Below are 72,089 nucleotides of genomic sequence, written 5' to 3'. Positions count from 1 at the left end.
ACTTGTCATGCTAAAAATTCATTGATGTGCATTTTTGTGCACAACAGATGATATTTCATGCCTTATTTTTTGCTTTCTGTTTGCTGAACTATAGCTTATATATGCTGAATATATGACTGTCAAGTCAATACAAAAACCAAGCCATCATTTCCAAATGAGCCATATTAAGTTAAGGAACTTGAATGGTTATGGGGAAAATATTAAAAATAAATACAAGACTTTAACAGCAGTAGATAGATTTTACATTATTTTTTCTGTTGTATTTTTTAAGTTGTCTTCTTTTCTGGAAAGTGTCTTCACTGTCTCTCCAATGATACTTGGCATATATGATTGATAAACTCTTCCCCTTTTTAGCAAGTGGTGTCAGGCAGTTTTGGCTGTGCGTTGGTGAGATGATCAGCCATTTCAGAAACTTCACTGACTGTTAATTTATTGACTTTGAATAATAGAAATTATACAGATGTATTCCAGAGAAGGCAAAACCAAAAGGGAGAATTACTGAAAAAAAATTAATATGCAGCAGGTAGAAGGGAAGCAGTCAGGGAGAAAGGACACGTGACTGAATTTTAGCTATTTATTTGGAGGATTTTTGTCATTACCTTAGGTACTTCTTAGGCAAAATACCAGCTTACACAGCTCCAGAAGAACAGTGCACCTTGTGACAGCAGGCTAGCATCAGGTGAAGGTCCCCTCCAGGGGGAGGTTTGGTGGCCAGACAAGCAAATGGACATGCTGGGAAGGGGTATGAGAGGAGCCTACAAACCCTCTTGGGGGAACACAAGCTCTCCTTAGCAATCCAGGAGCCCCAGTGCTGGAGCTGCTGTAAACTGATTCAGTCTCTTTCTGTTTTTAAAAATTATGGAGATCTGTGGTCTCTTCTATAAAGCATTCAAACTGCCACAGCTGGACAACATGCAGCAGTGAAGTCTGTAGATGTTCAGGGCAATTTCTGTAAACCCACTATTAATATTCCGTAGCTTCACTATTACATTGTAACAGGCTTCTTCACTAAGGATGAAGAAAAATTCTGGCTTAAATTCAGTAATTGTTGAACTGCTTAGAAGGTTTCAATTAGTAGATTATGAGCTGTTTATTACATCAAATCTACCAGATTTGGGCAGATTTTGCAAAAATCCCCCCCCGAAAAGAAACTGAATTTAAAAAAAAAGCCTGCAGTGCTATGACTCTGAATTGATATTTAGGACCTGATCCAGTATTTGCTTACTAGGATTTCTCTGCAATGATATGGTGATGTAATGTTAGTAGAATTTCTTAAGATCTGATAAAACGCCAAGCAATTGCTCTCCTGAAAACACTAACTCGTAATTATACTGATTTACAGTAACTAAAACTCTGGATGTTGCTGGCTGGTGATGTTTCAGCAACAGAGATGCAGGATAGATCTCCACTGTCCTGTGATTTGTGTAATTTGCCCCAATCAGTAGAGACATAAAATAAGAACAGATCAAAAAGGAGCAGAGCTCTTCATGTGTGCTCAGGCCTAGTTCAGAGCAGTAGCAAATTGTGTCTCATTAAGTGTTAGTTAATGCCATATATGTGAATATGACTTCATAAAACCAACAGAGACCTCCTATTTAGTCATCTAAAATAGCAGGTCAACAAGCATAGCAAGTGTTGGAAATTCTCAGGTGCCGTTCTGACAAACATACTCTAGCCACAAAAATAAAATGGTGTGCCTAAACCACAATTCACTTATTTAAGAATTTGCTGACCTTCCAAAACAGAGAGGAATTTGCAAAATGATTGTTTAATATTTGTTACTATTTATTAAATATTTGTTATCTATTTTTAAGACTTGACTTTTCCAAAACCGATCCACAGGTTAAAGTCCAACTTTTACTAGAAGCACCCTAAAATAAATCCCCACCTGAATAACTGCCTTATTTCAGCAAGACACCAATTTTTTTCCAGAAGGGGAAAAAAAAAAAACCTCTTTCAGCAGATCCTTCCCTGGTTTAAAAGAATGTTTCTTCACAATAGTTTTTCCTTTAATTTTTTGTAAAAAAGGTAATTTTCTCAGTATGAAGCTTTTCTGTATTCTTTGTCCTTTGGGAGACAGAATAATTGGCAAGACTTGGCAGAATTAGTGATATTAGTGAACTTGTAATTGTCTAATGTCTTAGTGTCCTAGATGGAAAGTCAATACAGTATGATGTGCCCCAAGCCAAATTAATATAATGTTAAAATGTGGTGATTTGAAACTGTTTGCAATGCCTGTTTGAAATCCTGCATATCCTACATGTAGTGATTCAGAAGCTAGTAGCGGAGGGTAGTTGGGTGCTTTATCTCCTGATATAAATCTGTCTCTTCCTGGCTATTTTCTGTTTTCACTCTGTCAGACCTTGTGGCAAAAATCTCTGCTGTGACTGGTTTTCCTTCGGTGACCCAGAGCTCCAAGAATTCTGAAGGCGATAATAAAACATAATGTATTGATGAACTGACCACATTTAATACACCTTTTTAGAATTATATTTAGCATTTTCTTTTGCAATATCAGCTCCTTTCAAAAGTAGTGCTCAATACAGAATGGGGTATTGGGCTGGACTGTTCAGATATTATTTTATTACCATGAATATTGTTATGCCCTGCATCTAATGTACTCTCCATGACAGTGTGCATGTTATCCACTGTACAACAATTTTACACAAAGGAGTTACATGCTGGAGCAAAACTTTGAACTGGACTGTAAGGTACTATAAATAAAACAGTTACATTTCTTTACATTTTAAAATATAATGTTCAGCATAGCAGGAGGTTTTCATAAGTAATTAGCACTAATTCAGCTCTCTGAAATCAAGAAATCTGTTTTCCTATGGGTCTGTGTCATTCCTAATTTGGAAGACAAATTCATAGGCTTATAAAATGCAGCAAATTAAGTCCATGTTGTGCTTTATATCATTTTCCTACAACCATCAGAAAAAACAGGTTTCTTACAGGCTGTGTGGACCATCTGTTAGATACAAAATGCATTTAGGACTAAAAAAATCACTGTCTTGTCTTTGCCTCTGTGGTGCTTTCCTTGTAGATACTATGCACTGTTTTGTTTTATGCAATATACTGTAATATCTTGCAGTAATCAGAACAATTAATTTTCTCAGAAATCAGGGCCACCCAAAGCAATGACTTTTGGCATACCATAATGGGTGTTATGTATGGTTGGTGTCAAGAGTTGCCTAGATATGCTGATAATGAACCATACTTTTGTAGAGTCATAATCAATCATTCTTCATCTAGAAAGTCAGACCCATCAGCTGGACATCGAAACATCATAACCCATTGTTCTCACATTGCAATCAAGGATTCTTGACTCTTATTAATAGCATTCAGCTACACCAGTTACATCAGCAATCCTAGTTATCATTTTAGTGGTATCATTTAAAACACTTAAGTTAGTGTCTAAATCCATTCATCCTTTTCCTAATCCTTATTAATAGTTTCCATTAATTCTAACATAGGTGTTTTAAAACTTCAAACGATCTTAAATCCAATATGATCTATGTACAAAAATAAATAAGACAAAACACCTGTGAGTCAGAAAGAGCTGAGCGGATTGGATTCCCTTCTGGGGGTCATTCTACCTCTAGTCTCATAGTTGGTGATGTCAACACAGTCTTTTAAAGAAGTTAGTTCCTGCTATCTCACTGCTGCCCATCTGTTATTCCTGTATCTCCTGATGACATGTCACCAGTGGTAGTGACAATTTCTTATCCACTGCTGTCAGAAAAAGAATAGCTTAGGAGCTTGGAAACAAATTTCAAACTAAAAGTTGCTTTGAAGTTTGATCTGCTATTCAGTGAAGCATAGTGTAGAAGAAATAGTAAACATGTCAAGATAAAGGGAGGAAAAAAGGGAGTGAGAATGGTGAGGGAGCTTTGAGAGAGATGAGCTTCATTTCCATACATATCCAATGTGCCTTTTAGGCACAGATACTTAAGAGATGCATAGCCCTGTTGCCATGTGGGATTTTAATCTGTGCTTTAGGATTAGAGAACATACATACATTGTCTTGTTGAAGTAAGTGTTGAACACAGAGTCTAATTTTTTGCTTAGTGGGATGTTTTCTGCGGTACAGGATTTTACAGCAAAACTGTTCCAATATGTAGGAACAGTCAGGACTCCTCTGTTAATATTAACAGATTTTGTTCCCATTTTCAATTTAAACTTTACAAATTTTAAATTACAATATAACTATATGTAAAGTCACTCTGAGAAAAAAATGGTATCAGAACACTGTATAGCAATGTCTGATTTTTTTTCAAACACATTATTTTTAATAAAATCGAACATCCCCACGCAAGGTTTCATGTTTGATAAGCAGTACTTTCCTAGTAGGAAAGTATCGAAATAAAAATTTTTTACCTGGTGTAATAATTGCAAATTAACTAGGATAGGCAAACTATTTGCCAAGTCCTATGAGCCCACTCTTGCCAGCCAGCTCCCTGCAAGATTCTCCCTCACAGCAACAAGTTTGTGGAATCAGGCCCTTTGTTTGGATCAATGCTCATCCCTTCAGGCAGAGCTAATTGGCTAATTCAATCACACTGGCTATTTAATTAATAAGGAAGCCCAAAATTCCACATGAGATGAAAGGATGAAGAGCCCAGGAATGACCCTTGATAATAATAAAAGATAATTACAACCAAGAATTGCATTATTCAGACTTTGTTATTGACATGATAAGCACTGCCATATGCCATGCAAGCTGTGATATGTACCCTAGTGATTGTAGGTATAACAAAACATCTTAGGTATAACTGCTTGCTGTATTTCAGTGCAAATGTGACTTCAGGTGAAGAACTAAACACTATATATAAAACCAGAAAAAGAAAACTTCACAGCAGTAATAATGGGAAAGCACTTTGGCCACTTTCTTGCCTGTGTTCAGGTAGAGCTGCAATTCGTTTTTCTGTGTAGAAAGACCAGGGATGTGAATTACCAGGTCTGGCTCCAGGAAAAGCCCAGTCTGGCAACTCAGCTCTTGAGTGAGGACGTCTGGGTGCTGCATGGGGAAAAAAACCCCCAAAAAACCCCCCAAAAAACCCCCACAAAATTATTATGTTTACTATCAAAAATAGATGTTTTATGAAAAAAATGCCAGGTTTTCTTGCAGAAACAAGCGAGAAACTACTGGGAAAGGGATGGGGAACTACACAGATTTTAAAAGCAAATTCCCAAAATGTAAAACAGAAGTTTCTGCAAGAAGGAAAAATTTCCACAGAAATCTTGGGCCTATTTTATTTACACAAGGCAAAGAAGTGTCTGCTGATCCCATTAAAGCAATATGTAGGGGTTGCCCAAAAGACACTGGGCATGAAGAAAAATAACAAGACTGTCACCTGGGGCACCACTTTCCTTACAAATCTTTAAATTGTGTGCTAGTTCTGAAAGACAACTAAGCTCTTGGGAACTAGAATTAGAAAATTGAGATCCAGGCGTAATTTTTGGCTCTTGCCTTTTGCTCCTTGTGACTTTGGGCAAGCCACATGTAGCAGTGGGTCCAGTTCTTTCTTTCGTGCTTTGTTTTACGTCTTCAGGCTGTACATTCCTAAGGTAGGGACCATCTCTTCATCAGGGTATAGCACAGAAAGTCCCCAATCTCATTAGGGTTTCTTAGACAAAATTAAAAGTTTTATAAAATCTCCCCAATTCCTACAGAGTTCCTGAGTTTTATTGCTCATTAAAAGTCTGAATCTGAGAAGCCAATGTATTTGATTTGTAATGAATGTAACCCTTCAGTAAGATCACAGCTGTAATGTTACAGAATCAGTCATGTAAAGAATAGTCCCTGCAAGAAAACCTGCCTTCTCCTTTTTCTCTTTAACCTCAATAGAACAGTTCTTTTGTTAATTACAGTTACTGCACACTGTGATATTGAAGTGCTCTGTTCTCAAACATATTCTTATTTATTTTAGTTCTTTTTTTCCCAGGTAATGAAATGTCAGAACCCTACTTTTTCTGGTTTTGTAGTATGTTGATCAAAGTGACCTTTGCTTTGCAGCAGACACAAATCAATATAGCGCTCTGCAGTATTTGACAGATAAAGGTGCAACATATAATAAATGGCAATCACTGACGAGGCGAGCAAGAAAATACCTGCCAACTTCAGTTCATACCGGCAATTTTCAGACAATGCCACATGTTATGTTCAAAGTAAAATTCATTCGTCCATCTAATAACAGAGATGGGGGATATTAAAGGACTCAGTTTTGTTAAAGAAATGTTTCATCTCACAGTAATAATTCAGAGTCCACTCAAGGTCTACAGTGATTGGTTGCAAGTTATTACATTTTGAAGACAGGTTAGAAGAGCAACTCTCCTTGCCATAAAGAAGGGGGGTAGGGGGGGTGGGGAGGAGGATAGGACTTTTACCCAAGAAATGAAATAGTAATTATATACACACATACAAACACAGTCTTTCATTCTTTCTCACACAGACACAGACACACACACACACAAATTGTCTTAATATCCTAAAGCTGCTCTCCAGCATAGCATTTCACAGCTGATGGTTTGATTTTCTTGTATTCTTCCAAACCTGCTAATAAGTTATATACAAGTGTAACCAATTTCTATTTAAATGCTTAATTACAAGTAGTATGTGCAAAGTATCTGCCAGAGATCTGAAGTCAAGTGGCAGCTTCAGCCCACTGTAAATTAAGTCTGTGTGTGTGTTAGGGTAAATTTCTCTTTCACTATGGCTTGTCTTATTCTCAGTAACACGAATAGCTTAATGTAAGAGTCTAGCCCAAATAGAAAGCAAAGCTGGATTTTACCCACTGTGATGAGTCGTGCTCAATTGTATCAGAAGTGGTGGCTGAGCAGCTGCTTTTCACAGCATAAACAGAGGTAGGCCAGTCCTCAAAGCAGACTCATGGCAAAAGCATGAGAGAAGCTGAACTGTGTGACCCAAAACATTTCCCATCATGGGAGAATGAATGTGGGACTGAGACTTGCCTGTAGCCTCTGTAAGAGGAGCAGCAGAGATCAAGGCACCCTGTCCGTGGGGTGGAGTTCTGGGTGCTTCATATGAAGGATCTGGTCTAATCCTGCCAGATGACCTCTGGTTATATTTCTTATTTCTTATTTCCTAAGACATAACGGCCTGTCCATGGAACAATGAAAAAAACCTGCTGGCAGGACCTTTTAGTGAACATGCTCTGCCTTGTTTGGGTACCTAGAAAGCATCTGTATTTTCTTCTTCTCATAGGAGGCTATTTTTATATTATAACTGAAAGGCCTTTTTATGTCTCAGTTGTTCATAATGTATGTAAGCTTATGCCTTGCATTTGAGTACTTCTTATTTCACAACTACTTTTTATGAAGCTGTTGATACAGTTCAGGAAAAAAAGGCCAATTCACAACATACTTGTGGCTGTTAAGAGCCCTTTGATGTGGTTCACTGAATACACATATCTAATTTATGAAGCCAACACTTTGGTTCCAAAATGTCAATCAAGTACATGCAAGTGCAGTGTGTACCTGCTAGTGCATCGTACCTTCCATTTGCAAAATCTAAGATTGCATAGGCTATATTAATTTTTGATTATGATTGTCAGAATATGACCACAGTTCAGGGCTAATGGCCAAATTCAGTGTTGAAGCTTATGGCTGAACCTGAAATATACAAAACAGCTGATGCTTCAAAAGCAGGATAGCCTCCAGTAGGAGGATGATTCACCCATCACAAACACAGTGCCGCTTCAGCATGCTGATCAGAACGCATCATCTTGTATCAACATGCAAAATGGAAAGGTAAGTTGTAGAAAATAAGTAAAGCACCCTCCAAAATGGTAGGAATCTTTTTGAACTGCTCCAGATTTTTTTAATTTAGTGACTTTTCATCACTTATCCTACTCTTTTTCAATAGAAATATTGTATTACTTTACTTATACTCAGTCTTTTGTTCTGTGATCTGTTCAACATAAGACAGCTCATGCTGCACATACAATTCTATACAAATGAGAATTTAGCTGTCTCTGGTTACTGCTATGCCTTTTTTATACTATTTTCTCAGCCTTTCTTTATGAAAATTTAGTTTACCTTTGCTCTTTTTTTGACAAAATATTGAACAGAGAACAGATGTTTTGTGTCATTTGTCTGCAATAATGCCAGACATTTTCCTAAGCTGCTGAATGCATGATTAACCTTAAACTGATCCTACTTCTGTGTATCATTTTTCCTATGTCCTGTTGTATTAAACTGTACTCATCATTACCTGTGAAGTATCATGTAGCCTAGTTTGTCTTAACCCATTCTGAATTTCTCACACTCTCAAGCTTGTGCAAAACAATTATTTCTATGATCATTATACATTTTGCCACTCAATATATTTACTGCAAACCAACAACTTAATAGTGGTCTGTAAGGAACTATTAATAGCTTCTGACCTCTTCAGCCTGGGAAACGTTGTTATATAGTTCGGCAAAACTTTTTCCTCATAGAACATCCTTGTTATGTGAAATGACCTGGTAGAGAAATGATTCCATACTAAGTTATCAGTCTGGCATGTTGTCAGGTAATTGGCAGTTATGAAAACACTACATTCATTCCCCTAAAGTTGTATGTAGTCGTTCTGCTACTGTAAAGTGTGTTTTGGGGGGAGGAGAGAGTCTTTAAACATCATAACCTTGCTGAGGGGATTGTCACCCCAACTGGCAAATGCTCAACTGTGAGCAACAGATTTATTACCTGACATAATTAATTGCCTAGATAGTGACATTTCCCATATTATAGACAATCGTGAATTATGAGCCCAGCTGCTAGCCTTCTCATTCACTGAAATCGGTTGATAAATATGTTTATTCGAGGTCAGCTTGGCCTCATCCATTAGAAATATTGTTTTTCTAAACATTACATTGATTTAATTTAACTCTAATCAATTTAAAATGGTTCTGACAATTAACAAAAGCTTCAAATATGACCTTAAAGTAATAGGATTCATTAGCTATGTTTAGGATTAAACTTATCCTAATAGGGCTATTTTTCTTCTGAGGGCATGTAGTAGGCCAACTGGTGGTCAGTCAAAATGAAATCAATTATTATAAATTATACAGTTTGGGTTGATTATGTCGTGCCTGCTAATTTGTATAAATAAGGACCTCAAACAATAGAAGTCATTTATTAATAACTATCTGTATCGCAACCTGTATCACACTTTATGTTACAGCTGCAGGATCATCTGTTACCCATGAAGTATTATATTCTCTACTGCTGGGCATATATGCTAATTAAACCCATAATTAATTGTAACAGTTATATTAAAGTCAAAATGCTGACAGGCTTTTTGGCCTATTATTCATGGTAATCAACTGATTCAAAAGGCAACGTAATCAACAATTCCTGCACTAGCCAGGGGATCATAATACAACGGCAGCACCAGTGACAGCTGGCACCCACAGGTCTTTGGATACAATAGGAAATATAAACCTCTAGAACTGAAATGCTTCAGTATGAACAGTGCCTATTGTTTTTCTGAGACAAAATACAAGCATAAGGCATATTTAAGAACTGAATCTCTAATGCAATGGTTAACAGAAATGCACAAGAGCCATGCTCCAGAGAGCCCGCCCTGCCTTCCTGGGGTAACAACAGCACTGAGGGTTTGGTACCATCATTTAGTGTCTTTGGGTTGTAATCCCTCAACAATCCCTTCTCCACCTGCAGTGGGGCTATCTCAGATAAGGGACAAGAATTCTGGAGAGTGTTTTTGAATATCAAGAACAGATTTCATTTGCTCTGTTCTCATTGAACGTGGTTGTTGAATGGTGGACAGTACCCAAAAGGCACATGCCCTTTCTGGATACGTTATCCACAGAAAGAGAGAACCATTAGACTGTGCAGGGGACCTCACATTTCCTACGTATGTCTGGCTGTGTATCAGCCTTTGAACCTGTGGGAAATTCCTTTTATTTTGTTCCCAGCCACAGTGGTGGATTCCATACCCACAGCAGCCCCGAGAGGACAAGGTGGAGAGAGGAAGAGGGGGTGAATCTGACAGCAGAGATCCACAAATACTCTTCCAAGACTTGCTCTGAAGCAAGTGTGCGCTGAGTGAGCACAAATTAAGGTGCCTCCAGAGTGTCCTGAGCTCTTCAGCAGGCCACCAGCAGTGGAAGGGAGAGTAAAGGCAAGATTAGTGGCCACTTCTAGCAATCACACCTTGCAGCCCAGATGAGGTGCAATGCCAGATGAGCCATCCAAACCTGTTGCATCCACCAGGTGAATGTCTCTACATGGGTCTCTACTTGCTTTCCTCCTCAATTTAAAGACAAGCTACTTAACCATCATTGCATGTAGCCTTAGATCACAATCTCTTTCTGAGTTGTTCCTTTGGTGGTCAGGCATGCTCATGGCCCATAGCACCACTAAGCCAGCAAGTTTATACCTACACAGCTTCAGTTGTGCTGTTTCTTAAACAAGGTTAGCCATAGTTTCATTACTAAGATTTACACTGTCAGTTACAGAGATGCCTGTCCAATCCTATAACACAAAAATTTATGGGCATCACAGAGAAATTTTTATTGTTAGAGCTCATATACAATGTGTGCCCATAGTGACACATTTTTAAATAAAATATATTGTACTAGTGATTTCTAATGCTTAAAATAAAATAAAATAATAATCAACTTTTAGCTGCAGTTTCCCCCTGGTTATTGAGCTGAACTTAATGACTGGCTGAAAAGTATTTGTCAACACAACAGCTGGAGAGCAACACTTTCTTGTAGCTTTATGTCACAGCATATGCCAGCCACTCAGAACATGTGATAATTCAACTGGAGCTGGTACTACAATAGCAGATGGGTTGAAGCATTGTTATTCTCACTCTAGCTCCCAGCCCTTGAGGGATCACTAAATAAAATCAAAGCAGATGGACCATTACAAGCTCATTTGTGTTCACTACAAGCACCTCAACCTCCAGTTGTGATATACTGCACCTTTGTATAAAATGACATGTATGGTAACATGACCTAATGAAAATAGCATCAGACTTGGCAAGTGAGGAATGAGGCTGGGAAATATGCACAGATCTATTTATCACTGAGTTCCTACCTTGCAGAAAGGGTTCATTCCCCCCGCTCCTCCCCCTCCCTCCCCCCCATGTTTATCATTGTATTTCTCTACATGTTTATAATTTAATTTGCCCACACTTGCCATAAGAACTAAAAGAGGTGGCCATTTGTTCTGGCTGTAGAAGGTCTAGCAGGTTTCCCGGCCCCTGCAAAGACAGAATGAGTGCTACTTACCACAGCGCGAAACTCCTGTTATTCACTCATTTCTACACACTTGATAAATATGTTAATCCAGGTGTCCTACAAATGGCAAGGCTTTGACCACCCACTGATACTGGTATCTGCTGGGATCAGGACTTCCATGTACATTTCTCAGCCTGCTCTTATGATGAGGTCTTCCACAACTCTGCAGTTTTGAGCTTATGGGGGAACTTGACTTGGTGCATAAAAACAATTGCTCCACTAAGCTCCAAAATTTTTGTCTGTGAGGTCAGAGTCAGCAACCCTGACCAAACTGTGGGTGTCCCAGGGCAGGGGAGGTAATTGCTTCTAAAGGATGAAATATATTAAAACTGTCTATTGACTGGAGGGGGATCTTTTGGGGCCTGCTGGCAAAGTTGGAGTTTGTGCTGAAAAATTCTTCAGGCCATCCTCAGCAGCCCAACATAAAGTTGGAGGCACATCTAATGCCTGCTTAGACAATATTATATTCATTTAATGTCTTCTGAGCACCTTGTACAGCAATACACCAACAATGTCACTTGAAGGCTTTTGTCCTACAGTTTCCACCCTGGCCATCATGCTCCAGGGAGCAATGGCAGGCAAGTTCTTGCTTTGTTTTATGATTGCTGTGCCCTCTCAACTACATGGGTATGCGTGCACACACGCGCACACACACACACACCCCCCGTGTGTGTGCAGTTAATGTCAATTCCCGAACTAAATTTCTCTCAAATACAAGCTTTTTATATCTACATGTATCTTTTTTCTGCCTGGTTTTAAACAGCTTCTGCACACTACACTGTGAACTTATTAAAGGCTTTGGGATTTCTTTTTTTTTTCTGTCTAAACAGGAAAAGTGGGAGTAGTCAGTTAGTAAAGTGTTAGATGCTTTTGGTTTTATCTGCATGAAAGATCTCGTATTAGAGTATGCATCTTTAGTAAAAGCTCCATAGGTCAACTGACTGCCATAGGTCCCCCTCATGCCAGCAGCTGCTGGGTTTTAAAGACCCAGATAAGTGCAGCAATGGAAACCGGAGAAATTGCTTCATTAGGCTTGATAAATACAGTTGAACTTCTGTGACTGCAATATCTGAGTTGAAAAAACTTGTCTAGCTTCCTCTGTGAAACAGCCTCCTGCTGAGGGTTTGAATTGTATAAAAACTATGAATGGATCACCTAATATTTCTCACCTTAGCCAAAAACTGCAGGGAAGTGAGACAGTCTCAAGGACGGTGCTTCCAGGTAGCATACTGAATGCAGTTCCTGGCCACATTCATGGCTGGCTGGTTCTTCCTGAGCACTTTCTGTTCAGTGTAGCGACTCATGCTCAGCTGTGAATCAGCATACCTCCATTAGAAGCATGTGCAGGTCAGGTCAGACGTCAGCACTGTGTCTTATCTACTGGCCAGCTTTCCTATCAGCCAAACTAATTTGCTAAGATAATTCTGTTTCCTGCCATCTATTACAATAAATCAACCACTGTAGTTTCATTGAAGGCTCTGCTAACTAATGAGCTGCCCTTGAAATTCTCAAACTGTATGCAGGGGCGGAAGAAACCCCTTATTCTTCTAAATATAAAAAGTTTTAGATAAACAACTTGATGTTCTGGGCAATGCTATATCTCCTCAGCCCCATGTTAACAGATCATTCTTGCCAGAGTCAGCTCAGACTGGGGCAAAACCAGTAAATGCATCAATCATTCCTTTAAAAACAATTTTTCTGAATAATGGGATCTCAGATGGTGGAGCATACATGTGCATAAATGCAAACATGGAGCGACAAGACAGAGAGAGCGAGCATGCACTTTCAGGAAAGAGTGGGAGTAAAATAACAAGGGATCCACTGTTGTGGCTATTGAAGAAAGAAATAAGGCTGTTCCTATGAAATGGCAACTCTCTGGCATTTAATTTTGAATAGGAAAAACATACTGAAGACAGATGGGAACCAAAGAAATGTGAAGCATCCTGAAGCATGCCTACTACAGCAGGAAGAACTTGGGGGCAAAAAAGGTATTAAGATCATTCTGCTTTTTCCTTATGGCAATATCAAACTACTGAGAGAAGTAGAGATGTTATAATTTACAACTATATTTAAAATTAGAAAATACACTAGTGTATACCCTGCTTGTATTGTTTTGTTCAGATTTGGTATTTAATAATGCTGAACTATTATTTTTTTTAAAGAGGCACTTCCATCCCTCATGGAATTTCAGCATTTTCTTTTGGACTATCCTGTAGATCAGCACTGGGTTTTGTAATAGCTCTGTTGGGATAAAATGCAGTTGTGCGGTACCAATTAGGTTACTGAAGGGAGCCAACACTTCAGCAACATGGTCGGGTTCATTCAGACAGTTATTTGGCAGAAGGATGTTTAAAAATAATTGCATATCCCCTCCCCGTCTTTAAATATTCACAGGAAAAGTCAGAGAAGAACTGATAATGTGACAATAATAATGAGGCTGAAGAACAGTATTATAGTGTGAACTCATATACCCCTTGGTTTCATTTACATGTTTAGCAGCTGCTTGTTTCTTGATCATAGAAGGATCATTACCTGACTTGTAAGAAGAGAGGGGAAGTCTGTTCACCTTTGGGCAACTAGCTCTGCATTTATTAATAGTTGTTGCCCATCTCATTATAAATTTAATTGCTGCATTATAATTTATTTATTCATTGATTTATTGTAATAGATGAGTAGAAACAAAATTACCTTTGCAAATTACTTTGATATGTGGGAAATGTGCATGGTTAAAAAAAAAAAAACAACCAATATGCAGTCTGGCCTGTGAAATGCTACCTAGTGAATAGCATCTTAAAGTGTGAGTGCTAGCATACACAAACAGGTCTTGTTAGGCAGTGAAGGTGAATCCAGCCAATTTATAGACTGCTTAAAAAGAAATTCTGATGCAACTTATATGCAATTATCCTTACATTCCCAGGTGTCTCTTCTCTTCATGGAAGAGGGAATCAGCTGAAAATGAAGGCTCAACAGATGGGAGGAGAAGACTCCTCAAAAATCAGAAACCTAAAGGTAGGAAGTTTGCAGAACATTTGGTTAAACTAGGGCTGCCTTTCTGTTAGTGTGGGTATCATCACACTTAGAAAAGCTGTTTTTATGTAGCTCCTGCCTTCAGGAGGTACTGGCTGTCACTGCCTTGCAGGAAGAGTCCAGGCCAGGGGTGCTGCCTGGCTGCTTGCTGTGCTGCAATGGAGATAGTGCCCTTTCACAGAGCTGGGCTGAGCACTGAGCAGCAAAGTTCAAAAGAGGACTTACAGCCATATTCCATCCTGACCCACACTACCCTCTCCCAAGTATGTAGTTGCCTAAACCAGGGCTTAAGTGGACATTGGCCGGGGGGAACCACAAACCACCTTATTTGCTATCCAAAACTCTCCTAATGTGTAGCTATCACATGACATCTTGAGATGGCTCCATTTGAGCTGAGGGTTATCTGAAGAGAGGCAGGCAGGTAATGCCCAGCTTGGGGGTGTGCAATGAAACACGTGTGTGTTCTGTGCTCTAGGTGAGACACCGAATGTCACCATCCCTGTGAGTAGAGCCCAGAAGTGTGGTGTGGGCAGGAGGCCCAGCCCCACCAGCTACCCATCCCATCCCAGCATTAGTAAGTCTGCAGCTCACCCACAGTTGCAGCATCAAACCAGGGGGCAGGAGGAGAAATCTGTGGCTTAACGGTTCTCAGGTAAGACAGCATCAACAATAACAATCAAGTAAGGCCACAGAAGATGCATATACAGAGACAGAAAATATGGACACAGAATTATTATTTCAGTTTTCAGTTATTAATCCATATAGAGAATAGTTAGACCCAGAAAAACTCCAAATTTTTCTTCAAGTAATTAATTGATAAAATTGATTAATAAATAACAATATCTGCTATCAAATTTCTCTGCACACAGGTCAATCAGCTGCAAAACTGGACCATTAGGGCCATAAAATGCAGGATGGTTTGGGTCGGGTTTTTCTTTTTCCTTTTTGTAAATGTTTTTATTGCACTACTAACTCAGCTATAAAATGTATTAAATGTATTTATCACCACTCATGACTACCTGTAGTGCTGGCTGTGGGCTGAGTTGGGAATGGCAGCCGGCACCGTTTCTAATCATGGCCTTAAGTAGTTCAGCAGCCATGGATCTTCCCTGCACGTGGCCACCTCAGCATCTCGAGGCAGTCACGCATGCAGCTGGGTTGTGCTGTGACTCAGTAATCAGCCCTTTTTTCTTTTGTTTTTCCCTACTGTCCCTTTCTATAGTTGCTTGCTCTATGTGGCACCATCATAGCCCAAGCAGCACCTCCCTGCTGTGGTTATCAGGACCCACCTGCACCCAGTGGCCTCACACGGCCGCCCTGCTCGCACAGGAACCCTGCAGCATCGCTCGCTCTCTGAGCCGTGGGGCAGTCGGTGAGAGCAGCCATGGGGCCTCCCGTGCTCCCCGGCATTACAGACCTCAAGAGGCAGCAATGAGGGGAGCGGGGGGCTGCGGAGGGCTGCACTGCCACCCGCACCTCTGTGGGACAGCCTCGGAGCCCCGAGTGCACTGCAGCTCCCGCCCAGTAAAAATCAGTCTGAAGAGCAAATGGATGCCAGTGACCATAAGGTGCTCTCTAACTAATTCACGTCAGCAATGCTACAGCTGAAAACATGTACCATACCTACCCTGGTTTCCTTCTGGCCCCAAAACCACTTAATTCCTGCACCAGATTACAGGGAAGGTGGGCCTCAGCCAACTCCCATTTTCTGAGCTGGCCAGGAGCAGATCTCCGAGGAAGAGCCTAAAGAAAAAAAGGTAGGGCTAACAGAGGGTGCAGCCACACCGCCAGGTTCAGCAGCCGTGGCTGGACCTGCTCCTCGTGAAGTGACTGAAGACTCTGACTCACACCATGCTTTTTTTCGATGACATTTTGTTTTGCATGAAAGTTTTTGGTTTGAAAAATTACTACTGCGTTCAAGTTGTTTGCGGTTTTCACTAGCTTCCACTAAGCTCTAGAAAGGCCCCAAGCTCTCCTAGGTATTTTACATCTCCCAGTACTATCTGCTTTAGTCACGTGGCTCCAATTTTCCATTATCGGAGCTTTGCACTGTGCAGCAGGGCCTAGAGCCAGGGGCAGTTTTGGTGCGGTAGGGACCCAAAGCCGCCCTGCCCAGACTCGGGCTGCCATGCAAGATGCCGGCCCAGCCGCGGGGGTCACGCCAACACTCAGCAGCAGCAGCCGCTCACCACGCAGCACTTTGTTTATGAACTGTAGGCTTCACCATTGGGGGAACAATGCACACGGCCAAGTCTGCACTAAAGACCCTGTGCGCTAGATTTGGTGCAAGTTTGAAATTTATAAACCTGTGAAAGTTTTATATGTACCTAATTGCGTTAGCCCAAAAGTAGTTTTAAGAGCAGCACTATAAAAATGGGATTATAATAGCTGGATAGACACATACAAATATGTATCTTCATTTTTAAAAGCCGTGGGTTAGGAATAGACGAGGTTTCCAGCTGGTACAGGCACTGCCCTCTTGTGACTGAATACTCGAAATACAGGCAAACCTCCAGCTGCAGCTGTTCAGCAGAGCTCAGCTCTACATAAGATAAACATTGATGTTATTGCTGTAAAAACGTTGAGTGAGATGTTCTGAGCACTTTTCCCATAGAGATTCACAGGAGACCCCAGCTTTAGCTTTTAAAAAAAGTCAAACAATAATCTTATTGCAAATGAGAAACTCAGTTTAGAAAACAAACCAACCCTTTACACTACAGAAGTAGGTAATGCATTTCCTAAAAATATATTTTGCAAGTATTTTTACAACGGTTTAAGTATTTGCAATACGATAAAGATTTTAAAAATACTTAAATTGACAGCATTCCTTTTACAGTTTATACAGCTATTATAATTATTATTACAATACTCGGGAAATTTAAAAAATTAAACCTAGAAATACTGGATAGCAGCATTTTTCTAGATGGAGAATGCATGCAGACTTGGTGTTCAGGTCTTCTAAATGGTAGCTACGGAAGCAGCACTGAAGCTACAGCATGAGCTGAGGAGGAGCTGATCATCTAGGGTCAGTAAGGTAGTGTTCTAAGCATTTAAAAAAATAAATTTATTTTTCCCCACAGGCAAACTACAGTTAGCTATAGCAGCGTTTTGTTGGTTTTCCATTATAGTATCAGGTACTAACTGGTAAGGCACAAGTAGTATACTTTGACCTGATTTGATACAGTACAGCAATTCCTAAGTTTTCTAGAAAAGTTGAAATTGAGACTATCAAAAATATGTAAAAATAAATTCTTTTGTAAATACATAAACCAAGCTAGTTCAACACTGTATTCGTTGTTGTTCGTGACAGTCCCAGAACTTCAACCCCCCAAAGAAATTAATAGAGCCATAAGAATAATATTTTTAATTAATATTAGTACAGAAGGAGCACACGGTACATTCCTTTCCAGCAGCAAATTCCACTCTACCATTGGGCGGGGGGGTGTTAAGGCTACTTGAGGGCAATCTGATGTAAGTTTCCCTAACTCATTCTTGGAGACAGCCTTTTTAAGTTTAAGAGACTATTTGTGCACAAAACATGGGATGTTTATTTAGCAAAACATCAAGAACAGAGAAAAACATGCTTTGTTACAGTGGTAAAAATACACAAAGCTTTCAAGCTGTTTTTTACACCAACTCGGTTCTGAAACCGTAAAATTCCAGTTTGCAGCATGTTGTGCCTTAGTATTGTATTAACCAGGCTACCATTAGGGATTGTGGTGACCAAGTTCATCTGTTCAGTGGAGTATAAAGTGCACAAGAAAAATAAGTGCATTGAAATGAACCATTTATGATTACATGAGTAATTCCTGTAACACATAGTACCTGTTTAAAATGGAACTCTCACAGGCTGTTTAGTAAAACACAGTACTACATTTTTAAAAGCACAGAATCAGTATTATCACAGGTATTAGAAAGATCTTTACTGAACATACATATTTTTGTATTTTTTCCTCCAATTATCTCCCACACCAAAAAACAAGCACTCTCATGTAGTTTACTGTGGGGTTTGGGGTTGTTTGTTTTTTTGTTTTAGTAATGTGTAAGGCATCACCTTTAACTAACACCTTGTCATTTTAACCTCTATGTTCAAAATAAGCAAGCATTTAGTGGCACAGTGATTTGTTCAATTTTCTACTGATTTGAACCCCTATTTCTAAAAATGATTAGCAAAGTAGGGGCTGACAGTTGTATAGGGGTGCAGTTTTTCTCCCCGATTATGAGTTTATGTATTATAAAACTTTACATTTTTACAGGCTGTCAGGAACCGTATTTTCTATGTGTTTTCCTACTCACAGGTTAAGGCCATTGTTAGCAATACTTCAAGAGCCAAACCATGAAGCAATGATCTAAGTGCTATTAATTTATGGGCACATTCACCATATTAAAAAAAAAATAAAATAAAAAAATAAAAAGAGAGAGAACTGATTGGGAGGCTCCCAAATGCATTAGACACATAAAAGTTGGGTGCTTAGTCACAGGAATCTTTGGGCGTTACATTTAACAGCAGTAGATTTTTAAAATGCAGGCTGTTTCTTCAAAATAGCTTATTCAATTCCCCAATATATGCTGAAGGCTAAAAACAGTTTCTTACCCTTGTATATAAGTTATTTTACAAGTTTCCTTTCACAGTGAAATCACTTTTCTGTCTGTATACTCCTTTCTGAGAAAGAAAATAAAAATTGGGGTTAGTTTCCATAACATTTCATTTACATTGCCAGATTATCTCTAGTCCAATACAGTACACCATAAAGCAATACTTTTTGGATTAAAAGAAGACTCAGTTGTCAAAACCAACACTTTTTTTAATGCTATAGAAAACATCTCTGCTCTTTTAACTGATAAGCAATAAACTAACCATGTAATCATACACTGTTTGCAAAACTATTTACTGTTTTGCAATAATATAAAGTAGTACAAAATGCAGGCTGTAAAGTACTGCCTGCAATTCGAAACACAGTATTTGTCACCAAGAAGCGTGCACAATAATGCTTTTAAACTCCCAGTTTTTTCTGTGTTATCTAGGTGTACCACAGTAAGAATTCACACAACTTCTTTTTCAGTCAAAGGCCAGAAGATTGGAGGCAAGAAGCGAAGCAGTTCATTTACACCCATCTATTTTAATTGGGTTCTGCTAACAGAATATGCATTCTGAAAAAATGGGGTTCTTAGATATTTGCAGTTGTAAAAAAGAGTGGCTATTTTGCTAGGAGCTTATTTATGTAGAAAATTTTAATACAGTTGCAAGTCCAAGTCTCCTCTCTGGCCACAGCAGTTCCAAGGCTGTCTTCCGAGTTCAATAAGTGAGAGGTAAGGTAACTACAACTTCAGGTAGTATGTAATATATGGAGGGAGGGAGGCAGAAAGATGACATGAGTGGAAGACATATGAAAGTTAATGCATTGGGAAAACTAGAGAATAAATCTAGGGATAGGGAAGAGAAAGAATCCAGACATTCAGATTGGTCTCATTGGTACATAGGTTTGTGCTTGTTCATTTTGTAAAGCCTTTACATTTGCTCCTTGTTCAGAAGGGGGTCTCTCTTGCAACTACTTTCAGGTAGAGAGTCACAAGGGGGCCGGGGGAATGAAGTTATCAAACAAGGTATCAAACGTTGTAGAGAGCAAGTTGAGAGTCTGTTGCGCTATTGCTTTTTTTTTTTTTTTTTTTTTTTTGCAAGCCCCCTCTTGCCTTTGCTTTGCAAACAGCCCCATTTAAAAACATCACTTGAGGTACCTAGAGGCGGTGGCCCAACTTCCTCTTCAACATGCAGCCAAGGGTGGGTTACCATACCTTCTGCTCAGATGATGTAAGTGTTCTCAAGGCCATTTTAATAAATATGAGCTGCCTAGCCAAGACTACTGCTAGTCTTTTTACCTTATATTGCCTGTGAGATGCTTCTATGGCATCCTTGTCAACACATCTGCAGCTGCTGTCCCAGAGCAGGATGGTACGTAGCCAAGGAAGAGCCAATGGACAATAACCCATCCATTGACAGACCGTTATGGAATCCATCACCTAAAGCCTTACTGAAATTTTTCAGGAGAGAAAGAGTTCAAGAGCTCATAGTAGTACTGAAACTAAAGAAACAGAGGGTTTTTTTCAAGAGCTCGTAGTAGGACTGAAACAAAAGAAATAAGAGTTTTGCCAAGGAGCACAGACTAGATAAATAAGGCAAGGGAATGCAGAACCCATGAGACAATTAGAGGCAAAAGGAACAGTGACACTTCTAATAACATTTTTGCTCTTGCGAGTGAAAAATTAGAGCACAGTTCATGCAGTGGCTAACAGAACAGATCAACTCCCTCAGCACCCCTTGCTTTAGACAAATTAGTCCTTCAAGCATCATTTTCAAATCTCTCTCTAGTTACTGTTCTGTGGTGGAGTGTGTCCCAAAGAAAGATTTTAGGTTTTCCAAGAAGAACAAAGTAACCACATTTTCTACAATATGGGATCAGTCTCCATTGTCTTTTAAAACAGTGGCTTTTTTAAAGTGGCTTTTCCTCTGTTATATTTTGTGACCGCTCCTTCTATAGACTTGATCCCAAAAAGGAAGTTTTCCATATAAAACATCCTAAGAGTTGAAAACGTACAGCTCATATGTATGCAGTTTGTACAACCAGATTTTACTGTATATATATAGTTGCATGTTTGCTAGTCAGTAGTAGACAGAAATAGCTAAAAAGCAACTAAAACAACAGTATTTCATTGCAAACAGAAACCAACAGACTTCCAAGTATAATATTTTGCATCAACGCAGGTTTTGCAGTTTTTCAAGTTAGGTTTCACTACGTGCTTGGTATACAGTAAAACTCTGATCTATTTTTATTCGTAGTTTTGCCTTTCCAGGCAGAGATTTTTAATACTCATTACTAATCCTGAAATGAAGAGTCAGATGCATAACATATTCCCAGGTAGTAGCTTAAAGTACTGTAGAAAAGTCAGTTTTGTTTTACCAAGGACTAGAACCCACTTCAGCAACATTCCCTGAGGCAATCTACTGTTTTATTTTTTTGTCCTCAAATCATTTGTATATAGTTGCTGTTCTGTTCCAGACTGCTTTGTTTCTTTAAAAATAGACACTTAGAAAAAGACAGCTGTTAACTTTCATTGCTTATTTTATATTTCAGCAATTATGGTTCCCATTAATACCCTTTTCTCCTCTCCTTTTTTTCCCCTCCAAAAATTGCAAGTTAACAGATAACAAATCTGTGTGCTTGACTTTCACAAGACAGGAATTCAGATCTTTAAATGAACGTTAATTTTTGAAGATGCAAATGTGTGAACTGAAAAGAATGCAGTAGACAGATAACAGAACAGAATTAATATGCAATGAACAGTCCAAAATTTATCTTACTAAAACTGAAGTTATTCTCCCTTCAAGAGAGAATCTATGGTGCTAAAAAAGATCAAGGGTGGGGAGAAGTGGTGGGGATGGAGGGTAGAGAGAATCATCATCCTTGGCCCACAGAAATGCACTGAGCAAGAAAGAACACTGTGTACCTTTACATTCTCAATGGACTAAGGAGGTTTCTCCTGACATAATTCCACCTTTAACATTTCAAAAAAGCCTGTGTATAATCAATGCACTTAAAGCTTTAAGTTTTAGTAACTTCACTTAGACTTTGTTTATAAAACAAACACACACAAGCACACTTCCTAGAGTGCAAAATGCTTAAATACTTCAATTACAGAACTCCACATGTAGTTTTTGGAACAGTAATCCTTTTGCTCTCATAGTCAACTTCTTCCTTGTTATCGCATCCATTGCCAGCAACGGTTGCATTAAAACTAACCAAAAAATGTAGCAAATGCAACAGTCGATAACTCTACACTGTTTCTTCAGTTTTCCAGAGGACATTGTTCATTTGTATAAACTCATTGTTGGACTTTGATACATGCACATGTAAGCATCACAAAGTAGTCTTCGTGCACAACCTTGAATTTTTCTGGAATCCAGTGAGTGTAATTCTTCTAGAGACATCTTCAGGTATTCACCAACTTCTGGGCATGGGGTAACTTGTGGAATGTTAAAGCCATTCTGACCTCCTTTTAACCGTAAGGAAAGAAAGAGAAACAGATTAGGATAGCATCTACATATATTTGCTCTTTATAATGTACTTTAATTATGACAGCATCACCAGTTCTTGAAAATGCATGCTAAAAAAACTAAGTATGCCATTCTGGACTACTGCAGGGTAAACTTCTATGAAAGGTGTATTGTTCAAGAAAAAAATCACAATTGGTGTCAGAGTATCTTGTAGTGTTTACTAACAAACACCCACACAAACACCCTACCAGAATGAGAGAGAACTTTGGGTTTTCCTAAACACTGAAAATTCTGTACGGCTTTGAGAAAGTGACCTGAATACATATGCCACCTCAAATGCTACTGAATTTGTTAATAACATGACAACTGGTAACAGTTGATGAATTCATAAAACATGAGTGTCTGTACCTGACTTGCAAGACTAAGGCAGAGTTTGCTCCTGGCCATTTTCCATGTAAAAATAAGCAAATTCAAACAACACAAGTACGGACATCTGTGACACTGTTCCCCAGCAAACATTTTTAGCTTATAGCACTAGTTGAAGGGAAATATTTGTGATACAAAACCCCCTAAGATCAGCAGGAGATACCCAGTGAGTATCTCATGTGATCTACATTCCTGAAATAAAGTGGTTCTTTACAGAATTCAGTCGTACACATTTCAAGCACTCTGAAACAAAGCTTGATTGCCTTCTGGTTGTTATAAGAAAGAGACTTTAATCCTGTCGCAGTTTCATTTTCAACAGGAGGCAAGATTCTCCTCCCCCCCCCCCCCCCCCCCCCCAGTCACACTGTAACAGAAGGGTTCAAGAATTCTTCATGCAAAGAACTGTTACTATGAGTCTGACACTTGCGTCTATTCCTGTTTTTCTCAGGCACCAGAATTGAACAGAGAGTCCTTATTTAAACACTATTTAATGCAGCAGAATCTGAGAGAACACTTGTTTTACTGACATTTGTATTATTACAGGGTAACAGTTTTCCACTGATAACTCTAAAGAGATTCAAAGGAATGGCATAGATGTTGTAATGTGTGACTATTTCTTTTATTCTAAAGACACCTACACCAAGTCATTTAAGCAAAAGCAATAAAAATATTTGCATAGTATCTGATGATTGTGTACATCCACTCAAATATAGACTGAAAGAACACATTCCTGCAGTTGATTATTTAAAACGAATTCTCTCTGCCAAACTTGCAAAGTATAGAAAAATGTATAAGGAGTCCTGCTAGAAAACTTCTGCAGTTACTTCTGTACTATCTACTTAATACAGTACCCAATTTAGGTGAAATTCAGATTATGCAAATCAGCAACTGCTATGAAATCAATGCACTGAGGTAAGGCTAGGTCAAGATTAGTGTCCCAGCATCAAGTACATCAAGTTAAACAATATTACTATCTCCAAAACATTAAGAAATAGGCACTGAAATTTAAGATAGTAATACACATTAAAAAAAGTAAGAGAAAATAAAAGATCTACCATCCCGATCTGCCATGCTGTCAAAGAAAAGCCAGGCGGAGTCATCCCTCCCATATTTAACAAAAGCTACATAGTGGCTTGTTTCTATGCAAAGAACAGCAAACAACTCCATCTTCTGGTATGGGATGCAGCCATGTCGCCAATCCCAGTCTGGCAGATCTTTAGGTAGTGACAATGGATTGAATTTATGACTCTGTCTCTTGGGATGAAGATGAACCTACAATTGAAGTGATATTTCAGGAGAGAAAAAACACCCCATAAGATTATTTGTTTCAGTGACAGACAAAGCTAAAAAGAACATTACTGCTGAACTGAAGATTAATGGCATTAGAGAAGGAACTGCAGTAACAGTAGCAGACTAAACGTTTCTTCTATTTTTCCCCACCAGTATAGCTCAATATTGCCCAGAAAATTCAAATCTGAGGTTAGAAGGGAGGTCAGATTTAATGCAACCATTTTCTACTAGGTTTGGGCTTGAAAACAAGCCATGACCATGACGGCTTTATGCAAGTTACCAAACAGCACTCAAAATTAAGTGGTTCCATGTCATGAATCTACTGATTCAAACAAGGTAGTATGTATGTAAAATTAGGATTTAAAGCAGGTGACAGGAAACAGATTCCAAGCTGCCTATGATTACTACTTCTCCACTGTGTTCAGTCACAGATTTGGCAGTTGCCATGTTTTCTGTAAGAAACTGTCAATGAATACATTGCAGGGTCAAGTGGAGTTCCTGATTTGTCACCGAAGGCTACATTTTACTTGGTGGGTGCAGTTACACTAGTACTGGTGAGAAAGTCTCACTATGCTTTTATGCCTTTCTTTTGATTATTACAGCATATACCATTTGGGTTAATGGTTAAACCCATGTAGAATAACAAAGACAACAACTTACTTGCGTATTGCACGTTTTGCAGAACTGCTTGATTTTCCCAGCAGAAATATCAGTATCTTCATAACATTCTCTGCACTCATACATAGCAAGCCCTCCACATATACGGCACTGTCTGGGAGCTGCATTGTTAAAGAAGGTATTAGTCTCCAATTTGGGGAGGCTTCTTTTGTTTTTTAAAATAAGGGGTATGGAAAAGAGGGAGGATTACTACTTTAAATGGAGAAAACCACTACATTAAAAAAAGCTAAAACCAGATTGCCAATCAAAGCAGAAATGTACCACTGTATTTAACTTCTTACCTTTGACATAATGTGGAATAAAAGAAAAACATCTAGAGTGGTAAATTGCAAAACAGAAGATGATAAAAATTAAGTTCTATCAACTGCACGAAAAAGTAAAAACACTTTTAAATCAAGTTAGTTCTCTCTCATCATATTGGTACAGCTAGCTTAGCCTAGCCCCTATGCCTGTCAACACCAGAAAAAAAAAAAAAAAAAAAGCATAAATTGATGGCCATGACAGTGAAAGAAAAGGCCGTGATGGTTTCAGAGATTATTATTCTATTAATTTTAGAAGTTTTATTAATTCTTATCTCAAATTTAAAACTGGGTGTCTTTCCTTAGGTAATGCAGTGAAAAATTCCAGTGGATGACAAATGTCAGAAATTCACGTCACAAAAAAAAGTGATAAATTTATAGTTGAAAAATGCACCATCACTACATGATGCAGGCTTACATACTAATCTCAGGTTCTCTTCTTCTAGTTTGATTAACTAATGACAAAAAGCTTAGAAACAAGCAGCACAAAATGATGAAGACTAATGAAAGGTAGTCAACATTGTAAATACCAGTTAACCAATCTTGGTGCTACACTTAGCTTTTAAGATTTCCTACCTGCCATATTAATGAATTGTTTTGCTGCTAATAACTCATTTTTAACAACACTGTCTTGAAATAAGTTTAGTTGTACAGATACTCAAGAATTAAATAAACATAATCAAGCAAGTTATATTCTTCTGAATTACAGCTTTTAATTTACGGGGGGGGGGGGGGGGGGGGAGAGCATTCTAGCCAGTAAACTTTCCTTTCTCCTCAGCCTCAGCATCTCACACTACATTGTTAAGTATTTAATAAAAAAAACAAACAAAACCACCAAAACTACCAGGAGTATTTACTTTCACTGTGTTAGTCACTCTCAACAACTCTCATTACACAACACAATGTTATATACTTACTGTCTTCAAGTAAGTCTGTTATATTTAATTCCAAGGATGGAAAAATTTTGTTGAACATTTTGAAGTCTTTTCCAAACCGAGGCATCTGGATAATCAGGCAAGAGGGTGCCTACGTAAAATGCCAGAATATAATGTAATGAGCTTGAGACAGATAATTATCTAAATTTAGAGACATACTTCTAATGCTACGAACATATTCATATTATTTAAACTTGCAGTCCATTCACTTCAAAATTAACAAAACAGTAAGCAAAACAAAATTAAGTCTTTGAGAGAAACTACAGCTAAAAAGAACAGGAAAGTGACATCTAAATCATTGTCAAATGTTTTAAGTCCCAGTCATGCATGACATTAAATATACCAGACTACGCTGCCCCATTCTGGCGGGGGAGGGGGAGGAATCTTCCCTTTGTAAAGCTTTTTACAAAACAGAGGTCTCTCAAAATATTAGTCCTTAAGACAACTTACTGGCAGTAACTAAGAAGTTTTCTTTTGGTAACTCTTTTACCTAAATTACTTTGGTCTGTTCAGCCAAAGGATACATGTCATTGAGTCAATCTTAAAAGATTTTTGTAACATAGGCAACCTGTACCACTGACTTAGTGACCACTCCCATTTCCAACATGTCTGCATTTTGTTTTCGCACCAAATCCTGCTTTTGTCCCATTCCTGAATGGGCAAATATCTAGGTATCATCACTTCTAACAAAGCAACAGCTGTCACCAACCTCTGCAAACTTCAAGTTGCTGTTGATGAATGACCACTCTAGTAACTGCTGAATTGTTGGGACTCCAACTTTCTCATTTTTGTCCATAAAAATTTGATAGAAGTAACAGTCTTGTACTTTCTGACCTGCTGATCTAAAAAACAGATTTAAAAAAACAGATTCTGAAGCTCTACTGTAAACCATGACTATATTTTACGAGGAAAATAACAACTACCAGAAAATAGTCTATACAACATCCTCTCTGTATTGAAATATATTGTACTTTAAAAAAATAAAACAAACCACAGCAACAACAAAATGCCTGAAATGACAGGCAATCAAGTATTAAGTGTGGACTGATTTTTAGAAAAACTTATTTAATTAACAAAATCAGTGTAAGTTTCAGACTATGTTTTAAAAACATATGCCTATGCATTACTGAACTACCAACTGAGAAATACTTCCTAAGCATATGCATCGAAAACTCTAACAGACTAAAGCAGCTTTCATTGGAAGGACAAGTAAGAGTTTCAGTAATAAAACATCAAAAAGGAATAACAATAATTCTCTTCAGTATGATATTCCCAATAAGGAGTTTAAAAAAATGACTGGGTTTAATGAAACACTTCATTTTAATTACGGAGATATTTACACTGCTTCCTACAGTGGAAGTCTCACATAGACTGCTAGTGTTGCTAGACTTGCTATACAGTTAACAGAGAACTCTCCAAAAGTATAATCCAGATTTAAGGGCTGTCCAGCTCTAATTGTTAAGAAGCCTTCCACACCTAGGCAAACATTAAGAAGACAGGCTACTACATTAACTGCCAATGCTAGCCATAGCAAGTGGTCTGGATAAACTTCCTCATCCTCACAAAAAAAAAAAAAACAAAAAAAAAAACAAACCCAAAACCCAACCAACCAACCAACAAACAAAAACCAAACACTCACCCCACTAAACGAACACACACACACACACACACACACACCACAAACCACCACCCCCACCCACCCCCAAAAAACAAGAACCACAAAACCACAACACAATTTAGTATCGATAGGGAGAGGGACAAAGGATTAAGCTACCAATTTAAGTAAGTTCTGAGGTCACATGTTTCAAAACAAAGTCAAAATTAAGTACTGATGTTTTCAGGTAATATTTCTGTTACATAAACTTAAATCTGAGATATTTGGGAAGAGAGCTTCAGATGAGTAATTCAACCCACTCTGTAAAGACATAAGAAAGGATATAGAAGACTGTGCTAACATTGAAGAAATGGATTTTGCCATCATGGAGAAAAAGCATATAGGAATAACTGGCCTCCAATAACAAAAGAAAAAAAGTTAGATAGGAGCTGTTTCATCCCAGTGTCAAAGTTCCTGGAAACTTCCATCAAATTTGCTATAAACAGTAATCTCTTCCCATCCTAGCCAGCATTTAAGACAACTTTGCTTTTTAGAGTTCTTGGGTGTTGAGAGAATTCTAAGGGTATGATGCTCAAAGTTACTATTGCTAATTTTAAGCCTTCTTTCTAAGAAAGGAGACTTCTGAATTACTCTTTAAGAGTTAAGGTACGTACACCAAACAAACCAACACTGGTGCTAAAAGCTGAATGACGGAATTTAAGTTCTGTTCTCCTCTGTACGGCACAGACATGACAAAAACCTGGAAGGCCAAGCTTTACTGAAGAAGGATTAAAGAAATATGGAAGACAGTGCAGAAACATACAAGTGGAATAAGAGGCATCTTCCTCTGCTTTTACTTTACTCCTTTCAGCTGTGATTTCTACCATAGCAGCACACCTGTTAACTACCAAAAGCTATAAACACATTCTCACATGAAGATCTATTATTCTAATTATAATAATAAATACTATTATTATAATTATAGTATTGTACCCCAGCTGTTTCATCAGAGTAATACATTAGCCACAGGGGTTTCTCAGCACGTTGTATTTCAGAGAACTGAAGAGGGGCAGTAACAACAACTGTGAGGGTCTTAAGATGGCAAGCTATTCTCTAAACACCTTTCTATATAGACCCAATACATGCTTGAAGTTACTAGTTGTGTTTTGGTTGGGGGGGTGGGGGAGGCAGTTGACCTAACAGTAGATTACAAACATAGACCTTTGTCTAGGCAGAAGCAGGAACACAGTTCCAAATTCATTGTGTACCTTGATCTCTCATCCCTTCAAACTTTTTCAAAATTTCTCTACAGAACTACCACGGAAGATAGCCTCAGTGTACTCAAATGGCATCTGCGCAGTGAACTACAGCATACTACACACAGATGCTCTAGTTACGGCATCGCAGCTTCTGTACCTCCACATAGTGCAGCGGCCAGTGGGCACTTACATACCTCACACACCACTGAACTAAAGCAGCATATAAACTAATACAATTCCTGCAACGAGGAAAAGACTGAAAAACTATGGGAAATGCCTTGCAACACTGCCACTGCCACAGAATGCAGCAAGGAACCTGAGAATCTCAGTTGCCAGCTAGCAGAATGACAGCAGTGGGCAACAATCCCTACCTCTGTTAAACTCGCTTATGACAGCTGAATCCTTGCAGTGCTGCAGTCAAGAATGAAGGCATACATAAATGCCAGTATCTGTTATTTTGATAAAGTAAGAGAAGCCAAACTTGATCAAGGCAAACCATTGAAATATTTTCATTAGCGTTAAAGAAGAAATGCAAATCAGTTTCCATAGCTTAAACACCGATTCAGCAATGTCTGCAGCTTGTCCCAGAGATAAGTAGCTATGAGCTGTAAGCCACATTAAGAAGTGCTGTAGGGTCCTCTTACAGCAGCCCTTCTCCAGCGTAACTAACAGGAAGACAGTAAGGCTCTCAAGTAGAGAGCGCTGGCATGAGATCTTTGTCCAGTTCTCACAAAACTACGTTCATGAGCTTTTGCAATGAGAGACCAGTGGGGCAAAAACCACCTACTAAAAAAGGTAGTAAATAGTGTCAAATTTGTCAGTATAACTTCATTATATTGAATTCTATTAGAAATACAAATCACAAGACAAAGGTGCTATCTCAAAAGAGCTATCTCAATTTGAAAGGCGGCAGATGCTCTCTCTTCATCAGCCTCTACAAATAGACAAGTTCAACAAAGAAAAAAAGATTCACCTTATTTTCAACAGTGGCTCAACTCTTAGAATATGGTGAAATAAAATATTCAAAAATTCTTCTGGATCTGGGGGAGGGAGGAAAAAAAAAAGTCTTTTTAGTATGCAAAACCAGATACATTATTCAAAACTGATTTTAAATGAAAGTTTTCAAAAGTAAAGGTTCATTATTAACACAACAAGGTTATGACAAACTATGAACATTTTCATGACGCAAACCTCTATTTACTCATTTGGTGTCAAATGGGCCTAATAGAAGACCCAGGCTCAACAGGGTAACAAAGCTTTCCAGTAAAGATCAAAAAGATGCTGTGTATTTCAGAGGAATCATTTGGCGCCACACAACTTCTCCAGGAGAAATAAAAGCTTTCAAAAGAAAACAGTGAAACTGCAGAGAAGCAGTGAGGAGTAGTGACAGTAACACTTACATAAAACCACACAATATTACAAAGTTCATCTAAACTAGAGACCGAGTTCTCTAATCAAGAATGCAGCCAAAACTAGCTTCCCAGAGTTCTATCCTCCCCCAACACTGAGAGTTTTCTGGTATATTTCTCTTCCTGCCATGAACTGCTATGAATATTGGTTTTCAACATTTACCATTTATAGAGAAAGCAGTGTCCTCCCAAACAAAAATGAAACAGCTACATAATATGATGCTAATTAATCATTATATGCAGCAGAAGATCAAAAGGTTGGGAACTGACTTTTCTAACACGATTTACACGTTTTATTTCATAAAATACTACATAACCATTGTGACAATGAAATATGGTAGTAGAAAGATTATTCCTTAGGGACCAAAGTGACATTTTGAAAGAAGACAAAGACCCCAGCCTTATCACAGTCTTCATTTCTGAGGAAAAGCCTTAGATCTCCCCTAACTGCTAGAAGGGAGTTACATATGCACAGGAAGGCAAGAAAAGAAATCCAGTCAGTGAAAGACTGTTATGGCAGAAACTGTTCAGCTAGGGTTCCCTACAGACCCGAGGAAGCAGAAAAGACCTTTTTACCACCCAATGGTCACTCAAATCTCTGGTAGAGATATTACTGCTACAGAGAAATATTTGTCTATTTTGTTCTCGTATAATTATATAGCAAGGTATTTCGGTTCCTTCATATTACGATTCTTACAAATCTCAAAAGAAAGGAAAACCTCCCCAGTTACCTTTTTCCTCTGAAGTGAATCCTGATGCAGCCTCAACTTTTTCAAGTATTTTCCTCAGTTTCATGATTTTTGTAGCACATACATATCCATATCTAAGATAAATGGGTTTAATAAGCTATTGGCTAGTTTGTGATCAAGTCAGAGAAGCAGAAGAAAAACCACTCTTAAACACTGAAATACAGGCTCCCAGATCCTTCTTTAACTGTGTACAGTATTTCTTAAAAACTATGTATTGTCTCCCCATATTCAGTCTGACTTCACGTTTTTTAAATGCAGTATAAATTTAGTGCAGTGCTCAATGTTCTCACATAACCTTTAAATGCTCTTTTTAAACATTAACTTTCCAGGATAACTGTTTTCTGATTTTTCAGTCAATTACTTTTGATTTGTTTTCACTCTAATTTGCATCACTTAATACATCACTTTCAGAATGTCACATATAACACCACTGTGTGAGTTGTTAACAAAAAAAAATAATATTTCAATATCTGATAGAAAGGTACAGAACTGTATTGCTGACCTAAGAAGCTCAAGTTTTGAGCCTTCATCTTTTCCTCTGAAAGTTTACAAAAAGTGCAAAGGAAGTTTTAAGCGCTGTGGAAAGGTAGGAGAAGTAAGACTTTTCAGTCTTCTCAGCCACTTGAGATTTCTGCTACTTGGTGTGTATCCTACTACCTATACCACAGAACCCTGGAACACATCAGGTGAAGTACACACACCCTTACAAGAACCAGGGTTCAGAAGCCAGCCTTTTATTCCAGGAATGAAAAGAAAACCTTTGTGATAAATTGTTCACTGACAGCCCACAGAATTTCAGAACTACAACTGTATTATTTGCATGTGAAAAAAACCCAATTAAGCTAAAGACTAACTTTTCACACACATTTTTGCCATATTTCTTTTATTCATTGTGCCTAAGAAATTACAAAGCTCATGTTAAGTTCTTTTAATAAAAGTGTTGCAACCACTTGCAGACCACATGTAAAAATTAATGAAACTTTTAAAGCCCCACCAAATCTATCGAATTGTGAAACTCAACATAAGATAACCCAAATACTTCTCATCAAGAACAGCAACATTAAACACATGTAAATATAAATGCCATGAACATAACTTGCATTTATCAATGCTTTTGTATTCATACCTATACAAATTTTACAATAGCTTTATGCTGATTGCATTTCCAAATAGAGACTAGTGAAAATATTTTACCATCAAACAATGAATAACTATTTCCAGTTAGCACTAATTAACTTTACCATGAGGTAAAAATACTCAAAAAAAATTAAAAATTGAACAGACTGGCAGCAGCAGCTAGCCAAACTTTTCAGGTTTGTAATAGGAATGCACACACAGCAGGATCTAGTATAAAATTTATATTAAACCAGAGACCACTTAATGTCTTTACTTACATTCTCAGAGGATTCACAATCTCTGTCCGCAACAGCTCTTGAGTCTCACTATAATACTCTACATCATTCTTTTCTTTAGGTCTGAGTAACACAGTGTCCAAAACAGAGCTAAAAGAAAACAGGCTACAAAGAAAAAAAAAAAGGAAGGTTGTTTTGATTCTGGAAGATACAACCATTCAGATGCCTGAGCAACTAAGACAAACCAAGCAAAGCCACAGGAAGAATCAAAGAACTAAACAAACTCAAAAAGAGATCATTATGGACAGAGGACAACATAGCTGTACTAAATAGTGAAAGTCCACTCTAACCCAGTATCCTTTCTGCAGCAGAGTAGAAAACCAGTTGCCCAGGCAGGATTCTGCAAGTAAGTTACGAGATGTTTCCCTCCCTCCACCCCCTGGCCTGTGTACTCTTTCATCCTTTTTACAGGCCAGGGACTCAGTCAGAAAGAGTATAGATACATAAGGGCCAGCACAATTTGGACATGATTAGCACTTCATGTTATGCAGCGAATGCTGCAGAACTTGCTCAGATCAGAAGAGCATAGTAATGTGTCAAAGATTGCAGTGCATGACTTTGCAAGTTGCACAGTAATACAGACAGACAGTCATTACAACAAAGATCACGTATTCTGCATTTCTAGCATGGGATGCCACTATACAAATCATGAACTTACCAGAATAAGGTGGAGTCTAAGTAACAGGAGTTGTAATGACCCTGGATACCTTTCTTCTTTCCAATCATTGTCTCTAAACCTTCTTTTTCCATTTTTGGAGGAGTGTTTTCTTCTACCACTTCACTTAAGTAACCTCCAAAGGCTGAAATTTTTTTTTTCAAAAGACACTTTAAAGCCTCAAATTTTATCCCCTTGAGATTTTCCTATTAAAGTTTATAGCTAAGTTGCTGCCTTAGTGTAAGCATTCCTTCTCTGGACTAGAATAACATTTTATTATAGCTGAGACTCACTGTCTCCCAGAAACTGAACAAGGCCTTCCATTCCACTGACAATGCACATTAGAGTGCTTCAGAAAGCCTGCAGCACTGAATTAATTTTATCCAGTAGGAATTAAGTTCTCTTCTCATTATAAATGCCCTGTTCACGCTATCCTACAAGTATCAGACAATTTTTTCTTTGCTGTTGTCCCAGGCAATACAACATGACCCAAGAAATCTAAAATATTTGAAGTTAGAAAAAAACCTGAGTTTTTCACAACTAACTTCCACCATAAAAATACATGCTTTTCTATGTTAATATTTAGAAAAAAATAATTTGACATTATAGAAAAATAACTCTTTATTTCTGATAATGCAATCACATATTGCTGAGTTGCAAATACCATTTTCAGCAAGACTGCTTTACAACTTCTGAAGTAAAAAATGTACAGCATAATGAAAATCCCTAAATTTTATGAAATTTCTTCAAATATATAAACATTTTCCCATTTTAAAGCATAAAAAAGTAATCCATAGAAGCGTTATATTCTGTACAGACTGATCTTCTATTCATTAATTAATCTAAGTAATACCTGTACAGATTTTCAAGTGTTCAATACAAAGAACATACTGCAGGAATAAATGAAACCAAAACCCAGGTCAGTTCCCAGCCGATAAGTAAGTAATAAGCAGAAGCTCAGTACCTAGAGAGTTGCAGCGTTCAATCTGGTTGGAAACGGGCTGCAGTGAGGCAAACCTGGAATCTGGCCTGCAGCTTTTGAGTTTAACAAAAAGAGCTTTCTTCGGAGCACAAGTGAAGTATCGAGTTCCTTTAAATGTTCCATCCGTACAACCAGCACATTCATCTTCCTGAAATTTCAAGTGAGAATTCATTATTTTTCTTACTTCTAGAATTCTGCAGTAAGACATTTGATAAAGTATATACCCATAAGTACCCTTCAGGTACTCTGAAGCTTGATATACAATGTTCCTGCATTTTAGTATGCAAAGCTTCAGCTGAGGTGTTCTTTAACTGGATTTACTAAGGAAATGAAGAGTCGCACTTTTTTCTTCATGCTTAAGTTTTCACTCCATCCAAAATAAAACAAAAACTCCATCAGAAGCAGCATGGGGGAGGTGGGAGAGGAGAGCGAGAATTAAACCTAGTCAACATTAGGAACTTAACTAAGCTAGCTAGTCACTCCAGATTCCTTCTGTAGTTAGAAAGAGCACACATGCACTACCGAGCACCTTTCAAAACTCAATTAAAATCACTAAGCCTTGGGTAGCGTTAATACTTCCAGTGTGTCTGTAGACTGCACAAGAAAAATACCTGCTTCAGAACACACAAAATGTACATCAAAGAAAGACAACACAAACTAGGTATGAAAAATAACAAGTTATCATTATTTACCTTTGATAACATGATTTAAGGTATATTGTCTGCTTACTAACAATTGCTAGGTTCTAATGCAGAAATGCATGACAGGCAAGTCCAAGGCCCCAGTTTAACACAAGGCATCCTAAAATGCGGTCTAAGAACACCTGTTGGCAAACTGCAGCTTGAGCTTCACCCAAAAAACTCACAAGCATCAGGATTTTTTGTAACAGCTGAAATTCCAGTCACATTCTCACCTACTTTGCTAAAGATGTTTGTTGTTTTACATAATTGTACACTGCTTTATCTGAAATTTTATTGATCATTATCCCAAATAAAGAACCCCATCTCCCTAATTGCATACACATTAATTTAACTGATAGCCAATCACAACCTTGGCAGCAGCTGCCACAGAGTAAATGTCAGCACATAACAGCAATTCATGTTTGCAGCAACTGTGAATTTACAAAGGACCCATAGGAACACATAAAGCACATGATGTCAAATCAACAATATCACAACCACTGATTATCAAAACCAGTGTTGTGACTCTGACAGTCATAACTGACACTGCCTATTTGCTGGTATGCAAAAAAACAAATAAAAAATCGATATTCATTAAAGACTCTTACAGCCAGGTCATTTTATGTAAATCTGCATTTCAAAGAACCTTTAAATACAATCAGCTTTTTAAATTAAAATCTCCACAACATAAGCAAAGGGCACTCCCTTAAAGTAAGTGATCAGTCCTACAAATTCAATTACCTATTGTGACACAAAGATGTCTCAGAGCCTATTAAGAGAGTAAGGTCTAGGTAGCCACAAAAGTCAGAGCTCATCTAAGAATTTAGCTATGTTATAAGGAGACCACACGGTAACCCGTTTCGACAAATTCCTCCAGACTGACTGCTTTTGCAAAGTATACAGGCACCAACTCTCAGAAACAAAACTAGTAACATGTAATTAATATTAATGTGAACTACAATTTGTACTTACCAGTTCCAGTCCAGCTAATACTTCATTTACTCCAGGGGGCTGGCCAATCCAACGGATTACTCCATAGAAAGGAGGATTTTCTTTAACTTCAGCCAAGGAACCTGCTTCAAGACCATGCGAGTTCCCGACTGGGCCTGCTGTTGATGGAGTCTCCTGGTTAGCCGTAGTATTTACATCACCAATGACTGACTGAACGGATAAAGAGAGAGGACTATGTCCAATAGTACCATTGGTACTTGACATTTTTGTCAAGCTAAAAGGGAGGGAATGAAATCTGTTTTCTGTAGACACAGAGTTTGTTAAAGGTGGCTGCAGTGGTGGTGAAGAATGCCCAAATCCAGGAGATGAATCAGTAAGTGATTTTGCAGGGTCTTCAGCAACTGTTAAAATCAAACCCAAGATGTTAGTAAATGATGGGGGGGTTTTTCCCCATCTTACAAAAGGAAAGACTTAGCTATCAAACCAGTGAAGTTTATCTGCAACCACATCTGATTTAATGGGTGTCCTGTATAGGAAGCACTAACAGCTGGGGACATGCAGGAAGATGTTTGTCACTTGGCAACAGTGGAGGGACAGAACTGGCTGAGGAGACACTGCTGTAGCCCTACCACTTTTACCACAACCAACAGAAATGAACAGCACAGAGAAAAGAGATGTTAGCCAGAAACTACAGGAAAGTTTAGATTGCAAACTTTTTTTTTTACCCACACATCAGAATTTTTCTTTTAATACAAGTTAACAGCCCCAAGAACATGACTGTAATGGGCAAAACTAGGAAGAACTCATTGGTCAGTGTGACTGAGGAAAGGATTTGGTTCACAGCTTAAACAGATATGAGCAATTGCTTGTAGACATGATTTGCAAATGGAAAAGTGTTTATTACCCTGGCTCTATCACAATATACTTTGGTTCTAACACAAGGAATTTATCAGTGTCTATAAAGAATAAAAGATTGAAATAAGTCATGACTAATGCAGTGCTTGATAAATGAAATCACAACTAGATGTAATAGCCCAAGTGTTCTCTATCTTCTGTCATCTCTCTATGGTCTCTAACACACAATTGGTATTCACAGAGCAAAAGCCTCTTCATCACCTCTTCTCCCCACACTGTTTTATTACATGAAGTTAATGTCCAAAAATTTTTTAAAAAAATTATTTAATCCTTTACTTCCATAGTCCTTTCTAGATAGGATATTTACCTTGTTTATTTTAAATATTATAATAAACTAGTTTTTAAACAGAGTTCTAAGCTGTTGGAACAACATCTGCTAGGCAAGCAATAGGTTTCCATTGTAAATTAACATGATTAGTTTAGTATTTACCCCTCCAGTCACTAAGCCAGCCAGCCACACTTTAGAAAAGTTGACCAGGAAAAAAAAAAAAAAAAAAAAATTAGATCTGGAAGCAAATCAAGATATACTGATCCTTTCGATATGTGCACCCATCCTTATAAGAATTCAGAAAAAGATTTTACAGAAATAACTTTAAAAAAATACTGAAAAAACATGTATGCTTAGTCAGATTCCACCCCCCTGCCCTTACTTCCAGACTGGTTAGCTGGCATGGCAGAATATTACAGTTCCCTTAGATCTGTAACATTAGCTACAAAAAGACAGGCAAAATAAAATTACTCTATATACTTGGCTGCAAGGAATATCTTCATATATTCCTTCCAAGCCTCAGCTTTTATTTTGCCTGCAAGACACACATTCCCACAGAGCTGTGCATACGTTGCCAAGAATGTAATCTCCTACATGCAGAATAAAACAACAGGTCTGTCAATTAAAACGCAGTATATTTTCATGGGGGTTCCAAGATTTTTTATGATATAGTATGTCTTCCACTAAGACAACATATTCCAACTGTTTTAAATTTAAACTCATACTTGTTTTATTTGAAGAACATCAACGCACTTTAGTTTTCTTTGGTTTTTTAAATAAAGTGTATGCCTACAAGAAAGACTATCATCTCTCTTTACCTTCATCAATATACCATGGAGGTTTTGTTTTTGTTTGAGGCTGAGAGTCAACTGATGAGCCATTTAATGCGTAGAAGACTTCAGATCTGTTTCTATTTCCAGCTTCAGAGCTAGACCCTGCAAAACAATACGTTTTTCTGAAGAGGTTAATCTCTATTTACTAAAGGTTAGCTAAGCCATACTTTCAAGATGACATTAACTACCCTTCCACAAAGAAGCAAACTCGCCCATCAAAGCTAACACAGTTCTAAGCTTGTAACAAGGTAGCAGTTTATTCCAAACCAACTTAATCCTCCAAGCTGAAATTTAAAGTCACCAACCTGAAAAGGCGGCAGAAAATACCCCTCAAGTGCAAATTTTTCATTACTATAAATTATGGATATAAAAGTATTTGAGATACAGTGTACAGCAGGTATTTTTTGTTTTTAAAGCAAAAAAATTTCAAAGTAGGCAAATAAATTACCAATACGATTCCACACAGCTATAACTTGTAACAATATACAACTGCAGTTACTTCAGTGATGACCATCTCTGCCAGCATCCAATGCCAGGCAGAGTGAAAGCTTACAGAATACACGGTCAATAGCATTCTACAACCCCAAATACCCAATAGTAAACTCAAAAGACACTGAATTTTTATTTCTGCCTAAAAAACAAACAAACAAACAAAAAACAACAAAAAACCAAACAACAACAAAAAAAACCAAAAAACCTCTCCCTTTCAGTTTGGGTTTTTTTTTTCCTGGGAGGATTTTCAGAGCTGGCCAAAACCAGAGTCAAAAGAAGTTTATATTTCAGGAATTCAATTTCGGTTTTGAATCACAGCACAATTAACATATTCACTATTAAGTAGATCTGCTCCTGGGCTAAAAATTTGGAAGTTTCTAATCCTCCAGAAGGAAGACAATAGCAAACTATTACAAGAAACAACAAAAAAACAAACACACACCACACTTTCAGAAAAACGGAATGCAGCCCTGAACTCGTTATACAACTAGGCAATATGCTCTTGAATTTTTGCTAAACCTCGAACTGTTTTTCATGAAAGTGAAGGTATTCTGAGCAGTCTTACCTTAAACCATCTACCATCTTTCTTATGATTAAATAAACTCATATTAATATTCTACTAAGAGAAATTTAAATTGATATGCAACTGAAATAATAAATGAAGTGATAGAAAATGCAAGGCAACACTTTTTCCCGAGCAACAAGAGATTTGCAATCTTACAAAGGTAAAGAAAATCACTTCCCATACGTACCTGTAGCCTTTGGCTTACTATGATTGAACAAGCTTTTGTCACCACCACCTCTTGAGGTATAGGCAAGCTTGGGAGGTCTCCTCTCCTGTGACACAGTCTCTAAGATGTGGTATATAAAGAGAATGTTAGCTTCCCTTTTCTATGCTTTTACTATGTCAGAGAAGTTCAACTTGAAATGTAACTGAACCAAGGTCTAGCATCGTAAGTTTTAAAACTGACTGGAGCAAAACCTTGCTTGGCACATAACCAACCTTTTATGTATATAGGATTTGCTTCCATCACATCAGCAATTACTTTACTTTGAACTCTACCATTATTTCTTGAACACATCAAATAGATTCACTTCACATTCTTCAATGTATGTGCATGCTTCCGTTATGTGAAACAGATGCATGAAATGCTAAACTTTGTTTACTACCAACACATCTACAACAAATGCTCTTCTCCCAAAAAATGGCAAGCCCCCATGAATTCTCCAGAGAAGAGAGAATTCATGCAAAAACATGGATCTCAACTAAATGAACAAGCAGGAGGTGAATGTAACAAAAGTTAGCCAAATTGAAGAGAGGGCAAGGGTTACAGACTACTACAGGCTGTACAAGACTGCACACTCATTAGTGCCTGTCTTCAGATAGAGCACAAACAAAAGTTTTACATGAAACATTTTTCTTTCTTCAGGAAAGGAGTCAGGGGACTGTAGTGGTTACAAGTTAATACTACTCATTGAATTACAGCAGATTGTCAATTTTTCCACAGTCTTGCTATGACTTTTCAGGTATTTACTCCCAGAATGCATAAACAATACCATCGAAACATTTCAAGCACAGAAAGAACAGCTTTCTGATCCAAGATATTTAAACTCCTGGAGTAAACTGAACAACATTCAATAAAAAGATTCCTGCTACAGACACTCACATATTCATGAATAGTATACAACTGTACATGAATGATGACACGAATTTTGTTCAGTATTAAGCCTTTTCTACTAGTGAGACTGTAACCAAAAGAAGGAAACTGAAAAGAAGTATAACAGAGAAGGTTAAACTAATTCAAGTGAATTTAGGATATTAATGCCACAGTACTGTTTCAATCATATAGCTGTGCCTAGGTTGAGATGGTATCAAAGTCTGCCTTCTAGTTAAGAAAGCAGAGCGTACCTGGAATAACATCATTGATATGCAAAAGAAGTGTACTTTCAACACTTGCAAAACTACACAGCTGTATTCCGTTATATCTTCCATCCCAGTTTCCAATAGGATTATCCTAAAAATAGAAAAACATGTTACATATATCCCAAGAGAAGGTTTACATTGTACAGAATACACACATACATCTTTAGGAACACAAACTTTGTATATAGAACATTCAAACATTACAGTCTTTAAACACAAATGCAAACTTAAAAACTGTTCTTTTGAGAAATATTTCCTATTTTAACAAGCATTCCTCTACCGAAATCCATTATTTATAAACCAGTTAGAACAATGCCAGTGCATTGTTAGGCAACAGCTACTGCAATCAAGAAAATGGAAGCACTTGATCTACAAAACCAAAACCAAATCACCCTTTTAACTACCAAAAATTTGGAAGCTGTTAATTTTTTTTAAATTCAAGTTGCTAGAAATAATTTTTAATGACAAGCTTCACATTTTCTTGAAAGATTTACCTTTGTACTTAAAATTCAGTATTTTTAAGGTAGAACAAAGTCAAACAAACCAAAGTTACATGAAAAAAAGCTTTTAACAATAGCTAACAAAGAAAAAGGCATCCAGACTACTTTTTTAAAAGGCAGAACAAAGGCAGTCTCACATGACAAACACTCAACACTATTACTTCAACACTGACATCTAACATTGCAAGTAGCTCAGTGGAGGCTCCTCAGAGTAACCACAGTATTTCTCCTGAACTGTTTAGCATCAAATAGGATACCATTTACCTCATGCCAAAAAACAAGTTACCACTAAGGGGCATCTTTGAACAGAATCGTTTACTTCCCATTTTAGGTCAGCCTCCACTGAAGTAGCTTGTGGATAATGTTTCTTCTATATTGCAATTGCATGTAAATTACTAGCTAACACACATGCAAAAGTTATTAAAGTCAGATTATTTTCTTACCATGTCCACTCCAACAACGTATCCTAAACTTTCGTTTCCTGGTAAGACATCACAGAATATAACTGTCCCATACTCTATACTCTCTCCTATCTTCAGAGAAACCCTGGAGTTGATCTCCAGAGGAGGAAGTTCTACCTGCATTGCGTCAACTGGAGCTGCATAGTCACTTTCCAGTTCATTGTCATCATCTTCCACCAGCTCCAGTTTGTCCAAAGCAACAAAAACCCCACAATCCTCATCACATCTGAAAAGCTGCTTGCCTTGGTACTGTCCATCAGTAAAGCCCTGACCGCGACCTTCTTCCTAAGTGTTGGAGGGGGAAGAAGAGGAGGGGAAAAAAGAAAAGAAAAAAAAAAAAAAAAAAAGGAAAAAAAAAAAAGAGAGCAGCAGTGTATTTCGTGCGAAAGCAGACTACTACAAAAGCAGTAACACAATCCAGTGTTTTGCAGAAATTGCAGTAAGAATTTGCCGGATGAACTATCATTATATCGGGAGAATTCTATTGCTGGAATTTGTGGCAAATATACACACTATCTTAGGGGAATAAATAGCAAGATGTCATTAGATTAGAGAGTAGCTGCAGGCAGAAGCCTTTTTACTCAGAGAAGCATGTTTTCTTCAGGTGCAAATCTTGCTTCTATCATCAAATTTTGCCATATCAAGACAAGAGTACTTCATACTAGACATAATGCTAAGCATCCAAAATTCCACTCACATGCCAAATAAAGAGAGCTGATTTTCAGAAGCACTTGGGCCTGATATTTCCTGAGGTTCTTAGTGGGAACCACAAAGAATTTGGGAAAAGTTTGAAGAGTGCTTTGAAAAATATACTTCTAACGCAAGAGTGGCGCTCTCCTGAATCTAATCCTTAAAAAGCTTATGGTTGACATTAATTCTGCAGAAATACCTCACTAGGAGCACCCAACGGCAACATTCTCTATCTTAACTAGTTGCCATTTGACTTTCAGGGTTCTACAAAACCAGCAGCCCTAAAATCCAAGCCTGCATTTATGGATTGCATCCTGCCACATGCAGGGAAAAAAAAGTACTCAACAGAAATCTGAGAGTCAGATATTTGCCATGATGGGGATGTAAGTAATAAATTTTTCTAGGCTGGAAGAGTCAGAGTATGTTCAAGTCTTTTTGCCAGCCCATGCACCTCATCAAGCATCACTTAACATGTAGAATACAAGGCTGATGTTATATGGTGTGTTCAGAGGTATTTAATAATAATACTTATGAAAAGACTGAAAATTACAGAATTTTTAGGGGTAATGGTGGTTCTAGGAAAAAAAAAATATTATGACTGCCTTTTTAAATAGAAGATTTTTAGCTCATCTTGTAAAATATATATGATGCTCCCACTTAGCAAGAAACTTACCAGCAACTCTACTCCAAAGTATATCCCTGTTAGGGACCTTTCTTGCATTAAGGGTCCTCTGAAGCGAACAACTCCAGGAAATTTATCATCTCCCGATCTCAGCTGTACTCTGACAGGTGAGCCAATATCTATTTGGATGCCTTTAGTTAACCTGCTTTTGCTTTTAAACAGACTGTATCTTTCCTCACAGTTAGTAATGGCCAAAAGCAACTCAGCTAGTTTTTCATTTATTTCTGTAACATCCTTCTCATCCACAAACAGGATTGCATGAGGTTGTTCCAGAATCTTTAATCCAATCTGTAGTTTCTTGCCTTTACAAGGAATATTTCTGGAGTGTCCCACAGAAGAACGGTCTTGAAAAAACTGCCCAATGCTACCTTTGGGCACTTTCAAGAGCTTTTGAGTCTGCTTGTCTATGACACTGCATTCTTGGAGAAGCAAGTAAAAGATCCGCTCTTCCCAATAGGATGAACTTGCTTTTTCTTGACTCCATAAGCCCGAATTCATTGTGATTAAAACTTCAAAAGCTGCACAGAAGTCTTCAAGAAAAATAAGCAGTTGATTTATGTGCACTGATCTTGACAAATGCTACTGGAGGGTCCAACCTTTGTGAAACAATGCAATATTCGTTTTGTAAAGAACCAAATCCAGAGCTGAAAGCCTAGAATAAAAAAAAAAAAAAAAAAAAAAAATAAAAATAAAAATAAAAAAAGCAAAATGAAGCTGGGGAACTACAGCTAGTCTTAAGTAAAACAACAGAAAATCATTTAAATCTGTGACCAGCCCCACTCCTCCTACAGAGTAGAAATAGTTCACCAAATCTGAGACAGTGAATGTAGCCTTGAAACAGCCACAGTACTGTTGATCATGGACATACCCATTTGTTATTGTTATTGCTTGTTATTGCTGTGTATTTCCTTTCCTTCTCTAGTTCCTTGAAGCAAGGGGCTATGGAAAAAGTATAATGAAATGCAGAAAACAGACATAAGTGAAAGTAAAAAGAAATCTTAATTTCAGATGAACAGGAATAAATATCCTGCTCAAGTTTACAAACAATATTTTATGGAAGCTTTCTACTATGAAGATCTTTTCCCATGCTTACTGACTACTTATTTCTGACAAACCATACTGCATCTGTCATCCCACATAACATTTTGATTTGGTGAAGCAGAAAATTGTGTCAGTGTAAGAGAGCAACAGAAAATGGAAACTTTAGTAATTTATAAGAGCCATTTCTTTAAATAATATAAATGGACAGTTCCAGTAAGCAATAAACAATGTATGAAAACCAAATTGTGCCAGCATTGCAACATGCAATTCTGAAGAAAAACCTGGAGTTTTTTTATCATTTTAGAAAGATAATGCACTTCAATGAAGTAGGAACTGTATCACTTTCAGTTATTAAAATACCCTGAAAGAAAACACCTTAGTTAAACATCATCCTAAGAATTATAGTTCACAATCAATAAAATAAACAAGCACAATTTGAAAAGACTTCATTTCAAATGGTAGCAGATACAAAAGTAAAATAAATACACACATATATACGCCTACAGTTTAAATCATATTGGATACGTGAAGAAAGATCCGCAGTACCTTAACAGGATTTGTTCTTCTAAAGATGACAGAAAAGGGTAGCATACAAGTTAAGAATATATTGTCATGTAAATTTTCCAGTTAGTAATCTGCGATGCCACAGCTTGCATTCAGTTACAGGAGAATCTCAACGATTATTTATCAATTTAACTTCAGTGAATAAAAAGAAAATACTCTTTTCTCCCTGTGCCTCCTCTTGCTACCCTGTTCCTCCAGATCTTTTCTCTGATGGCATTCAAATACCACAAAATCTATTGCTATTTCTCCTACTCAGTTTGATCCCAGCTTCGGAAGCTATCAGAAAGCAATGGAATCCAGTAGTACTATAATTATTTTCATCACCTGTTTTTAAAGAAAAAGAGTATTTAACAAAACTCTTTCCCCTAAGGAAAAGTAGTAACAGCAACAGAGGACCTGAAATTTAAGCAAAGTAGCATCTTTCAGTCACTAGGAACTCACGCATTTCTCTGCTGACTTGCTGAGCCTCCTAGTGAGGCACTCATACCATACAGCCATTCATAGCATGCTTCTCCTCTGCACAGATGTTACATGTGGGTGTCAATGTCATCATCACGCTTTGACACCACTGCTGCAGCAGCTCACAGGAACTATGGGGTTTAAAGTGTTTCCATCTGCAAAGTAATTAACATCTGAGGGACAGAATCTGGACAGCTTCAGACCTCAATGCGATGAAGTCTGGTAAACTGTCAATCTGGTTTCAAGTTAAAAAATATTTTTCTTCATTTTCATTTGATACACATAAATGGGCTTTAATGTTTGTTGATGATTAACAAAAAAAGTCTGATATCAGTATGGGATTGAAATAGTAATGTTTTATATGGGAACTGATGAAGAACACAACATGATCTTCCCCCCCCGCCCCAAAGAAAACATGATTAAAAGACCATTAGCTTTTATAAGTCTACTCAGATATTAAAATAGAGTTCCATCCAAGTTCTGTTTAGTTCCCTCCCCTTACTTTTTCCAGACACTGGGGAAAAAGATAGATAGTCTTGTTCTTCATAGTTCCATTTTATGTTCTCAGCTTTCAAAGGCTGATACACTTGCTTAACTCTCCTTTTTGCAGGCCATTCCACAAAGTTAATCAATCCCCAATACACTGCAAACAAGTAACTCTGACATTACAGGGATCGTGACCGTTCCTATTTCACTCTTAGAAATAATTCATTTTAATTTCAATAAGTATGTATGGAAACAATGTTAACAGAGAAGTCTGTTCAAGAGCTTAAAAAAGGGTAATTTTTAATTTTTATTAAAAATATTATTTATCATATTTTTTTTTTTAACAAGTATACCCTGCTTGCAGGTCCACTGCTGCAAGATTACATAATCTTCACACGTTTACTAGTAAAGAATTCAGTGTGAAAACCTGTTAACAGCTGCATTTAGATTATATAATGATAACTTTATATGGTGCATGGTCAGTCTTTAAAACTACTAGTCATCCACAGAGATGTTATTAAGCCACTGAATACAGTACCAAAAGGTTTTCCATTATGAAAAAGTTCATTAGCACTATATAAAGTGCCTTCCCTTAAAAACTATCTACCACCACTGTCCCCTGCCAAACAAAATATACAGCTCTAAAAACCAAATCCCCTTCTTGTAGAATAAAAATTATAAATTAGTATTTTAAGAGCAGAGAAAATCTTGCTAAAATGTATGTTAAGTTCTGGCAATATATCAGAAATGTATGTACATAAACCACCGATTTTACAATAATTTTTTTTTTGCAGCCATCTCCCATGGAATTGATTATTCTGCAAGTAAAGTATACCTGCGGAACAAACAGGACACACGTATTGGACTAAGACCAGGATAAACTATTAGACCTCAGTATGAATTAATTTGGGATCCAAACAAATTACGCTTAGCAACAAGTCATCACTACACTGCATAACATACCAGCAACCATAAAACTTTGTGCATACCAGAGTACTGGACCATCACCATGGATGTTTAAGTGTCAGAGCCTGTTCAACTGTCTTCTTCTACTCCACCTACTACCTGAATTATTTTCATGCTCAAAGGATTTTGGGAAGCAACAGGCAAAACACATTTATGACTGCAACACTACACACTTCAGAAAAAAGAAAAAAAAATTAAAAAATGTCAGAGGTAGGTTGTAATAAGCTACCTAGCTTGAAAGCTTCCCTAACTTCCTTTTTTCCCTCTCTTGAGTCACTGTTATCACTAGAGACATAAAAACAGTTTGCTCTGAAATAGGAGAACTTTGTTTCTACCCTGCAGTAGCCTTAGACGAACTATACAGAGATGTTTGAATCAGCTATCAGGTTTCAGCATGAACACACAAGCCTGTAGCTCTGATTCAGAGCATAAAATGAAGAGGCTAAAATAAATTGTACAGTTTCTTACAGAACTCTCACTTTAAATACCAAGTTTTCAATGGCTGAGATGCAAAGTCATGTTCTTCAACAGTCCAAAAATAATTTTCAAGGGAACGTTAAAACTAGGAGCAAGTAAATTTAGTTGCAGCTCAATGTACACAAAACTACACGACTCCAATACAAGCCATGAGGGGAAAAAATAGAAACTGTTTCTTCAAAATAGCAGCTGAAATATTGTCTGATACAAGTAAGTTCATAGCGGTAACGTGACTTCTAAAAGAACATGCAGCTGAAAAACTCCACTAAATTTTGTTAGGTGTTACAAATTTAGTACAAATATTCTACTTTAGAGGAAGAACAAAAATCATTATCAACTATCAGAATACTCTGGCGCTACTAGATTTGGCAAGTATACAACAACACACCATCATCACTGTTCTGCAGACAACCCTTCTGTCAACGTGATATGCAAGCCCTCTCAATAAAATGAAATGCATATGTTCAGATTTTTAAATGAAAACCAAACCATATTTAACTCTGTTCATTAACAGAGCATTTAATGGCAAGAGCGATGTATCTGTTTATTGCCTAGCAAGGTAAGATGCGACATATAATGTACCTGCACGTCACAAGGCTCGATGCACGGCTAAGTTTTTGAGAATAATTATCACAACACACCCCCCCCCCCCCGAGTTCTGATCATTTTCTCTACCTCGCTGGGCGGTTATCAGCAGGGCAGGGAAGAAAAGCCCCGAAGCACTTGCTAAGCGGGAGCAAGGGACTGCCTGGGGCTTAGCGCTGAACTACGGGACAGCCGCGGCAGGGCCCCAGCCCGCCGCCCCCGCGCAGCCCCGGCGGGAGCCACCGCCGCTCCCGGCCCGGCCCGGCCCGACCCCACCGCCGGGCCTCGCCCCGCCGCCCGCCGGGCGGCCACCGCGGCCCGGCCCCACCGCCCCGCCGCCGCAGGGGCGGCCTGGCCCGCAGCGATCGCCGCGCCTCCAGCGCGGGGCCGGCGGCCACGGCAACGGCCGGGGAGAGCGGCTTGGGGCGCCGGGGCCGGGCCGCGCCGCGCAGCCGCCTCATCCCTACCTGACGGCGCCGAGCGGCGTCCCACGGCAGCGCCCGCCCGCTCACCTCTTCATCCCCAGCCCCGGCGCCCCGCCCGCCCGCGGGACCTTCCCGGCGCCGGCTCACAGCCCCGCGGCGCCCGGCGCGGCGGCCCGGCCGGCTCCCCGCTCCCTCATCGTCGTCGTCGTCGTCGCCGTCCGGCGGCGAAACGCTCCCTGCTGCCCCGGCGGACCCGCCCTCTCGTCCCCCGGCCTCTCTGGCAGCCAATCACAGCGCGCCGGCGCCACCGCTTCGTCGCGCTATTGGCAAAGAGCGCCGCCAGGTGACGAGGTGATTCGGGGGTTTCCACTCCATCAAGATTGTGTGAGCCGCAGAGGAGGGGGCGGGGAGGTCGGGAAGGCGCCGTTGGCGGAACGCTCTCCCTTGAGGGCGCTGATTGGCCGTCCCGAGCGCGAAGGCGGGACGTCGGGAGCCTCGGCGGGGCTGCTTTGATGGCGCGTGCGCGTGCCCCCATCGGCGGCGGAGGCGGCAGGGCCAGCGGGCTCGGGCGGGAGCGGCCGCAGGCGTCGCGTCGCCGTCCCCCCCAGGGCCCGATCCTGCCGAGGGGCCCGATCCTGCCGAGGGGCCCAGCTGCCCGAGGGCCGGGCCGGTTGTCGCCAGCCCCCTCCGGCAAAGGGCGCACGCCTGCGTCCAGCGCCGCGGCCCGAGCGGGCGTGGCTCGCCCCCCCCACCCCGCACCCCCGGCGGGCGGCAGTGCCGCCCGTTGGCGCGGGGCGGGGCTCGGCGGCGGCTTAGCGCCGGGGTCTGGCTCGGCCGCGCGGCGCGGGGCGGGGCGGGGCGCGGCGGGCGAGCGGCAGACGTGGGGACGGGGGAAGGCGGGCCGGCTGCGGCGCGCTCAGCAGGCTGGGCCGGGGGCAGAGGCCGCTCCGAGTGAAGCGGCGCGAGCTGCGTTTGCCGCGCCCGCGCTGCGTTTGCCGCGCCCGCGCTGTTGGCTCGAGAGGGCGGGGCGGGCGGGCGGCGGCGTGCTGTGCCCTGCCCTGCCCTGCCCTGCCCTGCCCTGCCCTGCCCTGCCCTGCCCGCCGGGCACGGCCGGGCGTACGCCGTGGAGCGGGCGGCTGTGGGGTTACCTAGAGACTGCTCGTGACTGCAGACTTGATCTGGCTTCCGTACGCAGCTTCGAAACACTTTTACTCTCGAGAGATGCAAGTAACGCTGCTGAACGTTTGATTCGATAAAAGCCACGTGTAGCTGCTCTTTAACCGACCTACTTCCGAATGCGACTGCCACCTGAATGCTGCTCTATTTTATCCACTTAGCATCAGTGCTTTTTATATGGAGTGAGCTCTTCTTAAATAATGAATGAGAGAATGAGCTCCAGAATAGAAGGGGGTTGCTCAACAGGGTGGTTATGTTGAAAGGCTCTATTCACGCATTCAGCGTTTCCAGAAGGTGACGTTCATTTTTAGATAAGTTTTTTTTAGTCATGTAGTATTCTAAACTGGTGCCTTAAATTTAATTTTAAAAACACTCCGGAAGTTTTGTACTGCTAGAAATGGAATTCCTACAAAGATGCATCTTTGAAAATAATAGGTCACGTACCTCAGGGGGTTACAACGGCGTTGACGTACAAATAAACGCTTTCCTAGTTTCTTAGCATCTCTAACATTCCTTTAATACATGTCTTTATGTAATTTAGTAACATGTGCAGTTCAACATTAGCTAAAAGTAAAGGCTGCTCCAGTCAATCCTGTTCCCTATAGATCTCCAGAATCTGGACACGGTCAGTAAGCAGATCCAATGCAGCCCCAGATCGGGGCTGGAGTGCCGGCTTCCGGGCCCTGAAGCAGTGTGTGTCGCTGCCATGGCTTTTGGTAGGAAGATGGGAAGGCACGACACAGGCTTTTGCTGGTGTGGGTATGTGCAGATGGAAAGGACGTAGTCTGAGTGTCAGAAACCAGCAGGAGTTTCCTGGAAACTCCTGAGGAAACAATGAGATTCCATCTACTACGGAATGAATGCTCACACTAACCATTTTATTTAATCACTTAAGAGCAAAATGGTACTTTGAAGTCATACTTAATTTTTAAAGAATAAAGTAGTGAAAAGACACAAAGATGTATGCATTACATGTCTTCATTTTGCAGAAGGGCATGCAGTAAACCCAAGTTATGCTCTGCTAATCCTCAAGGTGGCTATCTGTACACAGCAGCTGCATTTTCCTCCATTTGTAGGGCTGCCTTTTATGCTACTACAAAATGCATTAGCATGTCTGCTATAAATCCTGTTATCCCAAATTTCATAATGTTTACATTTTGGATATAAACAAATTACACATGCAACATGACTGTAAGTATTAGCCTAAGTACACTGTAATTATGTTTGAGAAGAAAACGGGACAGACACATTATAAGACTAAAATACCAAAATACTAGATAGGAATGACTACGTGTGGTATACCTAACAACTCAAAAACAAATGTTTAAAAATATTTCTCTAGTCCATGTAATTATGTACTTAACCCTCTATGAGTTCAGCAGGAAAAATGACTGACGTAGACCATTTAGAAAGTCTGTCATTCTACAGACAGAATAATGCTTGTGAAATTTAACCCAAGTTAATATCCTATTGACCCACTGGGCTTGCCTTACAGCTCTGTGTCACTGAGACCGTGGATGAAAGGCAGGCCAAGACTGCTGTTTACTCTAAAGCTCCTTCATACTCCTTTAGAAGTATAAAGGAGTTGTAAAGTGATAACAGGGCTTTGGCAGGGTAAAATGGGCCTGTGACGTTTCTTTCATGTGGAAAAGCCTGTCAGTAACACCAGCATGAGATATTTGCCATTAAACAGTGAATTATTTCTTTAAACCACACTCTTGTTAAGAGAGACATGTTTTGTAATAATGAACTGTGGTAAACAAATTCCACTTTTAAATGATACAACATCATACAACTAAACATTACATAAATAGCATGGAACAGAATTTTGTGCTGTGCCAGGATAGGAGTATGGTATTCATCACAGCATCACCCCAAAAGTGCAGAATATTCATGCAGAACAGCTGAATTTTTCTGCTACTTCAGACGTGGAAATGGCAGGTATTTATCCAGCTGCACTAAAAAAAGAGAGGAAATGTTCTTGTAGGAGCATCAAAGACAACATTACAGCACTTCCTAAATATTAGTTATGTGATAAAAGGGGACTTGGATAAACATGTTAGGTATTCCTGCCTCCTCTTGTTTTTTCTCATTATCTACAGTTTTCATGAATGATTTGGTAAAATAAATAAGGTTTAGTTACATAGTTTGGGGCCTGAGAGGGAAAAGCAGGATAGCCTCTATGAGGTTGCCTAAAGCTGTATTTCTCAGGACAGAAGCTGAAGAGTATTTTGTAAGAGGGGTATTACAGCCACATTCTTTAACAAGAGTAAGACCTTGCCGTGCCTATAATAAAAGGACAATAAAATCTGGCAGTGAACTGCAGTTTGTATATAACATTAGTTTTAACTCACAATTTTTCAAGCTGCTACCAGCTTTGTATTCTATGGTTAAATATTGTGTCTGTCTGGGTTTATGTAATCTGACTGGGAAAATGTGAACTGCCCAAATCCGGGTATAAATCAAGGCAGAATGTTTTACAGTATTGCAGCAGTCCCTTCTGGTTCTTTAACCATCAAAAGCACAAACATGGTCCTTCAATACAGGCATCCTTAACATGGCATCCATCGCAAGGCTAGCTCATCTGGTGCCTGGTTACCAAGTTTTAGATGTAAACTCTCAGGTTAGTCTTCCTAAAATGAGTCCTTTCATCTTAAATCAGTATGGAGGACCTAACTCCTATGACAACCAGCTTTATGCACTGCAGTGTTATGATTTTAACCTTGCCTTGCTCCTATGTTATTGTAAAGCACTTTTTCCATATCCCTTGGTAGATGCATTTTAACACTGTGCTCTGTGTGTATGCCAGACAGAGTCAGTGCTTTCACAGAATACAAACTCTGAGTGGGCCAGTGCATGAGGATCCCTTTTCCATCACTGACTATGACAGAACATGCTTTTCCATTACAATTTACCATAGTTGTATGAATAGTCAGATAAATTGATCGTGTAAGTGCACTTGCCCATCTCTCAGAATGCTGCCATTGTGAAAATTCCTTTTTCCACTGCTTAACCCTTTACACAGTATTTGGCTGTTGGAGGTGGAACTGAGAATATGAAAAGAAAGGTACTAGTTATGCATTCTGCTACCAACCACCACTGTATACTGTAGACTTTTTTTGAATGTGCTAATCAAGTAGACATTTAGGAAAGGAAAATGCTGCCAGACTAACCACACTGGGTTCCAGGGAAGGGCCAGGGGCTGTCTGGACCAAACCTGAGCTCATGGGAGTAGGATGAAGAGGAGCAGCCTGCCAAACCTGCTGTGGATGTTACGGCTCCTGGGCATGAGGAACCCATTCAGGAACTGGCTGTGACTGAGGCAGACAGAATTCTTGCGGAACAATCTTGATTTGTAAATTATTTCATATCTGTCAGCCATGCTCGTAATAAGAGATTTTGCTTTTTTATAATCATCTGGGTTAATTTGACTAGGACTTAGCTTATTCTGAAATAATTGAAAGTAAAGGTTATACTTAATATACTGAAAAATATACTTCCCTCCTTTCTTTTAGCTTTATCAAGAGCAGGAGAATAGCACTAAGCATCACAAAATAATACATTGCTTTTTGGCAACACATAAATTAACAGATTCAGAATTCAAAGCTTAGATACATCTGTGAAGTGTCAGCGTGAGTGAAATGCACTGAAAGCTCCCTTAGTTGTTGCTCACAATTGTAACCAAACCCATAAATCTAACTTTAAAGGAATGAGACTTGAGCCAGAAACCCATGCCTTGTCTACACTTAAAAGGGTTGGCTGGTATAGCTACACCTTAGAGCTGTATTGGCAAGCACAGATTTCTTTTCTGGTGTAACTTAAATCACTTTCCACATGGAACACGCTAAACTGGCTAAAGGACGCTGCCAATATAACAGCATCTACACTAGGGCTTTGCCAGTATGGCTGTAGCTGCATGGGAGTGATTTTTCATCATTCTGACAGCTATTTTGGCAAAACTTCTACATTTAGACTGAGTCCAAGTTAAAGTTGGCATTGTTTTATGTTGCAAATAAAGCAGAAGAGAAGCATTGCCAGGTTATGGCCCTGGTTTTACATTATTTTAAATTATTTGTTCTAAAGGAATGCGTGGGGCAGGACCCACGTGGTCCTTTGGATGTTTGCCTCCCACATTTGTGCTGCATTAAAATTGCTTGGTTTTTCAGCGAGTGAGCACTGGCAATAGGGAAACTTACATTACCAAAAAAAAAAAGATAGCGTCCATATTATTTACCCCAGAAATAGCTATCCTGATGCTTTAAAGCAAATTTCCAAAATGAAGTGAACTGCAAAAGGAAGCATCTGGGCCAAAGAATATGTGGGTTAAAGCGTCATTCTCCTTCACTTTGTCCTCAGTTCAACAAAGAATTCAAGCACAGGATTAATTTTAGGCACATACATAAGCCCATTTCAAGTTTAGTAGTCACGTCAGATATGATAATGCTCCTTTTTGAACTTTAATTAAGCAGATACTTGAAATTAATCATATGTTTAAGCACTATGTGAAATCGGGATTTCTGTCAGAAGTACAAGTTTACATAGAGTGAGGCTATTTATTGTGGTACCATCTGCATTTTCTTTTCTGAACTGGATGTTAAGTCTGTATTTTAAAGATGTCCCAAGGGGCATGTTTTTCCACATAAGCACATTTTTACATATTTGGCTCTGTTTTCCTAATCTCTGTTTTGCTGTGTTTTTTTTGGTTTCAGAAATCCACACAGAGAAGTTTGCATTGATTTTGTAATTGTATTTACCGTTGAACTCTTTCCTCTGCCAGACTTTGTGATTGCACGTGTAATCCTGACACTCGGGTTTGCAAACCTGCCCTTGCTGCTGGAGCTGCACTGCGGACAGCAGGCCGTACCTCGCCCGCAGACAGCACAAGGGCTGTTCGAGGCAGATAGGAAATTTCATGCGTAATCAGTCAGCACTGAACCAGTGAGCCAATTGGAGGAGGAAGTCTGATATAATCAAGGCTTCTTCCTTCCTTTTTGTAAAACACAGAATGTGCCTGTTAGAAGAAAACACAGACATATTTTTCTGCGTTTTGAAAATGCGAAGAAGGCTTTTCGTGACTTCGTACAGGCTACACGTGCACCACAACTAAAAGCTCTTCAGCAGTTTCCAGGTGAGTATTCTGTGCACTTCGGTTTCTAGAGTTACTCACAACTCAGTGAAGCAGTTGGAGTGGCATTTACCCTGAAACGGAGAAGGATCAGTGTCTGTTCAAAGTAAAATTTTGTAATTTGTTGCAGAGTTTTTGTATTGTTTGGGATTTTTTTAATATGTAAAAATAAATAGTAGTTTAGTTAAAAGAGCTTACAATGATTTTTAGCTGTGAAAATGAAGCTGCTTATATGAAGTACAGATAGTTTTCAAGTCAGATATATTCCAGGCAGGAGACTTGTATATCATAACATTCACTTCTGCATTCTTCTGTTTACAAGTGTGTTGTGTTTCTCTGGTAAATTATGTTTTAAAGTGGTAGGTTTTTATACATACATATTTTATGCATATAAAGTTACACATATATAAAAAGATCTATGTCTTGAATATAAATACAGTTTTGGTGATAAGGTTGTACCAACTCACAACCAAGAAAAAAGTTGTCACTTGAATTTGTTAGGCCATTTTCAGATTCCTCATTTAATCTACTGTATTTGAGATTATCTTTACATTAAAAACAAATATTTGCAAGTTTATGGTCTTGGGATAAACTGTCATGATTTTCAAAAGACTGAGCAGTTAGACAAGAAGTAAGTGGCTACTCATAATGTTCAAAAAGCAGATCTTAAGGACTAGAAGAACAGTGAGAACTTTCACCTCCTCGTCCAAAGTCCAAAAAGAAGGGCTTCCATGATGCTCTTATTAAGGAGGATGACAACAGGTATGTACTTGCTTATCCAAGCCAGGCAAAGGAAGGGTTTCTGTTACAGGAACGTGGTTTGCACTTCCATTTCTTCTAATGGGGAAAGTAATTGCTTTTCTTTTTACAGCCTTGCAGTTTGCCAGTTATCAATAGGTCCGCTGCAGGAGTTTCCTCACCTCTGTATCCAGCATTGCATAACTGTGTGGTAGACAAGTGGAAGCAAAATGATATCTAGTAACATCTGTGTCCTAAAACCTCTCATTACTTAATAACCACTGCTTGGGCATTATTTTTACATTTGTAGCGGGGAGACTTGGGTTTTTTTAAGAGTAGGTTGTTATTCTATTTGACTTTCACCTGTTGGCTGAATTGTGAGCAACACTTCTCTCATGCTAACTAACAGAACGCAGCACCTCGGCAAAGTTGTTAGGATGCTCTTAGAATTTTTTCAACTGCTAGTATAACACAATGATGTAACAGGTAGGGTTTTTTTAAATAAAAAAAAACATCCTGGGGAGATATTTATGTGACAGAATGGCCAATCTGGTCTATGGAATAGGAGTATATTGTGTTAGGCATTTTATCAGTATGTGGTAAAATAGTAGTCCTAGCAGAACAGGCATACAGATCTACTACAAGCACAGTATACAGATTAAAAGGACAAGTAAAGGGAGAATGCATCTGTATAATAATTAGAAAACTCAGTTCTCCTTCCACCTAGCCATTGTCAGATTCAGTTGTTTTCTTCTCACAGTACAGAGACAAGTCTCTGGAGAGCACCTGAAACTGTGAAATATGACAAAAATATTATACTATTTTAGATATCACCCTATTTTGCCCTACAGATTGTGATTAAGAACAGATGGCAAGTTTTGGAGTCTTGAGAACAGTAAATTCTAGCAGTGGAAGAGAGCCAGGCTGCTAGTTATACTAATTATCTCCAAGATTTTAGTTCATCTGAACTCATACTTGCAAGCTTGAGGGCAAAATAGAAGGAGAAAAAATCTGCCCCCACTGAAGTTTATGACAAAAGTCTCATAGATAAGAATGGAGTTCCCCAACTAATCATATTCAACATAACCTCTTACAGTTTTCAGGTTTGATTTTAATCTGCCAAAAAAGATATCCAAACACTTTCAGTGGCAATGGCAATAAGAATGGTTCTTCACTAGTAGCTATGTAGATATTTCTATTTATTACTTTAGTTTTTATGAAACTACAGTTGCCCTCATACAAGTTGACAGAGAACAATGAGTAACTCAATAAAAAAGATTACCAGACTGGATCCTCTAAAGACATGCTACTAAGAAATGTCGTATTTTTTGTAATCTTTCAGGGATAGCTTGCAATGGACCAAGACTCACACTGCACAGCAGAAAGGGAACTGTTGGAAGCTGTAAGCAGGATTACTACATTTTCTACCACAACTCCATCTGATGAAGAACAAAATCAACCCAAAGCTGAAATTTCATGTCAAGTGAGAAAAGAAAGCCCAGAAAAAGATGACCTGCAAGGTTGATGCTATCCTTTAATTTTATTTTTCATGTAGCTATTTATGCCATTAATCTTTTATATTAAAAATTCAGATTTATTTATTGCAGCAGTAGCCCAGTTTTACACTGCTATACTCCACTGAAAATAAGCCTTGATTAAACTTATAGTAATCATGTAGCAATAGTGAAACAGATGCACATCCTGGTGTGTATACATACAGACAGAGTTTTCCTTTTAAATGCCTTGCACCTAAAATGTACTCCAGATTTAATTTACACACCAGGGACCAAAACAGATGGCCTGTCTCGGGAGTGCACTTTCTGTAGATCTCAAAATCTGAACTTCTTGGCATTATCAGCAAGGACACCGAGATTGAAGCTGATCTCAAGCAGTAGTCTTTCACATGCCTTGTGAAGAGGCAGCATTGAACTTTTACTATGCCTAAGATGGCTATCATCTGTTATTAAATAAAATGTTATATATAATCCAAAATATATATAATCTCATCAAGATTTTCAGCCTGCAAAGATATCATAAACACCACCTCTCTTAGGAAATACATGCTTTGTAGAGATTGAGCCAAACCCCGAAGGCCTTGATAATGGAAACTGTATGGCCAAATGATTAAGAACATGTAAAAGCAGGGCCACTGAAGGAGTGGTGCGTTTACAATTCTATTTCTGCATCAAGCTGTTATTTTGCCATTCATTTGTAGTCATTCACCTCCATTGACTGAATGTTAGATACATTGCAGACTGACTTCAGCTGACTGCATTGACAGAGACATTATTGATTGGAACTTGGGACTGGTGTGCCCACTGAAATACAAATATTCCATTTCTTTTATCCACCTTGCTAGCCTATATGCCACCAGATGAAAACTGTTGTCAGTAGATTTCAAAGACAGAGGAATCACCCTTTCAAAAAGCAACATCAAATTCCCCTGTAAGCAAACTCTTCAACCAGCCGTCCTACATTTTTATTTATGCATATATATATATATATATGTTTGTGTGTGTGTGTGTGTGTGTGTATGTGACTGTGGGGGGAGAGAGAGAGAGGAAGGGAGGAAGGTATATAAAATATTTCTAGCTGGACTGTGGCATCAGTTCAGCTACAAAAGAAAAAGAGGATGTGAGAATTCCTCCTTCAGCTGAGCTGGTTATCCGAGTTTCTCCTTTAATGTTAGGCTATTCAAGTTTTCTCAGCTTTCACAGGTTACTACATAAACCCAATATTTGAATAGGGTCAGTATTTGAATATATGTCTGAATTTGCAGCTGCATTGTATTATCTCCTCCTTTTAGTAACAAAAGCCTGGAGAAGCATCTGATTCAGAAGACTGAGTCAGTGTTTCTTAAGGCTACTTCTGGGATGGTGAAGCATATCTCTTGCTCAGGCCGTGTCTGAGGTTACAACCTACACATACAATACTTCTTGTCAGCATTTTTTCTATAACTTTGTATTCTGCAGCCAGTTTGGTGTCTTTCAAAATTTAAGACCACAATACCTTTCCTCAAAGAATCTGGACCTGTCTTTATTAACAGTGAAATCACTTGTTTTATCAGTCTTCAGGTCTTGCTGTTACAGTAACAGAAATTCTAGGCTCTCCTTTCACAGTAAACACATAAGAGTTTTCTTTCCAAATGCAAAGGTCATAATCTGAAACACTAAATATATTGGTTTTAGATTCCAATGCATCCCTAAGTCCCAACTCTTCGATGACCACTAAGGAGCTTCAGGAATACTGGAGGAATGAAAAACGCCAGTGCAGACAAGTCAAACTCCTTTTTGAAATCCCATCAACCAGAATTGTAGAGCACCACTTATCAAAATACGTGGTAAGCTAAGAAATGAATATGTAAGAAGATCATTAATTTTTATGCACTCTGCAGGGGGTCTGCACAACACACAGCATGCCTCACTACATGAAAGCCTTACCGAGGGCCAAGTTTTGCAAGCAGTGATCATACCGAGTAGAACCTGTTCTCACTGATCATATGGGCATAGCTGGTGGAATCTGCCCCTAAAAAAACCCTCTAACAATCAGTTCACAAAATCTGCAGCAGTGGAAAAGTGGTATCAAGTAAATTAGTAGCTTGGGTATCCTTAACACCCAGAGGCTTGTCAACATTAAGGAAATTCACACAAGTATAATAATATCAATATAGTTACACTTCCATTGAGCTAACCTGCTGTAGCAGCTGCATTACATTTGTATAACTTCCACATCAGAGATTTATGTTAGCACAAGTGCAAAATTCTTTGATGTTGACAAAGTCTAAGGCATCTTCCAGATAGATCGCTTGGGATTGTTCCCCTTCCCTACCTAGAGCTCCATTAGGTGGCATATTTCTGTCATATTTTTAAGGTGAAACATGAATATGAGGGACAGGAACAGCAGAGGAGGTTGGATTTTCCTGTCTTTACTCACAGTACTGACACTTGGTTTTTATTTCTGATTCTGCTCCTGGCCTTTAGGAGGACTGATTTAGAGGAAGTCTCTTTCAGTACTCATGTTAAATTCAGATAGGGATGTTTTCCTTGTTTGCAACAACCTCTGAGGTCTGTAGATCAAAAATGCTAAGAGTCATACTAGTGTTGCTAATACTGAGTGATGCAGCCTGGCAGAATTTGGAGCAGGTAAATATTCTGGAGACTGTCCTAAGATCTTATTGTATGCTATACACACCTACTTAGATGCTGCCATTCTTGCATACACTCAATAGTATGCAGCTTGTTGAATATTACAAATTATTTTAGTATAACTGTATGAGAACAGGAGTATCATTCAGCATATGTGCAAGTAGTTAAACTTAATCATAAGTTACACGCCTGGGCAAAAAGATTTACATTACAACTAAATTGAGACAATTTGAATGATAGTCTAATTAAATGGTATTTCTTCCCTTTTTCATGCACACGCTACAAATAAAAAAACAAGTACTTGTAAATTATTCACTTAGCTGCCCTTGATAAAATGATAGCTTAAAAAATTGCTCTTATGATTGGTTTGGATATGCATCAGGCATATATACACTTTTCAGCAGGGAGCAGGACAAAGTATAGGAAAATGTCACAGTGCTTACAAACGAAGAGAGATCAGAGAAGTCAGCTCAAATTTAGAAACCTTTCAAGGAGCGCCTGTAAAGATCATTTATGAAGATTAAAAGAGAGAATTTCTCTTTAAGGAAAAACAAAGAAGAGAATCAGACAGACACTAGTGCTAGTACTGGTTTGCACCCTTCAACAGCAGCAAAGAAAATAACTGGCATGAGTAAAACTGCTCCAGTTCCTGTATAATTCAATGGAAATAGGGTGAAGTTGAATGTGAACGTGGTCATCGTCCAAAAGCCAGCAAGGCCAACAGTCCATGTCCTTAGCTGGTGTACAGTGACATAGTTAAACTGGCCTCAGTGGAGCTCCACTGGTTTATGCACATTAGGGATTTGGCCCTCCTCAACATCATTGTGCTTGGATCAAGACCAGAAGAGAATCTATTTGTACAACGCAGAACACACCATTTTATTTTGCAGCTATTTTTCTAGGATCACATTTCTTATAGCCATTTTGAGGCTAGTGAAGAGCTGAGGAGGACATACTCTTGAGTACTGTTAATGTGGGACAGCATTGCTGCTAGCTGTTAGTGAAGGATTTTGGATAGCAAACAGATTGTTGTAGAAATGTCACATTTTTTTGCATTATTTATATGCCAAGTAAGTTTGAGTAACAGAACAATGATTTAGAGGGGAAAAAAGGCTTTGGAGTTGCTCCATCTTATTTTTGCACACACCAAATATTACTGCCAAATACTTCCTCTTCTTTCACAGCATTAATAACATCCCCAAATCCCTGGAAATGTCTGATACAAACAACATTTCTAAGTATTAACGACCAATGTAAAATAGATTACATTCCATATTAAGTCTGGGAAAGCCATTCAGTTCACTGAAGATGATTGATTGCGGCAGCCATGGCTGTTATAAACAAAGTACAGCCACAGAAATGCTTTATAAGTGATTTTACATGCTTCAGTCTGCTGCTAGTTCACCATTCCCAGCACCTTGCAGGATGAGATCTGTTAGTGCATTGTTTATCTACAACTTATTTACATGCTAAGGCTAAGTCTGGTGACAAAAGTACAAAACAGCAGGAGGTGCAAATTATTAATTTGATGGCTGCAGATTTCAAAGATCAGGCCTACACTGAGCACGCACCATAATCCCAGACAGCAACTAATTTAGCAGCACTGCTATCAGCCATAGGAGTATACAAGATTACACACATAAAACTGGTGCAGGAAGGTTTCAGCTGGTGGAATATACAAGCATAAAGTTTTTTCAAAACAATAACAGACAAAATCTGACTGCACTGGGGCTAGAATGGTCCTTCTTATGCTTATTTTTCTGTTTTATTGTGTTTAGATGTATAAAATCATCATTTTGCAAACAGGGAGTTTTGACAGCAACAAGTCTGTAATTGAACGGCGTTATTCAGATTTTGAAAAACTGCACAGAAATCTGCTGGAGGAGTTCAGTGAAGAAATGGAAGACGTGACCTTTCCCAAAAAAACTCTAACAGGGAACTTCACAGAAGAAATAATCAATGAGAGAAAATTAGCCTTCAAGGACTACCTGAGACTTCTATATTCTATGAAATATATCCGAAGATCAAAAAAATTTATTGACTTTTTAACAAGGCCGGAGCTTCAGGAAGCATATGGCTGCCTGCGGGGTGGCCAATACACCAAAGCTTTGGAAATCCTTTTAGAAGTCATTGGTCTGCAGGAAAGGCTGACGAGAGGCAACCCTGTCTCAATTGTCCCTACTCTCTGTGCTATCGTGGTGTGCCACAAGGACCTGGAAAACCCTGCAAGTGCCTTTGAATATGGAGAAAAAGCTCTATCATGCCTTTCTGTGCATACCAGCCACAGGTATTATACTCCATTGCTAGAAACAATGATCAGTTTGGCATATGAACTTGGCAAGGATTTTCTGTCTTTGCAAGAAAAACTGGAAGAATGGAAGGCAAAAAAAGATCCTGTACGGGTTTTTACCTTGAAAGAACTTGCAGTTCGGGAATATGTACAATGAACACAAGAAACAATTTCATTAAAGAGAAAAGCTGTCAGCTCCTTTTCCCAAAGACAAGCTCTTGAAAGAGTAAGAACTGGAAATTACCTATTTGGCTAACATAACTTTATATTAAGAGAAAAAAATTAAATATCTTCCATGTTCGAAAGGGACACTAACATTTATGTTGGAAAATATTATATTTACTCTACAGATATGAGGAGCACCTAAGCTTATTAAGGTTTTTGGAAAGAAATTTGCAACAAAAAATCATTTATTATTTGCTTACTTTGAACATAGCCTATTTTGTGTGAAAAGTCAGAATAGGAAAATACAATTAATAAAGCACTTAAGAATCTGCAGAATCAGAGGCATTGCTGGTTCATGTGGGAACTACTTCCTTTCGAGAAGAGAAATATCTTCCCAGTCAATGCAATCTAAAGGATGCATCTTCAGTCACTGAATGTAGTTTTTTACTTCTCCAGCTGAAGCCTGGTCAAACAGTGCTTTGCCATTTCTGAGAATGACAGGATTGGTCCTGTTGCCACTGAAGTCAACTGCTGTGGGCAGGAGGACCTGGGCAGAAGGTTTACAATCTGCTTTGGTAGGAGCAAAAAATACAAGCGATGATCATTCTGTCAGAGATGAGGGAATATACTTCATTTCCCTTTTGTAGCTGCTACAGTTTTATGACTTGCATTGAAGGCACATTCTTGTTTGGGGTGATCTTTAAGTACAGCTCTGACTGGGGTAGAAAATTCATACCATGTGCGCTATATACATAATGGAAAGGAACCACAGAAGGGTGCTGTTGGGGAGAACATCTGGTTAATATAATGCTAGCATTTAATTCTGATTATCAAGCTGTGAGACACATGGTTAACAGACAGTCTGTGTTAAGCATGTGCTTCCCTGTTGCCTTTCAGAGGTTTATGTAAATTGGGCATTGCCTTAGTTTAACAGCCTGGTACGCAACACAAATATCTTCTTGGTGGCACTGCAATATTATAGTTAATTCTTTCAGGGATCCAACCCACATATACAAATACTAAACTTTTCTTGGCCCTAACACTCCTGTGAAAGCTTCCTAAGAGCTGAAAAAGTCTCTATTTAGCTGCTTCTGTAATTTCCCTCAACTCTATTCTCCCATACACTTATTTTAATAATCTGGTAAATTAATTCTCATAAATATTGTAATTAATATGTTATGCTAGCATTGGTCATTGTTCTCTGCTGAACATAGTCCACCAAGTACCTTCAGGCCTGTACTCCAGGTACAGATTCTGCATGCACCATAATGACACTGTCTATAAATTAGGAATAACTGTATTAACTTACCTCCCAGACACATAAAAGAATAAGCTAATTGAAAGTGCACTGAACCTGAAAAACATCGCTGTGCATTGTTACAAGAAGGATGGCTTGGAAAAAATACAGAATAATAGGAGTGTCTATGGTGTAAAGTTAATCTTTTAAGTAGCTATTAACAGCTAGGCATTAAACACAAAATATGTGGATTTTTGTTATTTGACAATTATTATTTTTTCTAGTTATACCAGAAGTAAGAGAATTAAGAGTAATTCATTAAGAGAGTTAAGAACTAATCTTCCCACAACTTACCATATTGCAGGACAGTGAAAATGGATCAAAGGTAACACCTTCTTAGAGGATCATGTCTGAATCGGTAACAAAGTGGTGAAGAAGAAAGCATGTCTGGGGTCTGCATCACACTCAGGTGACTTGAACTTAAGGCAGAAAGGAAGCATGGCCATCACGCTGCTATATCTCCACAGCAGTTTGTGGTGAAAGACCAAAAGGATAGGGAAAAATAATTTCCCCCCTTTGCCCCCTCCCATCATTGTGTGCATTGTCCCAGGCACAGCTGCCTTGGATTCTCCTCAGGTTCCTATGGGACTGTACCTGAGTAGCTAATTGTGTCCACAGACCCCTCATCTTCCAGCTGACTACAAGGTTAGAGGGTCCACAAGTACTTGCTGTCCAGCAAGGATGAGTAGCAGAAAAGCAGTGCATCGGAGAGATCTTACTTAACCTTTACTTGTGGTAACGCTACAACTTTCCATTTCTGAAGGATTAACTAATCCAAAGCTAACCAATTTTTGTTGGCATGGCAGTGCACATTAGGAATATGAGGAGGTGCAATTTGGCCAAGAGAAAAATGTACATAATTCTAAAGGCACTAAAATAAACAGTGCCAAACCCCCCCACTGTTTTGTTGGTGTAAGCCAATTTTTTTCTGAGAATGCTTTTCATATAATGTACTAGCAGAGTTTTGTCAGCAAAATGGTCCTAGAATAGGTCACTTTGTCCCTATCCACCAGAAGGCAGAGGTCAGTCTCCTTGAAAAATGGGGGGAAATGAACTCAATAAATACAGGAATGGTGTGAAGAAAGAACAATGTTGTCTGATGGGTAATTCCCCCACACTGAACTTCTTTAAAGGAAAGCCTTCTCAGTGGGGCATCTGTGGCAATCAGTCAGCCATAACGTCTTCAGAGCTACCCAGGAAGAACATATCATCTGCCTCACTCAAAGGGCTGATTTCAATTTCTGCTGTATTGAGACTGCCAGCCAAGGCACTTCACGTATGAATCTGCAGAGCCTACAGCATGTGCCATCAAAGGGTCAAGTGTAGTGTTCATAAAATCAGTTTCTGATTTCATTATTATTAGAATACAGCAAAATTCAAATCTCCCCCACCAATTCAACCTCCCTGAAGCAAATCATGTATGTATTGCCTTCCTACAAATGCAGAGCCTGTGGCCTTCGGATTTATTCATCTTTTCACAGATGACATTGAAAGTCCTTGGAAAGAGAAAGCTAGTATGGTGATGGCAAGTGAATGAGGACGCACAGGGCCTGGATTTCACTTGGAGCTCTGCCACAGATTTGGTCTGAACTTTGCACAAGTAACTTAACCTCTGTGCCCCTATTTCCTCACCCAGTTCTTCCCCAGTAAAGTTTCCTCATTTAGGTTTTCAGTACTCACTGAACAGAAAAGCTGTGAAACTTGACCAAAAAAGTTAACTCCAACATTTAACTTAGAAATGTGCATTGGGATGGAGGCAATTTTGATTTATGCAAGTCTATTTCATTTTTTGAAGATATCTTGAAATGGAAGAGAACTTAGAGGCAGTAAGTTGCCAAACCTGCCTGCTCATTGTTGATTGCCCACTTTCTTACGAATAAGGTTTTATTTTAGAATCAGCCCTTACTTTTCTTATACACTAGAGAAGTTACAAAGTATCCATTTATTGCATTGGACTGTAGTGAGACCTTACTGGCTCATCTGGTCCATAGGCAAGCAGCCAGTTCTGATTTCTTAGCTGTGTACTCTCAGGGACTGGCTGGACCTGCCAAAAGAATTCTGCTTTCATTTACTCACATTTCAAAAGTCAACTTCTGCATATTCTTTTTCACTTGATCTTTACAGCAAAGTGAGTATTCAGCAGTTACCTGTTACTAAACTGAAAGGTAATGGCATTCCTGCTCCCATACTGACCCTGCTATCTTCCACTTGGAACGACAGCCTGCGAGGACCGCGTTCCCTCTGCCTGTACATGCAACTTTATCTTCCACAGTTAAAACCGTGTAGCCAGGTAGGGCAGATTTCCTGCAAGGAGTCGGAGACAATTAGTCTCTTTCCCCATTAACATTGCTCAGTGCAGGGATACAGTAGCGGCTGCAGAGCCCCCATTCATTAATTGAATCTGTCCTGGCTTTTTCACAGGATGTATAAAAATTAAATGGGTGCTCTCCACCTGCTACCTTGTCTTGTTTTTCCTCTGAATAATGTTTTAAGAATGGCTCAAAAAAGAAATAGCTAACATTTTCATCCACATCTACCTGTCTTGCTTATCTATTGACCTTCCTTAACTCTTGTTAAGAAGCCATTGGAGAAACAATGACTAAAATCCGTGTGCGCTTTCCATGGGGTTTGCATGCTGTCCCCAGAGTACACATCCTGCCTCTCCAGGTGCCAGGCCAGCAAAAGTGAATAGCACTGCATCAGTGAAGCTATTTTGGAAGAAGAAAACTCTGGCACTACCACATATGCAAGAATGGAACATAAATTAAGCAAGCAGGTGGTTCCTGCTTCCAGACAGCCATTTTACTTCCACTCTTCATCACTGTACAATATTTGAGTGATAAAATCCTGTTTTATAAATAAACCCATTTCATCCATTTCCTGCCTCCCAATACTACATGTGCTTTTTACAAAAAAATTCTTCAGTTTAATAAAATAAATGGAAATAAGCAGTTGCTGGCATTTGTCCTGTTTGCATTATTAACATTCATCAGCCATTCTCTGTACCTGGAAGGCAGCTGGAGTCAACAGACAGAATGTCTGGAGACCCAAGCCTTGCTCTCGGCAACATCACAAGCCCACTGAGTGACCTTGATCAAGTCTAATCAAATCTCAGATTTCATTTTAATATCAATATTGCTTTGCCCTCTTCTATAAAGCTATGTTTTACTTATATTTTATCAGTACATTCTAATGTATCATTTTCCCCATTTTACAGCTAGGGGAATTGTGGTACAAATAAGTGATTTTTCCCAAAGTTTAATACAGTGGTCTGGAGACCATACTAACTGTCCAGAGAAATTGTTAAGTGCAACTGGCATCACAGCTTGCAAAACAGAGACGTGTCATCGTTGCATGTTCTTAAGTTCATCTTGCATGGACAACTGCAACACAGCTTAATTTTTGCCTGGTATCATACACCTGAGACAATTGCATGTGTTGTCTATGGAAGAGAAAACAGTTGAGTAAGTCTGACTAATTAATATGTTCGAAGAACTAATAAGTGGTTGAATAGGGAAAATATTTTAACCACTACTTTATAAAAATAACAAAGCAGAAAGTCTTGCATAAGAGATTTTTAGAATACATAAAAAAATCTCCAGGCTTCAATATCATTTTCCACAAGAAGGAACAGCAAAATATTTTCAAATACATTTTTCCAGTTTTAAGAATTTCTTAGAACTCTGTTTTTAATTTCCACTGCTCTTGTAGTCTAAACAAGAAGAATCACACAGCCACTACAGGGTACCATGTATGTTAGCAAACTGTTATTATCCACTTTTCTCAACAACAGCACACAATGTATCAGAGCTTTTCAGTATGATCTTACTCTTCACATTGTCACTGACACCTCTGAAGTATACCTACAACAGATAACAAGTATAAATTAACATTTAATTTTTTTCCAGAAAAAAAGGTCAAAAAAAGAGAAAATATTATCCAACCAACATCCACCTAGCATGTGTAACAAACCACAGGCTCCATACATACAAGCTAGAAGAAAATTTAAATAAAATCTGGGCAAATCATCTCCAAGAGTCCATGGAGAGTTGTATTATGATCTATTGAGCTTTGCCCCATTTCCATATCAATTATTATATCATTTGGGGCATTAAGTAGATAATACTGTTTACATAACTTTCTAAAATAACTAAAGAAGCCCATGAGGATGCCTAGTTACTTACGAAACATATGCAGACAAGATGCTCTCTGTGCAATGCAGCATCTTGTTTACAGAGAATCCTGTGATCTTTATCACATACTTGTTATTAACTCCTGTTATCTGCTGCATCACTGGAGGATAATATTTGCTTTCCTGAATCTTAATAAGGCTAAATACATTTATTGAATTCAACAGATTTGTACAAGCAGCATGGGAGTCGAGTTCAGGACACAAGATGAAATCTAGGTTTTGTGGCTCAGACAGCAGCTGAGCAAATCAAATCAAGAATGTTTATTTTTTTATTAGATCAAAGGCAGGAGCAAGATGTGTTGAAAAACTAAACACAGTTGTAATGGTGTAAAACACTGAATGTCAGTTCCCATCTGGATGAGGTGAGAACCCCAAAGAACCAACCTATTTACATTAAGATCACATTACAACATATGTTCGTCACACTTTGTGACTATATATTTGCTCTATACACAGATACACAAGATACTAATTTTCATGTCAGACCAGTGAGAGTTGAGAGTAACTACACTCAAATAAATTAAGTTATAATGTAATTGAGAGCAGAATAAGGTCTACTGTCTATATAAACACGTGCACAATCTCTATACACGATGGATGGGTGGATGGACAGATGGATTGATGAGTGGATAGAGCAAACAAATTTTAATGTTTTGATGCGTAGTAAATGTTTACCAAGTGTTTTAAGAAATTTGGATCAAAGCTACTTTTACAACTACCACATGGTTATATATACTTACATAGTTTTAAACATACTACTTTCTTTTATTAGAAATAGGAATACATCTGTAAGACCATGATTATTCAGGCAATAAAAATACCAAAGAGAAATAGACTGGATGGAGTTTTATATACTAATCTCTCTAAACTAGTGTAATTTAAATATTGTTTCATTCCAGACAGTGTTAGAGTAGACTCTGTGATAACCTAAAGGAAATGTTAAAGAATTTTACTGAAAATAAAGAATTTAAATCCTAGTATTTGTCTTCGTTATTAGCATTTCTAACAGATTTGCCTCCACCCTGACAACTGGCTCCAGTGCCACTAGATGGAGCTGCAGCATTTGCAGGAGCTCAGGACCTGAAGTGAAATAAACTTTAACGACTTGTTTTGTTCTTGGGGTTTTTTTTAAATCTACTCTAAAGTCTAACATTTAAATTTTAATATGATTAAACTAAGTATATATATATCAATTCCATTGTGAGTTCAGACTGTAGTGCCTAGCTTTCCACCTGTCCTTCAGGACAATTTAACATACCCCTTTATCAGCCAGCTCTATGAGCTAGATAGAAAGCTGAAAGAGAAAATGTTCTTGCAGGCTTTTAGACCTGGTGAGTTCAAAGCCAGAGTCACTGCAGCGTCTCAGTTCCTACAGTTACTTTTCCTTCTGATCTAAAGGAACCAAGTAAAACTCACAACTCTTAAAAGAACTATCAAATAATGGGGGGAGGGAAGTAAAAATAAATGGACCCATAATGACTTCTGAACAGTACTGGGGAAAGTTCATTGACTCCATTTTAGATAGCCACACTCCCAAGTGTGAAAACGAGAGCTGATCCTGTTTTGAGTCCAACTACTATAAAATATTTTAAAGCTCCATTAATTTAATTATATAAAGGTACAAATATGCTGCAAACACTATACATACGTACGTTTGATTTTGAGCTTTGTCCCCATGTTGAGAATGTGGAAGGGGAAGACATGATGACTAAACCTGGACTGTAGTTACTGGTCATCTTCATCTGTGCTTTAAGTAGCAAAACATAAAAATGGTTTTGGAAGCAGCCCCTGGAAAACATGGCAGATCTGGCTAGCATAGGCCTACAGTTCCCTGAGTTGTGCTAGTGATTTCTATCAAGTCACTGGGATGGCCTGGATTTGGAGACTGGCTTCTCCCCCCACTGAGTGGCAGCTGCAGACCAGAACTTGAAAGCAGCCTTCCCCTGCATCAAGATTTTTTTTTTTCCCCAAAGGTTTCTGCAGAAACTGCTAGCTTTTAAAAGTGCTTAGGAAACAGCATGAGGGAACTGGGCAGTCCAGTGGCAGCAAAAGGCAGGAAGACTATGCCAAAGTCTTTGAAAGAATACTGTCAGGAGGTGAAATCTTTGAAGGGGATCTCCCTCCTTCCTCTTCAGTTTCTTCCAGAAATCCTGGAAAGAAAAGGGAAAAAAGAGAGACAGAAAGAAAGAAAAGAGAGAAAGATACAATCTGAGAAGAAGAGACATACATTTGGCTGTTTCTGTCACCGCACCTCACCTCCAAGAACAGCAGCTTAAATGTGTGCTGAGTTAGCGGGGTGGGGGGCGATAAAACTTCCATCGACTCAGTAATAATCTACAGTGCTTTTATAGTGCTTCACATGTTCAGAACATTTTATAAATACTGGGACAGATTAACCCAGGCTTTAAATCTGCATAAACCTTGGCAGAGGGCTCTGGTGCCCATCAGATTTTGAAGTCTGCCATGAAACTAAATTATGACAATCAAAAAAAGGAGACTCAAAAAAGGCACAGCCAGGAAGGAAAAGTTTGTTATCTGTGAATCATGAAGAGAGAAAAGAAATCTGGGAAGAAGCAAACAAATGGCTGATCTGTTGCATAACAGATAGCTACATTCTTAGGGCTGATGTTGGGAAGCTTTGGGAAAGGAAAGGTGTAAGTTTCTGTTCATTTCATCTCTGCTGGAGAACAGAAAGTCATGCAGATTTTTAAGTTAAAAACATTAATTCAGAGAGACTGACAGGAAGAGTGGGTTTTGGTTTATGCATTTATATTTTTCTTATCCTGAAGAGATACCAGTGAAGATACTTGGTTGGAAGTAAACATAAACAATGGTATAAAATTATATAGTCTTCACAAGCAGCAATAAACCCAACTAACTTATTCCTTGATTATTATGCTCCATGTTCATCCGACTGGTCCACATAGCAACTGTAAGAGGCTTGATTTGTACTGCATCAGAATGTGTTTTAAATGTACTTACATTTTAAATGTATTTAAAATTATGATTTGTCCTGCTGTGCAGTAGCTTAATGATAACTGACCTAATTTGCCATATAAATCTCTTCTATAGGAAAGGAATTCACTTCTGATTGGGAAGGCAGAGCACTCCAAAATGGCCTTTATTTGCTGCTGCCACCCCAAAACCCTTCAATGCCTAAGTTAAGAGGCAGAGCACGAAGGCAGTGCAAGGGAGACACTTTATCTGATCTCAGCATGTTCTCCCTATTTCTGCCACACTGTAGCATGCCACTGATGCTCACAATAGACAGGATAAGTGAGCAGTAAACACAATAAACAGCAACAGGTGGAATGCCAAGACAAAGAACAATTAGGCAGCTAATCACAGTAAGAGGAAGCACATGGTAGAGCTGGGCAGATTATTTGTGTGTCGGTCCAGAGGTGCAGTTTTTCCCCTATATATATTTATAGCTACTATTTTGCATCTGTTTCACGACATCACTATGTGGCTCCACAGACCTCTCTGCTCTTTCTGTCGCGTTCTCTCTGCCTCAGACACTGCAATTATATTTGGAGGCAAATAGATCGATTTACTAGCTATGGAAATGTCTCTAAATTGGAAACAATGTACTTGAGAGACTATCTCTCACCTCACTGTTGCCACATTTGACAATTGACTCACCACAGCATAAAGGACTGGCTGCAGCAGGACAGGCTCCAGAGGTGCCCTTAACTTCCTAATTGACCTGTACTGTCAGTCTTTCCTCAGGCTTAGATGGGATTTATCCACTGAACACTGTAGCCTGAATGTACACCCTCTTCACGTTTTGTCTTCCTATTTTGGTAAAGTTCTTAATTTTGCAAAAGCACATATAGCCTTAGAGACCTAAAAAGCTCAGCCTAACATGAAGTTTTCAGACATACATGCTTCCTGCCATACTGCAGTACAGCTCAGCTGTGCCCCATGGTAAGTTTTCAGTTACAGTCTGGGGCCATGAAGTGTTAGAAGGCACATCTCCACAGAAAATGCAACTTGCTTAATCTATTAGCTATGGTTACAAGAGCTTATGTCTCTTTGTACAGTTGTATTTAAAAATTTGACTTTTCTCTAAAGATTTTTTTCATTGTTCTTTGTAAGAAATGCCAGACTTCAAATACGGTCTCTCCCAACCATGTGGCTATAAAATTTCTCTTCCTTTTGTTCACTGTCATTTAAGGCTTTCCTGCCTGTTGCAGATGACCGTCAAGCATCTCCACTGGTCAGACAGTTGCCATAATTTGAGGTTGCCACTGATTCCCTTTCTCTCACTGCTCTGGGAGCAACAGGGACAAGCCATGGAGGTGGTCTTCCACCAGCCTGATGACCAGGCTGGTGCAGGTAAAGCTGTTAACAAACATGCATGACCATTATTAGTAAGAGCACTGAACTATGTCCAGTTCCCGTCTTTCTAGTTCAGACCATCATCACCTGTCTTAGGCAGCAATCTCTCTTCTAACTTTCTCAGCAGGTTTGATGCAACTTCAGGCCTTACAGTTCTCTTCCATGAAGAATAGTGGTGATCAAATTACTGCCTTAAAGAAACATTTTATTTATTTAAAAGAAAAGTATCAAAACAAAAACAATGAAAGAGCTCATATGCTAGTCTGATTTTCATTAACATCTCTAGGTTTAGGAAAAGATCTATCTCTCTGCCTCCTTCCTCATCATGTCCCCCTATGTCAGCCTGTCCCACCTGACAACTTCTGGCAACAATCTTCTTTTTTTAATCCTGAGAAACTAATTGGGGTTTGCTTTATCTCCAAGTCCCTTACTCTGGCAAAAAGATTTGTATCATTTTGGATCCATGATTCACATCCCTTAGAGATGTTTGTTTATTCCTCCCACTGTCTTCCTCGTGGATGATGGAGGCCATGTATCACAAAGAATTGTGTGGCTTTCCCATTTCTTATCAGAAGCAGCAAACGTTAGAACAACGTGTACATAAAGGGACATCTGATAAACCACCTATGTATTGCTACACTTGCCACCTCCAGGTCATTTACAGCATTCATACAATTCATTCCGGTCAGTACTGTTAGAGCAGTGCATTGCACTAGTTGGAGAATCACACTCTAAGCCTGTTATAAAGCAATACAATGAATTAGTTCCTCCTCTGTTACTCTGGTGTAAGAGAGACCAACTCACCCCTCTGCCTGTTTTGACTTTGAATTAAGCGCATACATTTCTACCTTCTCTTTACCAGTTTTTTTAAATTAATCTTTTAGGAATTTGTATGTAGTTCAGAGCTAATTTTAGCTTGATCAGAAAGTGCTCTGGGGATGCTTGCATAAAAGGTGCTATAGAAATGTACCACATTGCATCATATCCAAATCAAATTCAACATAGTTAAAAATTAGTTATGGTAGTAAAAAATGCTGCAGGGACAAGGCGGGCACAGAGTCTATGCTGGAAGAAAACGCCTAAATAGTTGTGGTCTCTGTATTTTCACAGGTTGAGACAAGGGCCTTCAAGGGCAATTCAAAACCGATGCTTTGAGATATGAGCTGATCACATGCAGAAATTA

The 72,089-nt window shown here is 38.9% G+C and overlaps 2 protein-coding genes across 6 annotated transcripts; one reads left to right on the top strand and one right to left on the bottom strand.

Annotated features, from left to right (window-relative positions):
* Positions 1-17,649: 17,649 nt before the first annotated feature.
* Positions 17,650-47,665, bottom strand: CYLD (CYLD lysine 63 deubiquitinase). Of its 5 annotated transcripts, none has more exons than XM_075040215.1 (18): positions 47,525-47,597; positions 43,303-43,373; positions 42,426-43,086; positions 41,045-41,347; positions 40,087-40,192; positions 38,930-39,028; positions 37,671-37,787; positions 35,691-36,070; positions 34,021-34,186; positions 33,060-33,201; positions 32,384-32,506; positions 30,972-31,063; positions 29,805-29,871; positions 26,688-26,820; positions 25,961-26,069; positions 24,727-24,845; positions 23,832-24,048; positions 17,650-22,349 (listed from the first exon to the last, which is right to left on the bottom strand). In XM_075040215.1, the coding sequence occupies exons 3-18, from the start codon at positions 42,930-42,932 to the stop codon at positions 22,165-22,167; spliced, it is 2,865 nt and encodes a 954-aa protein (XP_074896316.1). In that variant the 5' UTR covers positions 42,933-43,086; positions 43,303-43,373; positions 47,525-47,597; the 3' UTR covers positions 17,650-22,164. The 5 variants fall into 5 exon arrangements, with proteins under 5 accessions (XP_074896316.1, XP_074896317.1, XP_074896318.1 ...); XM_075040216.1 differs by lacking the exon at positions 47,525-47,597 and adding an exon at positions 44,481-44,495; XM_075040217.1 differs by lacking the exon at positions 43,303-43,373 and having other exon boundaries at positions 47,525-47,665.
* Positions 47,666-53,409: 5,744 nt separating this feature from the next.
* Positions 53,410-67,482, top strand: SNX20 (sorting nexin 20). Its single transcript, XM_075040214.1, has 4 exons — positions 53,410-53,741; positions 55,819-55,996; positions 57,665-57,816; positions 60,400-67,482. The coding sequence occupies exons 2-4, from the start codon at positions 55,831-55,833 to the stop codon at positions 61,066-61,068; spliced, it is 987 nt and encodes a 328-aa protein (XP_074896315.1). The 5' UTR covers positions 53,410-53,741; positions 55,819-55,830; the 3' UTR covers positions 61,069-67,482.
* The last annotated feature ends 4,607 nt before the right edge of the window (positions 67,483-72,089 follow it).

This window comes from Buteo buteo, chromosome 11 (assembly GCF_964188355.1).
Source record: "Buteo buteo chromosome 11, bButBut1.hap1.1, whole genome shotgun sequence".
Taxonomy (NCBI): domain Eukaryota; kingdom Metazoa; phylum Chordata; class Aves; order Accipitriformes; family Accipitridae; genus Buteo; species Buteo buteo.
The sequence above is the reverse complement of the archived record's forward strand: the minus strand, read 5'-3'. Positions and strand labels throughout refer to the sequence as shown.

Coding starts and splice junctions, on each gene's coding strand:
- CYLD (XM_075040217.1), bottom strand. CDS start 42,932: ATGAATTCGGGCTTATGGAGTCAAGAAAAAGCAAGTTCATCCTATTGG. Junction 40,193..41,044: donor ACGTTGTTGGAGTGGACATG/GTAAGAAAATAA, acceptor TTCTATTTTTAG/GATAATCCTATTGGAAACTG. Junction 24,846..25,960: donor AACAGACTTACTTGAAGACA/GTAAGTATATAA, acceptor TTAACAATGCAG/CTCCCAGACAGTGCCGTATA.
- SNX20 (XM_075040214.1), top strand. CDS start 55,831: ATGGACCAAGACTCACACTGCACAGCAGAAAGGGAACTGTTGGAAGCT. Junction 55,997..57,664: donor AGAAAAAGATGACCTGCAAG/GTTGATGCTATC, acceptor TATTGGTTTTAG/ATTCCAATGCATCCCTAAGT. Junction 57,817..60,399: donor ACCACTTATCAAAATACGTG/GTAAGCTAAGAA, acceptor TATTGTGTTTAG/ATGTATAAAATCATCATTTT.